Below are 72089 nucleotides of genomic sequence, written 5' to 3'. Positions count from 1 at the left end.
TAAAACAAGATCACATGCCAATTTTTATACTAGTTCAACTCTTAAACTGAGTCTACATTCAGTCCTCTTCCAATAACTTGAGTTGGAGGGATTTCATTATATTTCAAGAGTCAAGAATACAAAGAAATCACTCAATTGTATCCTCACACACTCCAATATACACAATTACAACAAAGAGAGGCTCAAACACACACTCTCTCACACCTTGCCTACACAACTAAGGTGACTAACAAAATCTATACAAGAAAATGTAACCAGGGTGCACCAGTTATGTGCATATCTTACAAATCTTCTTCCTTTCTTAGAACCTTGGAGATCTTTGAGATTCTTCTACGTGGTTGATTGATTTCTCTAAGAATATTTTTGGAAAACTTCTTGATGTGCTACTACTATGATCTTGTTTCATGTTTTGTCAAAAGGATGTAAAATACTTTGTACTAGAAAGAAGTTAGATCACACATATATATAAGATATGAAATCCTTATGCATTTAATCGATTAGGTTAAAACCTTAATCGATTTGGTTCAACTTTCTGTTTTAATCGATTAAATTAGTATCTTAATCGATTAAAATAGACAATAAACTTTGTTATGCTTTTGATATCCTTTAACTAATTATGAATACTTCTTAATCCATTAATGCAAATTTATTTAAATTTGATCTTTTATGTAACTAAGATTCTTCCATACATGAATGGTGCATCTAAGATTCTTTTCTATATAATTTAAATTTATTCTAACAATTTTATTACTCAAAAGAAAATTTTACATAATTCATCATCAAAAAATACTTTAAGCAATTTTAAGAGAGCTACCACTCTCAACAGATTTATTGTGGTATATACTTTGACCTGCACATAATTGATAATATACCTGGAAAGGAGATATTAAGTTTATAAGAAGCGGCTTTTAATGAATTCAATGAGTAATTTTTACTCACTGTCATATATTTTGGCTGCTTTAGGAATATTTGGGAAGAGGATATAAATATTCTCATTTTCAATCTCTTCTTAAACTTTTATCCTTTTCTTCCCATATTTCATAAGCTATTTGATGGATAAAAATACCTTATTGAAATCTTTGACAAACATGAACAATACGACCTAAAACGCCTTAGAAAAAAAACTCTTAAATCACTTACTTTAGATAAGGATACCAATGTTATAACTTATAAGATGGTCCGGGTTTGATCATTCTCACCGTATTTTCTTCTTTAAAATAAAAATTTGATTTCATATTCATTATACTTTTATTTTTGCATTTAATGGTATAATTTTTTTTCTTCCATTATTCTTTCATGACAAAAAAAAATATGGATGCATGTTACAAATATTAAATGGATATGATTGATACTCATATATAAGGAATACAGATATTTAATTACTCGCTTATTAATGTGACAAGAATAATATAATGTTATCACTTCATAAATATACGTTGCCCGCTAATAATTATTAGTAAATTTTATTAAGTATTAGTTTTCAAATTTAAGTGATCTAAATAAAATCACTAATAAAAAAATGTAACAATCCAAAAATATTAATTTTCTTGGTTTTAATTTGATTCTCGTTTGGCACTAGTACAAATTTTCCTTTTAAACTCGTACTATATACCCCATTTTAAACTTAACCGCTGCCTATCACAAGGTGGTGGCAGTTTCGTAATAAACCGGACCTTATAGGCCTCGGTTGTATGTGAAACCGGTGTAGAACACAGATACGACCTCGGTTGCATGCAGAACCGAAGCCGAAATGGTGCCTAAAAAGTGACAACTTTCTGAAAAGGTGATACGAGCTCAGGCTTTTTGGATGACAAATTTCTGAGCAGGTGATACTACCTCGGTTTCATACAGAACTGAGGCATAAAGCCTGAGCTACCACCTCGGTGAACACGGACCCGATGTCCAAACAGTCTTAGGCTTCGATGCTTTCCTAACCAAAGCATATAGACTTCATTTTAAGCATCGGTTTTTTCTTCATGACCGAGGTAGTATCGTTTATTAGCTTCAAATTCCAGAGTTTGCTCATTTCTTCTCGCGCTGTGCTTCTTATTTCTCTTCGCGTCGCCGCTGTTCTCCCAAGGGCTGCCTCCACCAGCGTCGTCGCTTCGCTTCGTCCGTCGTCGCTGCCGTCCATTGCTTCTTCGGTTCTTCTTCTTCGTGTTGCTACCGTCCATTTCTTCTTCCTCCTCCACAAGCTTTCTTCTTCCTCCACAACACAAATAGGTTTTTTCTTTTCTATTTTCTAATTTAAAGTTCATCCTCATCCTCTTCTTTGTTTAGATCCGAAAAGGGTTCGGCCCTTATTTCTTGTTTAGATCCGAAAAGGGGTGTTCATCCTCATCCTCTTCTTTGTTGAACCAAAAAGGAACCTTCTTCCCTGTTTAGATCTGCGCACAATGGGGCGAGATTATCTTCTCACGGAGAGACCCAACTTTGGGGCAGCACCACCAGCGGTCTCGCGCAAGCCAAAGACGGAGGCGCGGCGAAGGCGCAAGGGCGCAGTGGTCGTTCCTTTTCTTGCGGCGGGGCGCGGGAGGGAGGCTTCCTTCCTCTTCTCTGTTCCTATTTGTCTAGGGTTCCTATTCGTCTAGGGTTCCGATTCGTCTAGGTTTTTTATTTCAATTTTTGGGTTTCTGAATGGAGTTTCTGCTTGTTCCCTGTTCAATTTCTTCTTTTTGTCAAACTTATGTTTCGGGAGAAGAAGGAATATCCGGGGGCGGAAGGGGTGGTGGCGGCAGAGCTGAGAGCTCCAGGAACAGAGGCTAGTGGAGAATCCTTCTTGTTTCACTGAAAATGCAGAATTGAGTTGTTGTGTTGGTAGCTCTGAAAGTGGGAAGGTGAAATGATGATGGTGGCAGTGGAAGATGGGTGTCTGCTTATGCATAAGAACATACATCAAGAACATCCTAAAGGTTGAAAAAATTAAAAAACAAACACGTTAATGCCTCGGTTACCTAAAAACCGAGGCATAAATCCTATCCTTTTTAACTCAGTTCACAACCGAGGCATAAAACCTACCACTTTTTACCTCGCCGGTATATGTCTCAGTTGTAGAACCGGTGCCTATAAGCAAAAGTAACTGGTGCAATATCCTCTTAGTGCACTAGTGTGGTTAATATAAATATAATGTATTTTCAATCTTGTAATAAATATATATATCTTAATCTTTTATATTTATATTTGAAATTCTCATCTACTCGTCATCATCATTTACAAATATCTCTACAAAAGACATTTAGATTATTCTTTACTTACGTATATAATTTGAACATATATATGATCATTGTAGATGAGCACTAAAACACCACAAAAGAAATTAAGGGTAAGCTTATTTATATAATAGTTTTTATAAAGATTTAAACAATTTTAGTAATTATATAAGGATAATTGAGTTTTATTAGTCAATATACCACATCGTATCATCAGTCATACTGTCATAATCATCTATTAAAACTTTAACATGATCTAGACTCAATTTAAGGAATACTCATGTATTGAGTTGAATACTTGTGTCAATCATGCACTTGTCATGAATTTTCTCTATATTAAATTTAACATCAACAATAACATTCTCCTTATACAAAGCTTACAATTTTTATCCCAAATCACCATAACATGGTTAATTTTTTTTCATCCTTTAAGTCACGGTATTATTTAATATTGATTTCTGGGAACCTCCTTCGACTCTCACCACTTAAACCTCATTCTCTCCATGAGTACGAGAGTTTAGTAAAATCAAGATGACTTCACTCTTTGGATTCAAACTCAATACAACCATACCTTGTTGAATATGACATTTCTCCTTAGGAATGATCATATTAATAAAATACTCACAATCATAATATATTCATATCACACGATCTCATAGGATTTTGGTATTTAAGCCTAAATTATATTCATTCTCACATACACTCTTAATAGTCTTTACATGTCCCCTTTCACCTAACAGTGTTAGAACTTCTAAACTATGTTCTTTTTATTCTTCGAATTAAGACTACAATTTTTCTTTTTGAGTTAAAATTATTATCACCATGAACACAGTATCTGACGTTGGTGCGTCTTATCCCAATGAAGGATGATGGTAGAAAATAGGCTTCAAAGCCTTACATCGATTTCAAAGGTTTCCTACTTTTCTACCCAATAAACTAGTTCTCCTTGGATGAACAATGTTCGTTTTGTCTTCAAGTACTTCACAAGTAAAAGTGAGATAAAATGAGGTTATTAACATTGCACCGAATAAAATTAAATCCAATAATAGAGATAAATAAATAAGAATGAGATTAAGAACATCTCACTTAAATAAATAAATATAAATATAAATACATAAAAATCAAGTTATGGACAAGTCACTCGATAAATGAAAATAATAACAATAAATAAATACGAATGAGGTTATAAACACTCACTAATAAAATAATAAAAATAAATAAATAAAGTATGAGGTATAATACCTCACTAATAAAAAACTAAAAAAAATAAATAAAAATGAGGTTATAAATACCTCACTAATAAAATAAAAAATAATAACAATAAATAAATAAATAAAAATAAGATTATCAACATTTCACTAATAAAATAATAATAATAAAAAAAAAGGCAGACAACTCTACAAAAAGTGGTTTCTAAAAACTTAGTATGTTTTAAAATAATCAAACTACTTTATAACAAAATTATCTATAAATAAATCATTTAATATTAAAATATGTCTCACTATTTTTAAACTAGCATTACTTATAAGATATTATTTTCTGATATTTTACAATTAACACAAAAGAGAAGATGTTAAAAAAAATATATTAATCATGGAAGAATAATTGAAAATTTGGCGTCAAATATTTTTATTTTTCTACTTATACATATGAGGTATTTTGTAAAAAATTAATTTTTTAAAAGTTATATCTTTACACAATTAATTTAAATTTACTTGTTAGAAAAGTGAAATTTATTTATATTAATATTTTATTCAATAATTTGATTTAAATTATACTTAAAATTTATTTTTTAAAATAAACTTATATTTTAAAATTTATTTTTAAACATTTTTATTTAAAATTGAAAATAATATATATATATATATATATATATATATATATATATATAGCATAAATAATTACCATCGATATTTTGTTCTTCATCTCTAGTTACAAACAGTAAACAAAAAAAGTGTAGGGTGGTTAAACTAATTTTGGAATTTAAATTTTGAAATTATCTAGAACAAGCACCAATTTGAAATTATATATATATATATATATATATATATATATATATATATATATATATATATTGTTTTGAATACGTTAGAAAGAAAAGAAAAAAGTTAGAATATTTATGTAAAAATGTAGAAAAAGTATAGAGGGTAAAAAACAAACCTTGAAGTTGAAAGTTTTGGAAAGTTTGGATACACTTTAAATTTGCTCGTCTTAAATTAAATATAACTCAGTCACGTAAGATTCAAAGTAATTAGATGGATTTTTTCATAAAGGTAATTAGATGGACCTTTGACTTGGATTAGTCAAGGCCCATATACCAGCTTAGATCTCATTGTTAAAATAGATAAAATGTTAGTTATGGAATAGAAATTTTCGATCTACAAGTAAATTTGTAATACATTCTTCTTTCTCTCTCTTTTTCTTATTGAAGTTTGGATCAATCTCCAATGGAGATAAAGGCTACATTTTCCACTCATTTCAAGATTTTCATCTAATTATGATTAAATTTGACATTCGAAGTTACTCTGAAATTTCATGTTTTTGTTGGTAATTATTAATTTTTTTTTGTTATCGAATGCATATTAAATGATGATTGATTAATATAATTTAAAAGATATTACATTATTATCCACTACTTAAGTCTTTTTGAATCTATTCCTAAATTAGTAAAAAACAATTATTGTGATTGAAATATCAATTTTGATGAATAGATGTACTTATTTAAATAAATTCGTACTAAAATGAATCTGTATTATAAATCTTAAGACAACAAATGATATTTTTTTATTGAATTAAATTTTCTGAACTTAAGATTATAACTATAATTTGGCTTAAATCTTAAATTAATTGAAGTAATGTTCCAAAAAACAGTAAAGATTGAAGCTTTAATGTTGAAAGGTACTAATTAGAAGATATTTGTAGTGTAAAAGGAATTAAAATGAGAAGAGAAGAAAGTTTGAAGAAGTGATAGAAAGGAGAGGGTGGAAAAACCAAAATTGATAAGAACAAGGAGAATAGGAAAATGAAAGGAAATAAAAAGGAAAGAAGGAGATGGGTTCCTTACCAAGAACGCATCTGTTGGGTTTGGGTTGGGAGCTAGGTTTGGTCGTGTGAGACGACTTTGTTGTGTGGATAAGAACAACCTCTTTTCTCTCTCTCATACACACTCTGTCTTGTTTTTTATTTTATTTTTTATTTCTTTCTCTCTCAAACATCTTCTATTCTACCGCCTCCAAATTCTACAAGAACTCATTCCCTCTCACACCGCCTCAAAATCTCCCTCACCTTCAATTCTCTCTCTTCTGTTCTTCACAACAACACACTCTCTTCCACTTCCTCTAATTCACCTCACCACACTTCTCTTCTTCAAGACACTACCTTCAAGCTGGCGTTCCAAAACCAAGCCACCACTGTCCGAGAAATCAAGCCCAAGAACCGCAGAATCATGGTAACTCAATCTCCCACTTTCGCTCAACTTCTTCTTTCCTGCATATCCCCCTCCACTTTCTCACTGTTTTCTTCTTGTTCTGTCAAAATAATGCAATTAATCATTCTTCTGTTTTCTGGGTCTGATTCAAATTTTGATTCTTTTGAAAAGGGTTCTGGAGGCCCTGATGACGAGGACAACCGGTGGCCGCCGTGGCTGAAGCCTCTTCTCAAAGAGAGCTTCTTTGTTCAATGCAAGCTGCACGCTGATTCGCACAAGAGCGAGTGCAACATGTACTGTTTGGATTGTATGAACGGCGCACTCTGCTCCCTCTGCCTCGCTTACCACAAAGATCACCGTGCTATTCAGGTTCATGTTATCAATCAACTCTCTCTCTCTCTCTCTCTCTCTCTCTCTCTCAGCTTCTGACACACTTCTGATCCTCCACTCATTGTTGTTAAAAATTATCACTTTTCCTTTTGTGGGCGTGTTAGATTCCTTCTTTTTCTGGAACTTAGTTAAAAAGTCCCATCTTTTCCCCTTCTCTGTGAGATATTTGAACTGTCATTAATTGGTTTCCAATTTCAATTTCCTATGTGCCAAATTATTAACTGTTTTGGGTGGTTAATTAATTTCCTTTTGTGTTTCTTTTCCTTAATTTCCTCCTTCCTGCTTTTAACAAGTGATGTGGTGAGATGGGTAAAAGTGACAACCTCAGGACTAAAAGATATTGTTCTTCAATGCAACAAATGGCCATTCCCTTCTAATGTGCTCTGTTTTTATTTTTTTGTGACAGATAAGAAGGTCCTCATACCATGATGTGATTAGGGTGAACGAGATTCAGAAGGTGTTGGACATTACAGGGGTCCAAACCTACATTATCAACAGCGCAAGGGTTGTTTTCTTGAATGAGAGGCCTCAGCCAAGGCCTGGTAAAGGAGTCACCAACACTTGTGAAGTCTGTGAGCGTAGCCTTCTTGATTCATACCGTTTCTGTTCTCTTGGTTGCAAGGTAAACTATCACTACACACAATGTCATCCATTGTCTCAGATTCTTCCAAGCCTTTTCAAATCCAAAACCCCTCAAAAAAATGGATTTCCTTTTTCAATTTTTCCATCTCCTTTTTCAATGACTTTTTCTTTGAATTAAAAACCATGACATTGAGATTCATATATTAACAATATTACACCAAGCTAACATTTTGTTTATGTTAGTTTTTTGCTTTGTTTTCAAGCCAGCACTTGAATGGGTTTGACTTTTTCATCTACAGCCATGAATGTTACTGTGGGTTTTCAATTAATTGCTCTGCCCAATATTTGAATTTTTGGTTTTCAACATTGGGCCTTGTTGATCTTTCAAGATTTGAATTGTCAGTCTCTGATTCTTGATTTGAATGGTAGTAGTTTTATGAATTAAATATTAATGAATGCAAGAATGGATTATAGATTGTGGGGACTTCAAGGAACTTCGAGAAGAAGAAAAAGTCAGCAACAATGGCATCAGATTCAGAGGATTCATACAGCAGCAACAGCAGCCATGGAAAGAACAACAGCAACAAGGTGCAGAGTTTCACACCGTCCACGCCACCACCGACTTCGGTTAATTACAGAACAGCCAAGAGAAGAAAGGGAATACCACACCGTGCCCCAATGGGAGGACTAGTGATAGAATACTAGACAGATCGTAACTTTAGGTTATTGCAAAAATGTCCCTCATATTTACCTCAAAATGCAACTTTCTCCGTGCAGTTTCACACTGTTCCAACACTCGAGCTTTTTTCTGAAAAAGGCCGGTGCTGGAAATGTTCCCTTCGCTGTTCCTTACTTGTTAATAGCGTTTGTCCATATAGGAAAAATCCAATAGGAAGTGGAAAATGTTGAGAAAGTAGAAAATAAGACATCTGTTAAATAGTTTGAGAAAGAAAAGTGTAGCAAAATAAAGCGAGTTCCTTTCAACCAAAGTACAAGAACAAGATGGTGAGGAGCATTATAGGTTTGGTTCCTTAAGCAATTATACATAAGTTTTGGGGTTGGATGTAAATAGTGCCTTCAGTAAACCTGTGGAGTGGGGATGAAGACAGTGACATTGTACTCTTTCCAAATAGGTGGACTGTCTATATATGGAATGCTGCTGAATGCTGATATAATAGTAATAGATTTTATTAAATCTTGTGTCTACATTCATTGTAATTACCATTTCACACAAAATAACTTAATACCACTCTAAATCAACCAGTAATTGTTAATTATTCAAACTGTGCAACAAATAATTTATCTTGAATTATTGAGCGATCATTATTTTAAACCGAAGATTCAAATAATCAATAATATTAACACCGATTTAGCATTTTAGTGTATTATTCGGGGTTTGGTATGCAATTATTTCATCTCTTGTTTTGTTTTTATTCCTTGAAGTGAATTCTCTGATTTTAATGGTGGCTAAAATCTTATGGGACCCACTTGAGCCGGTTTGTAAGGGGCTGGTCAATGTTTTGGTCGTAGTTGGGTCCACGTGTCGTATTCTGATGGGAGGAAAGGAAAGTGGAAGGCATTGGTTGTCGAAAACAGAGATTAGGTCAGCCGCCCTGGATTGGAAGAAAAAAGAAGTAGTATAATTGTGTGGGCGGTTTGGTTTTGGCGGTGGGACCCAGATGAAGTTTTGATCGGACGGTTGAGATGGGTGGAGAGTGGAGGGGTGTGATGAAATTATGGATGAGATTGTGGTGTTTCTATAATAGGAAGGTTTGGAATGTTATAGTTAGTGGGCATAAGTGATATTAATGAAGCATAAGTGAGTTTGTGGTAAAATGCAAAGGAGGGTGAGAGTGATTGAGAACTTTCCTAGCTTAGCAATTTGTTGGTGATGGGTCTAATCAAGGATAGTGGGAATGGAATCAATCTAAATGTAATCTTTGTGTGCTTCTTGAGTTGGGTCTGCAAAACTTCACTGACATTAATCATGGATTTGTATTTAAGTTTACTAACAGGAAAAGTTAGTGTCACCCCCTTAGAGAGAAAAGAACCTGAGCTCATGTCAGAATCAAGGGTTGATGTAATTCAAATGTTTCCTCATCTAGAATTTCCAAGATTTCTGGGAATTATTATGACTAGGTTAATTCATGAATGTTTCTTATATGGTAAGATTTCGTTTAACCAATCCTAAATTCATAGGTCTTTTGACCCATCATGTACTTTTCAAATTTAATGTCATATATAATGTTATAAAAGGTTTCCATTCACCTTTTATAATTTTCTTCATATCAAAATTTCAATTCTACATTTAACTTTTCATTTTTTAATTAAACAATTTTAATCTATTGGACTAAGATTCTTATTTTAATTTTGAAGAGCAGAGGTTCATATGTAAAATTACTTTTTAATATTGTTATATAATGTAAAATTATGATGTAAGATATAATTATATATTTTTCAGTCTTCTTAACTATTTTGCACTCTTAGCCTTTAGGATGAGAAATCAATAAACATTTAACATAATTAAGTGGAGATTAGTACAATGCAAATCCTAAATCATAATTAAGGTGTAATGAAATCTTTCTCAATCACTTGAAGGATATAAGCCTAATAAAAAAATGCTATATATAGATAAACACCCAAGGCAAAAAAGAGAGTTTTTTTTCTCAAATATATTTGTCTATTCGAAAATAAATTATAGACACAATATTAACTTTCTTGTTGAAGTATTTTGCAGATACTTTCATCATTTGAGACCGACAATCGTTTTGGGATTGACAACCGAAATTAAAGACTGAAGATAGAAGGAAAAATTTGTTCTATGAAATCTATTCAGTCTTATAAGAACAAGTAATATTAAATTAATATCTATAACTTAATTTTGAAAAATAGAATAATTTATTATGCAAAATTATTTTTTTAATAATGTTATATGATACAAAATCAATGTTTGTTAATGTGCAATTACTTTATAATAATCATCAAATTTATCTTTAAAAATATTGAAATTTTGAGAAGTGAAGGAGAAGGACAAAACACAATCTATACCTATTGTTAAAAATGGTCATCACCATCTTCTTACTATAAGAAATAGAAGAATGTCTATGTTAAAATATCATATACACATTTACTAAATTGCTAAACAGTTTATAAGTAAATATGATATTCTACGTTTACTTATAATTTATACATAAATTCACTAATAATCTACAGTTTACTTATAATTAGTGTTTTTACTGTTAGTGTCTACTTTAGATTTAACCTTTTAAAGTATAGATAAAATATAAAATAACAAAAGATAAAAGTTCAACTCAATATATTGTTTATTTGTTTTTCCATATAAGTTAAATGTATTGATTATGCTTTTATTAAATTGAGTGTAATAAACAAAGGAAAATGCTAACTAGTGTCCTTAGGTATTAATTAAGGTATAATTAATTATTTATTGTTCTATTATATTTATGTTGAAATTTAAATAATTAATTTTACTAATTAAAATTGATTTTTTTATATTTATGTTGAAATATGAAATAATTAATTCTACGGATTAAAATAATACAAACTCATAATAAATTTTCCAAAGACAAAAATATCATTTTTATCTTTTATATTTACAATCGTATTCTAAACACAAAACAACAACAATTTTCTAAAACACCTTTTAAGTCTTTTTGAATTTAATCGTTTTTTTAATTATATTTTAATTTTTAGAAAAAATAAAATAAAACACAAGCAATTAAAAAAAGAAAAGAAATGGTATAACAACAATAAATTTATTTTACTATTAAATTATTTTTTATTTTTTATGTGTATTAAATAAATTATCTATTACAATTGTATAACACTTATGACCATTTTTATTTTCTAGATAACATTTAAAAAATCGATGTTGTTTAATGTTTAGAAAACTATTACAGACATAAAAAAACAAAAAAAGATATTTTTGTCTTTAAAAAAAGGGTTAAATATGTTTTTAGTCCCTTAACTTTCAGCGAAAATTGGAATTAGTCTTTCTTTAAAACTTTGGCCTAATTTAGTCCCCAAACATTAGAAATGTGTGAATTTAGTCCTTTTAACTAAATTTTGTTAGGTTTATTTGATGTTTCAAGTGCGTTTCATGATAGTATTTGAGTTGTTTACACTGTTTGGCACATTTTTGCTTCAATGTTCACTAAGAAATGCATTTGAAACATCAAATAAAGTTAATAAAATTTGGTTAAAAGAACTAAATTCACACATTTCTAAAGTTTAGGTACTAAATTAATTAGTCCAAAGTTTTGAAGAGGGACTAATTCCAAAAGTTAAGGAATCAAAAACATATTTAACCCTTAAAAAAATTGTTATATGAATTTATATTATTTTAATTAATGGAGTTAATTATTTCAGATTCAACATGAATGTAATCAAATAAATTTTAATTAGTGGAGTTAATTATTTCATATTTCAACATAAATATAATGAAATCAATGATCATTAATTCTACATTAAACAATATTAGTTAGCATGATCCATAAATAAATTATAGAAAATGAATGGAACTAATATGTGATGCAATAGATAAAGACCGTTACGTGAACTATAATTGAAAGAGGTTAGAAACAAATAATGGTATTTTAATAATTAACTAGAAAATAAATTGTTTCTAGTTTATAAATTAATAAGAAGTTATTATGTCTTGCCGTATTTATTGGGTGCAAATTTATTTGACTTTGAATAACTTAACTACATTAAATAAATGTGAAGAAAATATTTTATTAACTTTTACAACATATTACGGAGTTGACATATTAGATTAATTTTTAGACTTTTTAATTGATTAATTTAATTTATTTTGTTGTATATTTTTAAGTTTTATACTAGTTTATTTTTGTAATATTTATTTATAATTAATTTTATATTCTTTATAATAATACATGATGTTTTTTATGTAGGACAATCAAACTCTTTTTAAAAGATAAGTTATTCTATGTTCTTTTGTTAAGATATTTCTTGTTCGTCAACACTAATCAAGAATATTGGTTAAATGTTGTCTGATGCCAATGTTAGTTAGAATGTTGTTTGATGCCAATGTTAGTTAGATTCAAATGTAGAGATAATAAATGTGTAATTAATGTCGAATATATCACCTTACTTTCAATCTTTATTCATAACTTATTATTGTTGGCCTAATTCCAGTCCAAACTTCACTAATCTTATTTAAGAGTTTAATAAGAATGGTTTTCTCCTTTAAGATGTTCCACCTTGGCCGCTTGGTCGTTTTGGTAAAAATATCATCTCGACCGCTTGGTTAATATAGTAAAAATATCACCTTTGGCTCTGATTGTCGAGTTAACCTTTCAAATACATAGATCTCCCAAGCCTGATCATCATCGGCGAGTTATGAAGGGGTTTATGTTTTGATAGCTCGATGCTTGACACTATTTGTCTTCATTATCCACCGTTCATGTTGGATTATGATTGTTGAGGGTAAAAGTTAGGACTCTTTGAACTTTGTACTTGTTAGAGAATGCAAAACGTCAGATTTTGGACCATTAGATGTAAATAGATTTAACGGTTGAGACTGCACAACAACTCAGCCACTCACTTCTATAAATAGGGGTGGGTTAGGTTGTCAATTTCATCTTTTTCTTCTATTACTTCTCATTTGTCGTTTGCTTTCCTGCTTAAAGTAATAATGTTAATCGTTTATCTTTTTTCATCTGAGGAGTCTTCTGGTCGGGATAGTCGGGGGTGTGTTGATGATGCATCAGCGATGGCGACATCATCATTCGGGTCTTCGCACGGAAGCCAGGGATCAATCAAACGAAGTTTAGATTCGATCGGTAGTGCAACCACGAATGAACATATTGAGGAAAAGAATAAGGGCAACATTTCTGATGATGCTGTCGAGGAAGATTCAACCATAGAAATCAACATTTCATTAAGGTAAGGAATTGTGTGATTGGGTCGAGCAGTTGTATGTGCTCGGCGATGACATTGATGATAAAGTCCTCAACATACACATTTGAAAGGGGAATGAATGAGTGTGTCATGGTAAAGAAGGATCATCGTTGGACTTCTTTTACATGTATGCATTTCTATTCAACGATTTACTCGTTAGTGTGTCGTTCAACAAGTTTTGGATGGGCGTTCTATGTGAGTTAAACATAACGCCAGCTCAACTACACCCGAACAGTTGAACGTGAATCCACTGTTTCAAATTTTATGCTCAAAATTGTATTTGACCCCTATGTCGACAAATTTCCTTCATCACTTTTGTACCTGCCCGAAATGAAGAAGGGACGAGTTTCTTTGATTGCCGAAAAGGAGAAATGGCTCTTCAATATTTTTGTAGCTTTATACAAAAGGGTTCAAGATAGGATTTTTCAAGGTCTCCATAAAAGAAGCTGGTCAGGAATACTTTTTTTAAGGCTCACGATCGCCTTATATTCCCTTTGTATTGGATTCGTAATCCTCGATTAGTTCCCCGCCGCCTCTCAACCAGTAAGCTTCTCTAACGTCATTGGTCTTCAACCCTTTTTAATGATTTTTTTTTTGTGAGCGAATTTTCTTCTTGTTTTGATATCTTCTTGATGTTAACTTAGCTAACTTTTTTGTTGTTTTTTAGGCGCCATGACTCCCAATAATCTAAAGAAGGTCGATTGGTTCCACAAATTGGCGACACATTGCATGACTCCTCGGATAGGATCTATTTCAGCTAGTGTTGGCTCTTCCCATCCTTCACTCTACCAAAAGCTCTCGTTTTCATTAATTACTTCTTTTTTAAATGGTTCTTATTCAATTTGCTTTACCTAATCGGTAGGGGTTGAGAACTATCCCTTAATTGATGGATTGACGCTCAATAGGGGTTTGCTTTATCGAACTTGCCCCTAATCGATTTAATGTAAATTTAAACTAATTGTATAATATGAATTTGTCTGGTTCAATGTCAACCGGTTAGGTTAATCCCGACATAGAGTTATCAAAATTATTCAACATAATAATTGACGAGATAAATAAAGTCGTACTGTTTTATAAAAGAATCTAAGTGGTCGTTGGAGTGACTGATCGGTTGTACACCTAACATGATTAAGAGCATATGTAGAGATTAGCGCAAATGAGCGTGGTGATCGTGGTTAAGAGGTGATTGAGCTCTAATTAGGTTAATGGTAAGTAAAAACCTATACAATCTATATAAATAGGAGGTTGAGGTGAAGTAATTATAATAATTGATTACTATATTTAATATTTAATACAAGTGAACAAACATTTTCTAATTTAAGCATAAATATTTATTACAAATATCATTTGAACGTGATTGTAGACTGAGTGATGATTACATTAAACCGAATGGAACAAAGAATTTAACAGAAAAGGTAAAAGAAAATAAAATTAAAAACCAAATAACTTTAAAGTTATTTGTAGTCACCTGTCCATTAATAATAGTTAATTTTTAGAAAAACTTATTTCATCATTATCTTAAATTTATTTTGTTAATAAGAGAATTATGATAATGAATTATGATAATGAATTATTATATTTTCAATTTCTTTAATAAAGTTATACTTATGAAAACTAGTTACAAAAAAATAAATTAAAACTGTCACACTTTTCAAAATCAAGAAAATGAGACAACGAAAACAACAATTATTGTGCTAAAAGATTAAAAGAGTTCCAAAGTTAGTTGTATAAAATCATAAAATTTGATTTCATTTCATTAAAAATTAAGAGCCATTAATTCTTACACTGTAACAGATAAAAATAAAGAAAATTATTAAAAGGAAGTAAAATCAAACAAATGTAAGTCAATAAACCATTTAATTCGATGAAATTGAGGATTTATTTTTTAAAATGCAAGTTTGAATGAAATTATACATATAAAAATAATTGTGTAATCAATAGTATAATAAGGATAACAATATCTTATAAATTAAATAAACTCCAGAAACATCTTTAGTCAAGGTGTTGAGAGAAAAAAATGAATTTTTTTATAGTTAAATAAAAGTTTTTCAAACAAAATCAAACTAAGTGCTAACAATAATAGAGAAGATAAACTTGTATACTATCCAGTAATTTAATTATTTATACTATTAAAATCTTAAAATTAAGATTGGAACATTCTTTAAACAAATAAATAATGAATAAAAATAATAAAAAGAGTAAAATAATTAAATAGGTATTCTATAATAATAAAAAGAGTAAAATAATTAAATAGGTATTCTATATACCATTTGATTCAATTGAGATTTTTGTTTCCTAAAATATAAGACACCATTATTGATAAAATCACACAAAAAAAATAGTAATATATAATTAAGATTATAATAAGAAAAAAAGTACCATGAGAATCTTAATAAAGTTTGTGAATATTAAATACCTCACACAGTTAAAAGAAAACAAGTTATACAATAAAAAAATGAATTTAAAAAAAAATTAATTAAGAACTAAATAGAAGAGTGGAGATGATAAATTATTTAGGATAAGCATGAATCTTTTATTTAATTAAGCAAATGAAAAATCATAAAGAGGATTTTTTTTCACAGTCGCCTTGCCAACCTCACATGTTCAATGAGGAGAAATGACTTTAAAAAATGACTTCTCCGTACTAGCGTTTGGCTTTTTCCACTTTCTTTCCATGTTTACCTCTTAACGCAAAATCCATTCATTCACCGCGCTTCGGGTGTCTTACTTTTTTATTTTGACCTGCTTTTTCATTTTGGGGAATCAGATTTTACTATTTTTTACCTCAATCCATCCACCAACCAAGTGGTGTTCCTACATGAAACAAAATCTTGCAAGTGGTTTTCCACGAAAGCTACTTTTGTTTTTCCTTTACCATATTCATAATGAATATAACAGTGTCACGCCACGTTATCATTTTTATTTTTATTTTATTTTATTAAAAACACAGGCGTGATCGTGGCCTTGTATAGATATGTACTAGATTTTATTTATTATATAAAAATAAAATAATTAAATATATATTTTATTAAAGTTATGTCTTAAGACAAAAATTATTTTACTTAACATGTGAGTAGTTACTTTTTTTTTTCTTAAATTTACGCAAGAGTTTCTTTCTATTATTAGTTAGTTTCATTTTCTATTTTTTTTCCTGTTACCTAATATTTTTTTCTTTTTTTTACATTGACGCAATTGTAAATTTTATAAAAATAATTTTTTTCTCTATTACTGAATTAATATTATCTTTTCAAAATTATAAATAAATAAAATTAAAATGATATTTTGAAAATAATATTATCTTATGTTTATGAGTACCATCCAATTAATTATTTAAATCTTGATAGAATATTACGAATTTCACTTTAAAAATTTAAATTTATAAAAGGACTTTAATCCTATTTTAAACTTTAATTTGGTGATAAAAGTATGATATTTACTCCTTATTTTGCATCTAGATCTCTTATCTTCATGCAATATGGTATTAGAAAAGTTTCAATGATCTAATGAAATATAGTTATTTTAGTTGCCACTATGTCATCATGTAGTTAGAGAGTGGTCATTGGTGATATTGAAATGGGGGATGGTTTTGTACTTTCCATATCTCACAAGCATTCTTATACTGGGAAAGAATCTCACCCTGAGTTCAGTTTCAGAAAAAGTAAAATGGTGACTTCATGTTATTGAGAATAGACACGTGAGAAAAAACATCAACTGAAGTGTTTGGGAAAAATAATGTAATTCATTTCCTATTAACAACATCTAGGTAAATAATTATAGTGAAGAATTTGTAACACAACAACGAGAGAAAAAAGTTCCTTACTAATTTGCTACTTTGATTTAGCAAACTAAACCCTTTCTTGTTTTATCTCTAATCCTCACAAATTGATTTTATAAGAGATTAAAAAATTCATAATAAATTCATAATTTTCTTGTATTAAAAATTAGATGTCATATTGCTCTAAAATCATATTAAGAATTATATGTTAAGTTTAATTTAACTTCATTTATAAAATAAATTTTGTATCACTTTATATATAATAAATTGGTCTTATGTTTAATTAATGTGAGATCTCTAACGAATTTTACTAATATCAAAAACATCACATGTGCCTTGGGAAAGATCACATATGGTCTTGTGAAGATTGCAAAGGAAGTTTCAATGTTAGTGTTTTTGTTCAAAAGACTCGGAGTTAAGCCATGAATGAATACTAGCTTAATAAAAGTACATTTAATAACACATTCTTTGCATCTTGTTACTGCTGCTGGACCGCATTATAGACACTATTTCATTCTCATATTTAAAGTAAGAATTTATTTTTTGTCCATCCTTATATCTAATGTGTATGAGTTTTAGTTTCACCTTCATTCTTGTCGAAAAATAGTTATATATATCAATACTCTTTATTTTTAAGGTATCAAATATCAATTAAATAATTTTTCGTATAAAAAAATAAAAATCATAGTAAAGAAAACATGACAATAGTTAAATATCAAAATGATACGCATTTTCGTTTCTCTAATATTAAATATAAAAAAATTATAATTATATAAATATAAAATAATAATTGAATAAAGTCGTTAGTTGGTTGTTTTTAATAACTTATTAATAAAAACTTTGATTATGATTGGTATTAATTAAGTAGTTGACTGATGAAAAAGGAGTTATTTCCTCTCCATGTTCATGCAATATTGCCATTCTTAAATTTGTATTAAAATCTTACATATAAACTAACCATATTCACTGTCCCTTGGTCTGTTTGTCACTGTTAGAAATCTATGTCACAACATGTGAAATAAAGTTTGAGAGTGAGAGATAACCAAATACAGCGTGTTTCAGTTGCAAGAGTAAAAAAAAAAACATGTTACTACCACAATTCCTAACTAAAAACCGTCACATATCAGTTCACACTTTTCCTGCTGTAGTGATTCTTTTTTGAACTTAGGGTTTGTTCATAGTCCAAAGTCATAACAATAATATGCTTGGAAAAGAGTTAATAAAGACATTTTTTCCACCCACAGGATTATATATATATATATATATATATATATATATATATATATATATATATATATATATATATATGCTTAAAAAACTCAATTTTACTATCTATTTATGATATGTTTCATGGGATAACAAAAGAAAAAGCTTAAAAACACGATTTCACACGTCAATAATATAGATGCAAAAGTTTTCAGTGTATCATATAAATGATAAACGTAACACAAGTTTAATTTAATAAAGAATATATATATATATATATATATATATATATATATATATATATATATATATATATATATATATATAAAAGGTGGAAGGCTAGTAGTATATCAAAATACTTTCTTTTTGAACTTTAATATGTCAAGCATATATTAAACATCACTAAAACATAGAATTTTTCTTAGGAATTCTCTCAACAACCATCCCACACATAAACACATCAAAGGTTCTCTATACATTAATGCAATCATTATATTTACCAACAAAATCAATAATACAAATCAATACCAAACAACCAAATGAATAAACCAAAATAATCATATAAACTGACTCTTAGGGTGGTACTCAGTGCAAATCCTCTCGCACAAAGGTAGCGCTCAACGACAATTTTGTTGCCTTGAGCTAGACCTTACATAAAAGGTTGCAGTCAGCATAGCTCTAGCGCTGAGCGTCATTCTTCTTGCAAAATGGCTCGAACAACAACACCATTTTTTCGCTTAGTGACTTGAAATTAAAATGGTTCCACACCTATAGTGAAAAATGACACTCAGTGGTGCCATGTCACTGCTCAACGCTACAGCATTCGCAAATATGCGTGCTCAACGATACAAACCTACACTCAGTAGTCTAGAGCTAAAATGCTTTCAGACTCATACAAGGAACTGGCACTCAGTGCCAATTTGTCACCGATCAATGTCATACCAAAAAACAACATGTTCAATTCTATGATTTGAGGAAAAAAAAAACTTATTCAGACGTTCAAATTGGTATTCCCTACTTAATGCTTGGTCCAAAAACAATTTTCAATGTAGGAATGCATACTAACTTGTTGAGATGATTATATCCTAAGTTCTTCAATTCATCACCAATTCAGATAAAACAAACACACAACATGATAACACATTCAGATTTCAGTAGCTTAAACACCAAATTAGCAATTCAGCATACTCATATCAACCAAACATACAATTCAACATATTCATCACATTTATAATTTTAAAACAAAGCAATTAGTTTTCCTTACTTGAAAGATGACCAAATAACTCTAAATGCACAAAAAATCCTATATGCTCATTGAACAACAAAAACATGATTAGGACACACCATAATGACCACTTATCAATAAAGACTCAAACTAATGACCCCCAATAGACATGCAAATATAACGAGGCTCATATGCAACAGATAGTAGAAAAGATCAAGGAAAATGATTGAAACTCAACTTACTCAAACAAATAAATTGATCGGTCTAAATATAAGAGCTTAATGCAATGATTAATCTTACAATCTCAATTATTCAATCAAACGAGTATAGTGAAAGAATCCTAAGACAGAAGTAAGAGAACTTTAGAAAAATAGTTTATGGAATGATAACATATTTATGAAACTAATTTATATTAAAATAATTTAATATTAAAATAATTGGATCTCATTATTTTAAAATCATCGTAGCTTCTAAAATGTTTTTTTTTTAATTTTTACAAATTTGACATTAATGATAAATTTTAGACATATATTCTATCCATATATTTTCTAATGTAATAAAAAAAATTTATAATGAAACTGAGTAATTCTTTTTCCTAATATTTATTTGTGAAAGAGAAACCGCATCCATAAATTATACTGTAAATGAAGTAAGGAATTCTTTGTGTCTTAATATTTTTAAAAGTTTCACATCACTTAAAACGTTTTTTAAAAGTAAAATTATTATAAAGCCAGGAGACTCAAAAAATAAGAATACTTTGAATGGAGTCACTAAGTCCAATGATGTTACTTTAACAAACTTGACATTGGAAGAAATAGTAAAATATGAAGAATGGTGAATATAAGAGGAAGTGTGGTTAGAAAACGAATTAAAAGTTAAATCATGGAAGAAATATTCCCTGATCATTGTGGATGTGCCCAAAAAAAGAAGCTGCAAATAATGAAAAATGAAAGCATTTCACATTATGTGGCATATGCCAAGAATAATCTCCACTCCAATTATTTTTCCTTTTTCTACCAAGTATGTGTTGGCAGCCTTGTAAAAGAGCACATTATTAGACTACCAAAGTAGTGGGTTGATGGATATTTGTATATCTCACAATCCACCTTCTACACTTCCCTACTACTATTAGGATCATAATCTAACCTTTTTTTTCTCTCTCTCTCTTAAAAGTGTTCCCCATCTTTATACAATTTATTTACACCCCCATAACCTTTTGTCTTCTTTTTCCATTAGAAAGAAAAATACTTTGAGATATGACATGGAATTGCATTTCTCTACCCAAATAGGCACCCTTGCTTAAAAGATAAAGACATCATTTTTTAAGGTGGGTTCTACTACTTAATCAAATTGCTTAAGCCATGATGTCATTCATTTACTAACTCTTAAAATATGAAGATGATCATGATGGTGGCTAATGCAAAACAAAACAAAACAAAAGAAAGCCTCTTTCATGGCCACACCATTATCTTATATTATATATACACACACTTCTTCATCATCCTTGTGTGGGACCCTACTTTGTGTTTTCTAGCTATGATTGGTTCATCTTGTTTCAGGTTGCCAACAACACTCACTTTACTATATACATATATTACTATCAAAACTGCGTGCATATTTGAAAATCCTCGGTGTAGTCATTTTCCATGACACGTTTCTGACATTATATATACACAGTTCTGTATCATTGAAAAATTTCTTTGAACTTCTCCACTGATTAATTAAAAGCAATTAACAAGAGCCAAAATCAATATTCTATATCCCAGATGCTTATTGTGAGCATCAACATGATGCGGACGCTTCGTTGAGTGTTTCATAATTCATTATGATAAACCCCTTTATATTATTCTATGGTTAGGTTGCATCTTCTTCCTTCTTTAGTTTAATTCCATCCGCAACTGGGTTCATGTGTAGTTAGACGTATTATTGAGTTAGTTAATGTCTGATGTAGCATTATATATATATATATATATATATATATATATATATATATATATATATATATATACACTAATTTTTTTAAGATAGTAGTGTATTATACTATTTTTTTCTTTATATTTTAGCAAAATTATATTTTAGTCTATTTACTTGTATACATCTAAAGTAAAGTACTTTTCTTCTTCCAAAAACATGAGAACTATTATCTTCGATAATAAATTATAAAGTAATGTAATAAAAGTATATTTTTAAAATTTTTAAAATATAACTTTAATTTAAGTATATAATTAAATGTTTTTATTTATGATCAATTTATCACCGTCTTGCTTCTTGTTATGTATGAGATTCAGTTTTAGTTTAATAGAGATATTTATTTTAAAAAGGAAATAAAGGTTAAAGTTTTATTTATTTTGAATATATAAATTATTTGTAACTATTTAGTTATTTTTATCTTTTATTTTTCTAAATTTTCTTTGACTTTCTAAAGTTGATTCTCGTCCTTTTCTTGATAAGAGGAGGGTGTTAGTGAGAAAGAAGGTGGTGAAGTGATGATTAATTTTGACAGATAATTGGAATTTCAATAAAAGTAGGGTTTTCATTTTTCTTACATCTCAAATTTATTTTTCTTGATTTGGTTGCACACAAAGGTTCTGTTACCTTAAGGAAGATCAAAGTCGAATGAATGAATCTTTGCTAGACCATGTTTGTTTGGTTTGTGAATATGGAATAAGGTAGGACTTGTTTATCTTTTCTAAGTTTTTGGGGCAATTGGTTACAAAACACAAGAATTTAGGTAAGGGAAGTTATCATTTCCGTTTATTTCGGAAGATTTTGGATTCCATACGTAGTTGGTTCAGAGTTAAAATTGGATGAAAAATCATATGTTTGTGCATTATAGAGTTAATCAAACTTTGAAGAATTGGATTAATCATTTAGTATAGGATTAGTGCCTAATGAAATGCATATTTGGATTGGTTTGTTTTAAGAATATTATAACATGTAGAAGATAGAAAATTGATGTTTTATATCGATGTTAAAAATTGTTGGAATATTTGATTTGGTTTGATTTTGGTTTTTCTGGTTAAAGTTTAAATTGTATCGATGACATTATTTCATTCTTAAGTGAAAATGAGAACGAGATAAATCTTTCTTTTTGAGGAAATAATACAAATCTTGATAGAACCACCTTGTTTTTACGTTGTTGAATTTCGCTTAAGTAACCAACCTCATTAACATGTTCAATGACAAGAACAACTTGTATAATTTCAACATATAAAGAGTTTCGTATCCTTAAGAAAAAGCAAAAAAAAAAAAAACAACAACTCTAAATATATTTACCCGTATTATCCATAAGTAAATCAAGATGTTCCAAAGTCAAGAATCCTACAAACTGCACCATCCATATCTACCTTAATTAAACTAACATCCAGGAATCTCCAAATAACTTGAATATAAGATATTATTTCGGATAGAATTTAATTATTTGTCATAATGAATATATGTTAACGTTGTAGCATTAATCATATTGGAGACAAGTATAGAAAGTTGTGGAACAGAGATTTTTTTTTTTTGGTGAAGAAATGGAGATGTGGACAGAAGTTGTTTCTTGGGATGGTATTGAGGTTAGTAGAGAATAATTTATATATTTGCAAACAAACAAGTAGTTGAAAGAAGTTTAGAATGGATATAAAGAAAGAAAATGTATACTGAAGTGGATAAGAAGGCGAGTAACTATCATGCATTTGCTTGGCCCAACAACTCCTTTGGTGGGACTCCTCCCACATATTGGCCCCAAAGACATTAAATCATTCAAGCAATTCAAGCACGCAACTCAAACTACACTCCACTCGTTACTGCTGCTTTCACAACTTTGTCGTCACAATATATCCAACAATTATTAATCTTAACTTTCCACAAAACTCTTATCAATTGCCATTTCAGCCTCCACAAATTTCTTCAAAGCAGTTCAAGACTTCACATGAATACTTAATTTAAGATTTTGAAACAAGTTTCTGTTGGGATCAGCTTTTGGGACAAAGGAACAACAAATTTCATGGAGAGGTTAAAAATATGCTTTGTTTTAAATATGTTTTCTTTTATCGGGTTTTTATCAAGGAACGAGATTCATTGAAAAAAAATAGAACACCAATTATATTTAAATTTAATTACATAAAAGATTAATACTATTTTCTACTTAAAACTTTAAAATAATAAATTAATAAATCTTTACGTTTATATAATGCTTCACTTTCTTAAACGTGAGACTTATACTGAGTTGTATTTCCAACATATTTCATTTTTATTTTTGTTCTTATGTTTTGTCGTTATGGTTGTTGTAAGGTCCAAAATTTCTGTTTTCTTGTTATGATACAAAAGTACATAAGTAGCTGCGTCGCATGTTGTTATTACGAAAATAGTTACAGCAGCAACGTTCGATGAAGTCGGGTTTTTCACAAAACGAGAAAAAAAATAAAAAATAAAAAGGAGGAGGAAAGGTTAGTTTGGATATTAATTATTCAAGAAGAAAAAAAAAATTATGATATAGGAATGATATGTCATATAAATGACAAAGTAACCAATCAATTGCATATGGTTTTGTAAGATCAAAAGGCTTCCAAGTACTTATTCTGTACCCCACGCTCACGCTTGCGGAATGGATCAGAACTAAAAATAATGCTGAGTGCAGTTTGCACTGAATGCAAGTTGATTGGTATGCTCATGAATAATCAGTTCAACAATATATTGATTAGAGCTTAGATCAACCAACTATAATATTTCAATAGGAAAAAGATTCTTTTTAGGACATTTAATGGCAATAGGTTTAGAATAAGGTAGCAAAAACTGTTATTCTAAGTTGATGAAAATATTTAATTGTCAATAGAATAAATATGAAATGTTTTTTTTTAGTTATTGTGGTTGTTAACAAATATTGATGTTGACTTGGAGGATAAGTACAAAAATGATAGTAGCACAAAATGAATACAAAATCAAGTTATAATGTAGCCTTGGAAAACCTAACATCCAAAAAATCTGTATGTCCCCTTCTCCCTTTCCATTTTCTTTTATTATGTAAAAATGAATATAAGTCTTGGTGGTATGTTAATGTAAACTTTACCCAAAAATATTGGGTAGGCAAGATTCTTTTGTATGAATGAAAAAGCTAAAGATAAGTTTTGAATAATATAAGTCATTCTTATTGTTTTTAAGTCAATTTGATTATACTGTCAATCGACTTTTACAAAAAAAGAGATCGATATGATCAACTTTAGAAAGAAATGTATACAAATATGGTTATCATAGAAAATTATTGTGTACCAATATCTGTTTAATGATTGTACTCATATATATCATCATGTTTGCACACTATCACTTTCCCTGCTTCATAAAATACACCATTTTAAAGTCATTGATGATATAATTACAAATGTTAATTTATAGTAATTGTTTTGGTGTGTACATACTCATGTTTTTTTAATTATTTTTTGTAATTTTATTTATATTATCTGAAGCATTTATATATTTTATCAGCATATTATACCATACTGCAAGCCTTCTTTTATTTGGTGCCCTTTTCAATGATATTCTATATAAAAAATAATCTAAATATATAAATTTATTATTTGTAAGCAAGTTATGTATCATACATTTCTAGTGAAATTCTGTCTAGGCCGCTTTCTTGTGCTCCTCAAAATAAAATAGTGATATATTTATCTTGGGTGCTTATTTATTTTTATTCACGTTGATATGAAATATTTATGTCCATATTTCTACGATAATAAAAGTAAACAAATTCAATGTATTATTTATATATTGTTACAATAAAACATAATTACTAAAATCATAAAGTAAATTATACATTGGTACAAAAGTCACTTTTTTATAATAATTATAATTTATTTGTCATAATAAGTAATGCACGATAAAATTATAAATAAAATGAGGTTTTCTATATACATATAATCGATATAAAAAGTATCACAGTGACAATTTTATAATCAAATACAAACTTTTTATATTGATTGACCTAGAATCATTATAAAAAGTGATGTTATAGCAATTTTGAAATAAATTATAAAAACTTTTTATACTGATTGGAACTAGAGCTAATATAGAAAGTAGTGTTTAATTTTCCTCAGCATATTTCTTTCCTCTACAACTTTGCTTTCCTCCTCCATGCACTCCTTATGTTCTCTCCTCCCTTTGTCCTTCCTCTAATGAGCTATGTCCACACCAATTGCAGCTCGTCACTATGCACCTCATATCACCCATGGCCTCTGCCAGTGACAATGTATTCCTTTTTTATAACACTCATTAATATTAGTGACAAGTATTCCTTCTTTATAGGATTTATAAATATTAGACACATGACTTAGAAAGCTAACACATTGAACACAATAAAATTGTGCGTTTATATTATAATTTATTAAGGACATGTTAAGTGTTTTGAAGTATGTATAGTTTACTACACCAACCACATGATGTTAAATGTTCTTAATCCATAATTGATTGTTTCGTATAATTTATCATACTAGCTTTGACATAATACCTCTTATATAAGACTCAGTTTTTTTATTCTTCTTTTTCCACCTTCTATAATATGCGAGGATTATTATAATTTTTGTTATATTCCATTAGGAAAAAATCTAGTGTTATCTAGCTCACTCATATTTCAACATACACTTATATCTTCAAAGTAGATAACAAGATTTATAGAGTTTGTGCACAAAAACTCAAGACTTAATATTAGGTCTTATTGTAACTTTTTAAGTATGTTTCATTTTAAAATCTTACTAATTCCACCCCACTCTTTTTCTTACTCTTATATTTTCTTTTTTCTTTTTGCTACATAATAATAAGATTAATTACATTATGTCCTCATATTTATGTAAAGTTACTTTAGTTTTCATAAATATGTTACTCATATCTCAATCTTCTATAAATAAGAGTGTCATTTTTCCTTCACAAAATATTCCCAACTTATTTTCTTTCTTATATATAATGTCATTATCTTTATTCACTAGTGCAAATATATGAAATAACTACATAGATAGACTATAATTACATAAGTAAAACATGTTGGCCAATTTATTCCTTGACATGAACCAAAAATTCGCTAACCTCAACCATGATGTTAACTTAATTCTGCACAATTTAGATGACTTATTACATTAAGTTTTTTACTATTCGATGACTTATTACATGACTTATTACATGACTTATTATATTACATTAACTTATTCTTTGATTTCTTACATTATCTATATTTCAATTCTACTTGTTTTCACAACCGTTATCATACTATTATTTATTGTGAGTGTCACCTTAATGAATTACAAATCAAATGGATTCTCGAATAATTGATAAATTGGAAAAGAAAAATACTAAAACAAAAGAAGACTATGTGTAATTGTTCAACGACAACTACAAGCCATGGAGCATCAAAATGTGTTGTTAACAACCATGACTCATTCATCTAATCATACTTCAGAAAAAATTGATAACTTATTAAGGACTATGAACATTCAAGATGATAACATATTCAGATGGTGCTTCGAGTTTCTGTCTTTTCATTCATCCCATACAAGACGTCTAATAGGGATGTCAATATCGTTTGAATAGATTGTTTACATACCTAACCGAAGCAACTTCATCATAAACTATGAGAAATTTATCTGTATCTTATTATGTTTGCACTTTTTTTGTCATGTAATATTGTAACTTCGGTTAACTATGTGTTTTATCATAATATTAAATTTCACCTTAATAATAAAAAAAATCAAACCACTTGGCATTAAATTATATTAAAAAAATATTTTTTAAAAATAATTATGTCAATTTACTAAATTACTATTTTTTTACATTTTAAAAATTAATTTTTATTTTTTTTTCTCTTTATAAACATTTTTACAATTATATATATACTAGTGCAAAATGGGGTTAAGAACGCAGGTCATACGTCTCAGTTTTTGGAAAACCGAAGCATATGTAAACGTGGTGGCATTTTTGCAATTTGAACGAACTTATATGCCTCAGTTGTAAGGGAACCGAAGCATAAAAGCCAAATTACCTCGGTTAAAAGCCAAATCGAGGCGTAATGTTCTGACACTTTCCACCTAAAACTGGTTATTCAACTTATAACTTTTTGAAATTACTCTACTGTCTCGGTTCTCTAACCAACCGAGGTAGAAAGGTTCTGTAAACTTAGGTCTCCTTGGCCTTAGGTATCCTTTCTCGGGAGCCTTGGGTATCTCCATTTTTTTTCTCTTCACCATGCGATGGCGGCAGCTTATTCTAATTCATCTCAAAGATTTCAGCTTCAGCCATGGTGGCGACTTAGTCTGATTCAGAATCCTAAACCCAACAACCATTCATTACTCCCTTTCACTTTACCAAGGCAAATGGCTTTGTCACTCGCACTCCGATTCAGATCTCATCTTCTTCGCACCGCCTCACTCCTCCCCTCTTCCCTCCTCCGCCCTCCATTCCAACCCCTCGTCGCCTCACAGGGTTTGTGGTGATCGTGCTCAACAACTTTCAAGACCAGTTGGTGTTCTACATCACTCCCACAAACGCGCTTGAAAAGTTCGTGACCAATCCCTCCAAGGCGCGGTTCCGGTTGGAAGGCTTGGTTCTCGAAGGCAGTGTGGTTTACCCGGCATCAAAGCCGGAGGTGGAGTTTGTCACCACCGATCTAATCACTGACATCGTGGTCCAGTACGAGGGTTCCTTATCGAATTTGTTTAGGGAAAGGCATTTCGTGGTGGCGGAAGGGATCGTGAAACCGTTCATGGAGGATATCAAGCGGTTGAGAGGCTTGGTTCTCGAAGGCAGCGTGGTTTACCCGGCGTCGACGCTGGAGGTGGAGTTCGTCATCACCGATCTGATCACTGACATCGTGGTCCGATACGAGGGTTCCTTGCCGGATTTGTTCAGGGAAAGACATTTCGTGGTGGCGGAAGGGATCGTGAAACTGTTCACGAAGGAGATCAAGCGGTTGGGAGGCTTGGTTCTCAAAGGCAACATGGTTTACCTGGCGTCGAAGCTGGAGGTGGAGTTCGTCATCACTGATCTGATCACTGACATCGTGGTCCGGTACGAGGGTTCCTTGCCGGATTTGTTCAGGGAAAGGAATTTCGTGGTGGCGGAAGGGAAATCTCCATAGCCAATAAGCTCATCTCAAAGTCCATTAAGAAAGGTGAAATCTTTGTGTTCTCGAAAGGTGTGGTGCATTATTAGAAGAACAATGGAGATAAGCCTGCTTCAGTTCTTTCTGCTTTTAACAACCAACTTCCTAGAACATTTTCTGTAGTTGCAGCTCTACTGCCTAAAAACCACTCTATTGCTTCGGTTCAAGTCACAACCGAGGCAGTAGAATCCGAGATATTGCCTCAGTTCAGCAGGAATCGAGGCGAAATCCTACCGCTTTTTGTCTTGGTTTACAACCGAGGCAAAAAGGGGTAGACGTTTTGTCTCGCCTGTATATGCCTCGGTTGAGGAACCACTGTTTGTGGGCAAAAATAAACGCTGTCATTTCCTTTGACTGCACTAGTGATAACATTAACCATTATCATTTTATATTACTTTAATAACTAGGGACATTTTGGAAATCTTCAATTTTTATTAATAAAATAATTTTTTTTATGTCACATCGATCAAATCTTATACTAATTTTCACAAACTTTACTTCTAAATTCACCCTCAATCACCTCCAAATCCACCAACAATCAATTCACCTTCAAACCCCTTCAAATTTATTCACTCACCCTCCCTAAATCAATCTTGTAAAATGAATACACCCTAAAATACTTGTTTTTTTTATTACTGTATGATATATTACATGTACAAGTAAGTTCTTAAAAATAATGTTGAACCAGTATTGAAGAAATATTATTTATGTTAGCAGCCACAAATTATGATTTTATCTTGAAAATTTTAATAATTTGCCGGCACAGGAATTTAATATGATAATCTGGCTATAAAAGACGTAGGGACTACAACACAAAAAAATCATAACTAGTTATAGCTACACCTATATTATTGCGAGTCACAATTGCTTGGCATATATAGGGAAATAGAGGGACAAAGATGATGACATCGCCTCTACAAGTTGCTAAATTTGACAATTGACAACGCATGAGTCAATTTATAGCACAGTGATTACTCTACCACTTTCGACTTTCTTCTGTAAGGATAACACAGTTCCACAAATAAACCTTTCACTGTTTCCAACCAAACATAAACATCGTTGCCCTAATACATTTTCAACATTCTGCAACATCTCCCATACCTTTATCTTTATACAATTGTTAATTGAAACCAAAAATACGACATAGGATTAATTTCATAGTATTTTTGTAATAAAAGTTGGAAGGAAAGAAAAGAATATGGAGATATATATGTTGCAGAGTGGACGTGGAAGGTTTTGTCGTACTGAGAAAGAAACAATGACCTCTAAGGCAAAGAGAGAGTGGCATGCTAAGTCATTGGTTAATTAATGGGATGATGAGGTCACAGGCACATTTATTCTAACAGTTAACGTAACGTAAGAGAAGAACGAAGGTGTGGGCTATGGCTACGAGTCAACTCTCTTGAATATGAATGAATCATTTCTTTTTGTTGCTTTGTTTAGATACTTGTCAAGCTCCTTCCCACAGCCCACGCCACTAAGATTCCAATCATCATCCACTTTTAGGGCTGTCACCCTACCACACGTCCTACAACCATCTCATTCATCACACATCTACAACGATATAGTAACCCTAAACCCACAAATATTTTACGCCTATCCCTTCAAGCAAATACCACACTTAACAAAGCATTTATAAATTTCGTTTTCGTGTCTTAAAGTTTAGTGGGTGCCCCACATGAATTGAAGTGACCATGGGATTGTTGAACCTAAATTTTGTAGGCCCACGACAAGTTCACACTTATAAATTTTTTGGTGTCACCACTTGAAAATTTAGAAATGACTTGTATCTGATTTCCATGTTAAGTTGTGTGCTTTAGCATTCCAATTCGCATCATTTAGGTCCCTCTTTTGTCAGGGAAAAGCCAAACTCGACATCTACTCATACTGATTAATTTTTGTGTTACGTACTAATCACAATTTTTTATTTAAGTATAAACTAACTTTAATTAATTTGATACTGATTAATTTATTTGTGCCTACACAAACTCTGATTACATGTCACATTTGTGCATCTGGCTTGTGCTTAGAATAGAGAAATGTACAGATATAGTGTAATAATTAGACTGAGGCCAATACCACAGTTCCTTTCGTCAACACCTATTAAATATTTTCAATAATTCTGTTATGTTCCCCCTTCTTCGCTCTTCTCAAAAGTTGAAAATTAATGTACAAAATTATTTTATATATTCCCAAAACTGATTTTTCAAAATATAAAAAGGATAACAAATGGCGAAAAACGAGCAAATAGAATTATCCATCAAAAAGGAAAAAAGCAATAAAAAATTATAAGCATAATTCTTCCCCCTTTTTTTTTTCTTTAGCCGTCACTAATTTTTGAACATAAAGTTATTTCTATATCAGAAATTTCAAAATGAACAAGTCTAATTATTTAGATCCGTTTCGTCGATAAAAATTAGTTACAGAATTTAATTTGTCTCGTCTGACGGATTGACTCATTGAAAACTATATTGTTATTTTATAAAAAGTAATGTAAATGTATAAATAATTTAGTCTAAAGAATTTAAATTTTTTAAAATAAATTAGCATTGCCAATAATATATTTCAATTGTTTCAATGTTAAATCTTAAAACTTATATAATCAAAACTTTAAACATATTTTTTTTAATTTTTATTTTAAAAGGACATATTGATTAGTAGGCAATATGGTTGGTAGTTTCATATATAGGGCCATTAAATTGAGAGTGTTGCTCTTTCCACCAGCAAATGTTTTCTGCACCATCCCGTATCCAATTTATTATTATATAAAACGGATGTCAACATCCATTTCACCTTCAACGGATATGTTGACATCCATTTATATATTTTGACTTTTTTTTTATATTTTAGTTTATTATTTTTATTTTAATAATATTTTTTATTTTCGTAATATATTATAAAAAACAAAAAAAATTAAATATTTTATAAATTAATTTAAAATATAAAAAAATTTAAATAATATTTATATATTAATTTAAAATACAATAAATTAATAAATTAAAAACTAAAAAAAAACCTTAACGGATGTAACAATGTGACACATCTGATTAAGTAATTATATAAAAATATTTAAATAATTAATTAAATAATAATACATAAATTAAATTAATAATAATTATTTTATTAAATAAAATAAAATTAATTTATATATAATTACGTAATAAATTAATTTATTTTATTTAATTTAATAATTATTATTAATTTAATTAAATTATAAAAAAATTTAATTAATTAGAATCATTAGATGTGTCACATTCGTTCACGGATGTGTCACATCCGTTTAAGTATTTTTTTTTTTTAATTTTTAGTTTATTTAAATATTATATTTTAATTAATTTATAAATTATTTAAATTTTTTATTTTTTTATAATATATTACGAAAATTAATTTTATTTTATTTAATTAAATAATTATTATTAATTTAATTAAATTGTAATAGTTTTAGTTAATTATATTCAACAAATATGTCACGTTCGTTAATGGCCACATCCATTTATGTTTTCTTATTTTCTAACTTTTAGTTTATTTAAATATTTTATTTTATTTAATTTATACATTATTTAAATTTTTTTGTTTTTTATAATATATTACGTAAGTTAATTTTATTTTATTTAATTAAATAATTATTATTAATATAATAAATTAATAAATTAAAAACTAAAAAAGAAAATATTAAGCTTAAACGGATGTGGATACATCCGTTAATGGATGTAACATATCTGTTGAAGAATTTTTTCTTTAGCGGATGTCGACATCCGTTGAAGAATAGAAGTGGGATGCAGGAATTTTTAAAATATAAAAATTAATTTTGAAATTTAAAAAAAATGTAATAACGCAATCTAGGGTGGTGTAAGGAGTAACCCTCTTAAAATGAATGGTACCAACTGATTTGTTAGGCTTAGTTTTCAGTTAAATAAAGTGGGTTGGGCTTGGACAAAAACTAGTATGGACCATGGCCAGCTATAACAAGTTGCTCAAAATAACTATTCTCTATATCTGTCTGTCAACTCAATTGATTTTTCTCTCATGTGCCTCTAACATTAGCTTTTCTAAGTTTGCGTTGGATATTTCAGTGATGTAATAGTAGTATAAAATGATATTTATGAATAAAATATTTTTTAGTAAAAATTATTTTAAATAGTAAAAAAAATTTAATAAACTAATTAAAATAATTTTTTTTTAGGAAATTTAATTTTTTTTATTTGAATATTATTTTCTTAAGAATATAATTTAGTCATGTAGTTTTCTATTTTTATAGTTATTATTACTATTATTATTATTATTTAACTTTTTTTACCTTTTATAGTTATTATTATTTATTATATTTATATATATATATATATATATATATATATATATATGTATATATACACGCACAAAACAAGAATATCTATCTATATTACTGTTTTTTTACTACATACCCACAAAGCTCATAACAAAAGGAAAGTGAATTCACTCTGACAATTTTATAGGTACGTGAAGGGACACAATCGTAAAAGTATATTTCACCACTCAAATCTTCTCACCCTTGATGAGATGAAATACTGAGCTTATTCTCCAAAGGATCGCGATATTCCAACAACGAGAATTTGACAAAGATTTGACAACGCCACGTGTCAAGTTTTAATTGGTCAAATTTGAATGTTTTTTTTAATTTAAAATCTAATTTGGAATGGGTTGAAGTTTGGATTCCGAAACTGCCCTCTTTGTTTTCGAACTCTATCTTCTCTCCTTATCACTGTCTTCTCTCTCCATTTTAGGGATTTGAATTTCATTTCAACTTCTCTCTTCATAGCAGTGTTCTCCCTCCTCCATTTTTGCAGTTGTTTGTTCGTCATCATTGAAAGACCAAGTTAAGGTGTTTCTGGGTTGAGAGGTGAGTTCCTACACCATTGACAAAGAACTGATGTTGTTGTAATCGATTACAGGGAGCTGGTAATCGCTTACCAGTAGAAAAATCTTCTTTTGTACCGAAAGTTGAAGAGTGCTACCCAGACGTGGCTTAATCACTCCCCAGGAATATTTTGGATTCGTTATGACTGTCTTTTGAAGGTTTTATGGATGGATCATTAATGGAACACTTCAAGTTGGAATACTTCAATACTAAACAAATATAAACGAAATAATGAAGGGTATTGAGTAATGAAAAATTATAACAATATTAAAAAGCACATACATTAATAAAAAAACGTAATGACATTTCACAAAACAACAAGTTTTGAAATGAAAAGATACATAACAGTATACAATGAAATGTAATCTAAGAAGATGGTTGTCGATCAAATTGATTGCAGAAGTTAATAACTTCTTCCTCTACGAGTTGTGCAAAAATTGTCATGAACTTGAACTACCTTGGTTCAAACACCTATAGGTGGTTTTCTCCAATTGAGGTGAGGTGCATAACCCATGCTGTCAACTTTGACCTTTGCTGACTATTTTAATCATAACTTTTTCCACAGACCTCCAAATGATGTGATTCTTTTTTTATTAGAAAGTAGACTCAAATATCTTTCCAATGACTACTAATTTATAATTTTTGGACACCTGAGTAGGTGCAGTTAATTCCTTAAAGTTAACGTCTTATATATTTCTACCACCTCTAACCTTTGTTGGTTGTTTTACTCATAACTTTCTCCACCGAACTCCAAATGCGTTGATTCTTGTTTTGTTGGAAAGCTCTTTGAGTCTAGATTCCAACAAAACAAGAATCAAGTCATTTGGAGTTCGGTGGAGAAAGTTAAGAACAAAACAAGTAGCAAAGTTCAGAAAAACAGAGTTGGGGAGCAGTGTTCATCTAGCTGGGGAGTACAGTTGAAGTTTGTGTACAAATTACCCTTTTTCCTCTGGTAATCGATTACAAGACCCTTGTAATTGATTACCAGAGGAAAAAAGGTAATTTGTACAAAAACTTCAACCGTACTCCCCAGCTAGATGAACACTGCTCCCCATTCTCTATTTTTGTTGAATTTTTCCTTTTTTGAGATGGGTGAGTGAGTTTAATGTTATTCGGTGAGCTCCCTGCACCAATAATGAGGTTAGGTCATTGATTTCTTCAAAATAAAAATGTTCATTTAGGTGGTTTTCTCCAACTGAGGTGAGGTGCATAACCCATGCTGTCAACTTTGACCTTTGCTGACTATTTTAATCATAATTTTTTCCACAGACCTCCAAATGATGTGATTTTTTTTTATTAGAAATTAGACTCAAATATCTTTTCAATGACTACTAATTTATAATTTTTGGACACCTGAGTAGGTGCAGTTAATTCCTTAAAGTTAACGTCTTATATATTTCTACCACCTCTAACCTTTGTTGGTTGTTTTGCTCATAACTTTCTCCACCGAACTCCAAATGCGTTGATTCTTGTTTTGTTGGAAATCTCTTTGAGTCTAAATTCCAACAAAACAAGAATCAAGTCATTTGGAGTTCGGTGGAGAAAGTTAAGAACAAAACAAGTAGCAAAGTTCAGAAAAACAGAGTTGGGGAGTAGTGTTCATCTAGATGGGGAGTACAGTTGCAGTTTTTGTACAAATTACCCTTTTTCCTCTGGTAATCGATTACAAGACCCCTGTAATCGATTACAGAGGAAAAAGGGTAATTTGTACAGAAACTTCAACTGTACTACCCAGCTAGATGAATATTGCTCCCCATTCTCTATTTTTGTTGAATTTTTCCTTTTTTGAGATGGGTGAGTGAGTTCAATGTTATTCGGTGAGCTCCCTGCACCAATAATGAGGTTAGGTAATTGATTTCTTCAAAATAAAAATGTCCATTTAGGTGGTTTTCTCCAATTGAGGTGAGGTGCATAACCCATGCTGTCAACTTTGACCTTTACTGACTATTTTAATCATAACTTTTTCCACAGACCTCCAAATGATGTTATTCTTTTTTTATTAGAAATTAGACTCAAACATCTTTCCAATGACTACTAATTTATAATTTTTGGACACCTGAGTAGGTGCAGTTAATTCTTTAAAGTTAACGTTTTATATATTTCTACCACCTCTGACCTTTGCTGGTTGTTTTGCTTATAACTTTCTCCACCGAACTCCAAATGAGTTGATTCTTGTTTTGTTGGAATGTAGACTCAAAGATCTTTCAAATGATTACTAACTCATAATTTTTAGACCACTTTAGTAGATGTAGTTAATTTCCCAAAAACAACGTTTTTCTAAGCTTCCCATCAATGATTAGCAACATGAGACATCCATGCAAAAACTGGAAGAAATCACCCACAAGGACATAAAAATAACCCTGGGGAGTAGTGTTCATCTAGTTGAGGAGTACAGTTGAAGTGTTTGTACAAATGACCATTTTTCCTCTGGTAATCGATTACAGAGGTCTTGTAATCGATTACCAGAGGAAAAAGGTTCATTTGTACAGAAATTTCAACTGTACTCCCCAGTTAGATAAACACTACTTCCCATAGTGGTTATTGCAAAATGTTTTTGACTTTTTGCTTTCTTGTGAATGAGTGACTGAGTTCCATGTGAATGGATGTGTTCCCTACACCAATGAATACATTAGGTCATTGAATATATGGCAAAAATGTGATGGATCTCATCTAGCTTATATGAAAGTGTGCGAATACAAAGTGTGTGAATACAAAACACCTTTGTATTAAAAAAGAAAAACACGCAGCAGAGAAAGTCATCAGCGCACCCAACACCCAAAAGCACAACGGCGACAGCGAAAAAACCTCTCCTTTCGAGAAAAGATGCCAACGGTGGCTCCAAGCGAGACTTCCTCCAACGACTTCAATGACGCACAGAGACAAAGGACTTCCTGCAAAGAATAGGTGGACCCAAGCACCAACGAACAACAGTGAACAAAGATGACTTCGGTGGCGGAGCGAGAGTTTCGAATGGTGGACTGTGACTTTCGAATGGAGAATCCAAGCACCAACGAACAACGGCGAAGAAAGGGGACTTCAGTGGCGCCAGAGTTTCGAATGGATATCCTTGAGAGAGAGAGAGAGTTTCGTAAGAGATTGAGAGAGACAGAGACTTTCGTAAGAGATGAAAGCACGAACAAGTTTCAGCAATCTTCTTCTTCCAAAAGTGCCCTCAAAAACAAATATCAACTTTTTAAAAAATTCATTTAAAACAACAAATGACAGAACGACATGTGTCGTTGTCAAATTATTGTCAAAATGGCGTTGTCGAACAAACATTTTCCTTCTCGAAATATGCTCTTTTCCTCTCTCACAAATTAGTTGATACGAACGTGAATGACATCGCAATTCCGTCTCACCAAATTCCTGTGTATAGTACCATCATCGCATGCGAAAGAGACCTAATGGATCATGGATTTAGGGCACTCTCCTACAAAACCTTAAAATGTTAAAAGTTATATGAACACAATAATCTTTTTCTTTCCTAACTAATCAAGAGCCTCGATTCACTACTCTTCTTGAAAAACTCTAAATTAATGGTTTGTTTGATATTTCTTTTAATGTTATCAACTATAAATTTTATAGTTGTGCGAATGCATGAATGAAATTAAGTAAATATAAACAAAATACAAGTTGAAGCAACACTACGAGGAGATTTTGATTAGTGGATATTATTGAACAAGGTAAGATAGACATATTGTTTAAGATTGTCATGCTATATATGACATCAATTATCTTGTGACGAAGATTAAGTGGATCAAGTTGTGCAATTCGTAATTGAATCGTAACGTTTGAACTGTTACAATCTTAATATAAACTATATAACTTTGACATAGTGATAAACATTTATTCAAGAATTAATATCAGAACTGAATCACAAGTTTCTTTTCCAGTGGAAATTTTTTAAAGAGGACATTGATGCAAGTTGCTTTAATTCTCATGATAAAGGCCATGTGGGTCAAGTCATATTCAAAGTCATATTTTGCTTAGGTTCTATTTTTGAATAGTATCTCCATTATAGTTTCTTCAACACACTCAACAGTAATATACAAAAACAAAAGTCTTCTCAAATTTAACATTAAAGAAAATATCCCAAATTCATACATTTGATGGATGTGTTCGTTTCTCTTCAATAAAAGAAAATTCCAATAATTAAGAGAACACAAAATGACCCAGTTCACTCTCCACCAGCATCAACATTCAGTGTTCATTACCTAACCCTAAGAGTTCCTGAAATTATCAAACATAATCGATCTTCTCAATTAAGAGTAACCTTGCTTGTATTTGCGAAAGAGCTCATCCGTTTTGGTATTCCTAAAGGCAAAGCAGCCAACCAAATAGACTGCAATTAAAGCAACAAGAGTAACGATCAAGATCACATTGGCCCTTCTCCACTCCACCCTAAGGGTTGCCAACAAACCAGCTTTGCATGAATCACAGTTGTAACAAAGTTGTGCTTGGTCGTTGCTCCATTTCATGCAATCCATGTCTTCTGCCGTGTTGATGGGGCTGATCCAATACGTCGGGTTCACAAACGTGTAACCACATTTTGTTGGAGGCTTGCAGCACCCTGACTGCATCAGATCAAAATGCAAAAAGAATAAAGGTCAGAGCTCAAAGAACAACACGTGGTTAGCTAACTCTTTTAGCCTTTTCGTTCTCTCATTTTTCTTTTTTATCAGAAACCAAGATGGTTACTTGCAGAGCAAATTGCTTGGTGAAAAAGATTATGTTTTTAATTTCAAGGAATTAGTTAAATGGGATGTTATTAGAAAATGAGAGTTAGTTTATTTAGTTAATTACCTGAATGGGGGTTAGGTGTGCGTTGAAGAAGTCCTGCGCCGTTCGGTAGCGTTGATCCAACTCAGCACATATATTTGACGACATAAGACACCTTCTAACGTTGTCCCATCTGTTTGAGCTTCGTACTCTTCGACGAAGCCAAAGTGAGAAATCATCGATACGATATTCCAAGTAGGAGCGATTGGGTTCAATGTTGCCATGGCCTCTAAGGGTGACAGCATAGGTGAAAACCACCAAGCTAACAAGCAACAGAATAAGCACGAACATTGCAACCAGGTAGAAGACCAGAAGCGAAGGGATTCTCCAGAAGGCTCCTAGAAACCCTGCCAGAGCCACTACAAGTATGAGAACCCCCAAGATTATGACAGGCCATTGAAGAATTTTGACGCACGAATCTGCTGGCTCTGTTGTTAGCCAGATCCCTGCAGCAATGATTGGAATTGAGAGAAGTGCCGCAACGAAGTTGATGGCCCCTATCACGTTGTTGCTGAGTGCCATTATGGTTATAGTTACAAGGATGGTATTTGGTGGTGGTTGATCTGAGGTTTAATTAGATACTAGTATAGAGGAGTCATGCTTACTAATTAACCCCACGTGAATTTGTTCCTTACCTTCGATACTTGCATTTAATAATTGGGTTTTTCATGTTCAGGTCATATTCTAGGAAGACTTTTCGGAAAGGAATACCTTGTACATTAGTGCAAAGGAGAGAAAAAGTAGACAGCCATGAGAGCAATGTAGGTCTTTTGGACAAATAAGAAGAAAGAATCCACTCGTCCTCCTGCCTTTGCAACATGGTTGTAGCTATTCTATCTTTTGGTATTAATATTTTATTTCAACTTTTTTAGGTGCATTACTGTCGAAATTCTTAGTATTAAGTTCCACATTATTCTTGGCACCGGTAAGTTACAAACAACACAAAATCATAACAATGACATCTCTGTTACCCCTCTCAAGGTGGCAGGAAGATTATGAAGACCCGAGAAACTTGATAAGATTTTTATTATTAAGAGCCTTGAGAAATTTTGAGAAACGTCATACTTTTTTATAGCTAAGTCAATCGTCAGAAAGATATTGACATGAAGGTCAGTATAGTATATTGATTAACAATATTGGCAGAAGAAGAAACATTTTACAGTGGAAAAACAACTTTTTTAACATGTATTATATGTTTCGGTTTCGAAAAAATAGAAACATATCCAAATGCAATATACTTTTGTAGTTTTGATGAACTTATATGTCTCGATTCAATGGGAACCGAAACATAAAATGTATATTACCTTAGTTCAATGAGAAACTGGGGCCTAAAACCCTACGCAACCCACCTACCTCCTCTGCAAATCAAACTTTTTGCATGACAACTTTTTTGAAAAAGGACTACCGTCTCAATTCTCTGACCACCCAAGACAAAAGACCATGCAAATCCCTCAGCAACCTCTCCACTGATAGAGTACTAAAAGGAACATACTATCTCGGTTTTGTGTTGAACCGATGTTAAAGGTCCTGCCATGCAACTGATAACTCTAAAACTAAACGTTTCATTTCCATTTTGTCAACTCTATTGCCTCGGTTCTCTCTGAACTTATGCCATAAGGTTTTTCTGTCTCAGTTTAACCGCGAGCCGAGGCCTATAATTTGAACATATTTCCCAAAATTCCATTTTCTGAAAGGTTTAGGCATCGGTTAAAATTATAATCGAGGCGGTATGGAGTTTATTGCCTCGGTTTTATACTTATCCAAGGTAATAACATTTTTTTGGGTTACATTTACAAAAACGTAAAATAGTTTCTTCTCACACGAACAATCTTTCTTCTTCCCCACGAGCACATCGGCCACCCATGGGCGAACTGAGTTTCGTTTCCCCTCCATCTTCGTTCCCTCCAGCACGGGTTGTCATCGTCGTCTCCGTCATTCATCATCGTCATCGACACCTTTTGTTCGCGCCGCCATGATTGTCCCTTCTCTTGGCGCTGCTGTTCTTCTTTGCATGGTAAGTTTTTTAAACCTCCTCCATTTTTGTTTATTTTTGTCTGTGTTTGATAGTAAATTGTTATGAGATTGATTAATGGTGATAGGAATAACAATGGTAGTGTTATTTGTTGATGAGAATCCATGCAAGGGGAGAGGGGTTTAGCCATATGAATTGTAAAAATCTTATGATAATGTAAATTAGTATATAAAATTACTTATAATAAAGATTAAACTCAAATATGTTTGTATTAAATTGGTTGATAATGTAAATTGGTTTATAATTTTGAATTAGGGATATAGAAATTAGGATAATAGAATTTTGAATTGTTTGTATTGAATTAGTTGATAATATAAATTGGTGTATAATTTTGAATTAGGGATATAGAAATAAGGGGAATAGAATTTTGAATTGTTTGTATTAAATTTGTTGATAATGTAAATTGATGTATAATTTTGAATTAGGAATATAGAAATTAGGGAATAAAATTTTGAATTGTTTGTATTAAATTGGTTGATTTTGTTATGAAATAAACTTTAAGGTTAGGAATCATAGACTAATTAATGTGTTGTTTGTTTTTGTCCAGATATTGTATTTTTGTGGTAAGGTTTTATAGTTTCATAAACACGAACATTCTCCGTTGTTGACCGGCTTTTGATGCTCACAGGTTTTTATTCTTAAAATTTTTCTATTAATATGAATATATAATTATTTGTTTGCTTGAATATAATATTAGCTTGAATATATTGTATGTTGCATATGTAATTATTTTTTTTCTTGAATATATTGTTGTTGTGAATTAACTTAGTTTCCCATTTGAGATTCAATACAAAAATTATTTACTATCTTCAAAGTTTTTTGAACAAATGTACTTTTTACAAATAAATACAGAGGAGATGATAATAATAATTTACAAGTATTAAATCTTGAATTGTTCGATTGAAACAGTTTAAGAAAAATAATAACTTTTTCATAGTTTATTAATATACATAAATTTTAATGTACATGTCTTACATTTTATGAAAATTTGCAATTATGTTTTTTATTAATCTTCTGATACATATTTGATTACAAGAAAAATCGCTATTACCTATAGTCAAAATCTGTATGTAAGCTCAAAAATTCGTATGTAATGTGGTGTTACATAGGATTATATACAAACAAATCCGTAATATTTGTATGTAAAATGATCGTAGATAATGTTAATACGAATTTATCCGTATGAAAATCTATACTTAATTACATACAAATAAATTTATATGTAAAATTCGTATATAATTAGACACGAATAGATCTGTATGTAAACTTCATATGTAATCAAGCAAATAGAATTGTTTTCTTTTTGGCACATGCGAAGGTGTGATTTATAATGGCAGTCTGTGTACACTTTTATTTTCTTCAAAAGTTTGAGAGTATTTTGTTTTTCTCCGTTGTTTGAAGAGGAGAATTAGGAGTAGATGGAAGGATGCAGATCAAACAGTTCTCTATGCGCAAACATATAAAATCAAAGGCAATAAAAAAGGTTCATTCGTTAACTTGTTTTTTAAATACTTTTAGACAGCTTGCTAATGGTAAAACACAAACAGATTTGACAGTTTCACGATTGATTCAGAAACAAATTCTAGTTCTCACGAAGTCAATCACAAAAGAGAAACAAAAGAGGTTAAATTGCACACCATGACTATATGTAGCTCTAAGCTAAAGCATTTTGAAAACAATAAATGTATGTGTCCACAATTAAAGGCATAGAATGGTAGTAACTTACAAATACTAGATGTCTAGACTTCACCATTCAACTAAAACAAAGGAGAAAAGAAGATTTTTTATTTCTTTTGAGCTAATTTAAAGTTTGAAAAGTCAAAGAAAAATGATTCATTTTGTCTTTTTTATGTACAATTAATTGAAAACGTATTTTTATATTTTTTTATTATTTTATTATTACTATTTTATTATTATTTTTTATTATTATTATATATTTTTTATTGTTTATTTAAAAATGAATTGATAATCCGGACATTAGATGTTAACAATTCTACAGAAAGCCATCAAACCCCATAATATAGCAGCTAAAACTTCAATTACCTGACCTTTTTCACCTTATCTTAGATTTCGTTGGAATTCCCTTTCCCCCTTTCTGATGAGATTAAATTTCTAAAACTTTACTTGTCACCATACCAATCCTCTGATTTTCTTTTAGTAAATTAAGATTCCAAATTATAAAACTGATTGAAATCATCTTATGTAACTACTTTAAATCTTCCTAAGGAAAAATGCCATTTCATTTAACATTTATAAAAATTACTGTTTAGAAATATTTTAAGTACCTAAACTTTAGTAGTGGTGTTATCATACAAATAAAATGTTTTCTGATCCGTAAGAGGTTGGACTAATAGCTTGTCAATTTACCTTCCATCCATCAAAATTATTACTTATAGCAAGAACAAAATTCTTCGAATCCTTATAATGGTTTGTTTACAAAAATCCATGACCAACGAAATATTTGAAGGATTAAGGATTTATTTGCCTCGAATTATAAATGGGGTAATCATAAAGTTGCTGCTGCAGCAGCAAAAGGATTTTGCCAAAAATAGTAACATACAACATATTCTTAGCATCATATCGAAGCATGATTATTATACAAAATTTTTTAAGAGCGTCTCAGTTTTAAGTGCTCAAAGCAGGTACACTTAGACTCCTGGTATCGGATACTGAGTAGTAAGAGCTTCAACTTTCCTGCGCAATTCTGAGACCTTCTCCCCCAAGGGAAATTCAGATGATGATACAAACTTCAAAAACTCTTGGAGCTTCGTTCCTGAGACCAAACTTTTGGCTTCAAGACTTATTTGCACTCCCTCATGAATTAAATCTGCAATTAGTGAGAATTCTTTCTCACCAAGTCCTCTTGTTGTCATTGCAGGTGCCCCAATACGAATGCCTCCCGGAACAAGGGCACTCTTATCACCTTTTATAGTAAGCATATGTCAGAAATACGGGACATAAATATCACGGTGAACAAGCATAGATACCAAACTGGTGCACGCAAGAAACAACACAGCAATAAGATCTCACCAGGCACTGAATTTTTGTTGAGGGTTATCGAAGCCATATCAAGAATTTTCTCCACCCGAGCACCATCAAGACCCTAACAGACATGTTAATTAATATGAAACATAGTTAACGTACAAAAATGATCATATATCAACTTGGATATCATGCCTTTTTAAATTGAAACATGTCAATCTATAATGGGTGCACGAGTGGAAGAAAGTAAAATATATTTTATGTGACACAAAAGAAAGGAACAAGAAGCTTACAGAAGGCCTTAGATCAACAAGAACCAGGTGATTGTCACTACCACCAGAAACAAGTTTATATTTGTGCTCAATTAACCGCTGAGCAAGAGCTCTACAGTTAGCAACCACCTGCAGGATAGTATTGTTATGAGTGTCAATAAGTGCCATGTGCCAAACTCTATATATGGCTATGCACGGTTCACTTTTTTCTTTTTAAATCAAACCAAACCACTCTAATGAACTGGTTTTGTCCAAATGGATCTTTGCACAGTTCAAGTTCGGTGATAAAATAAAGTGACTTTAATGCTCTCTGATTCATGAAGGTCAACTGATAATATGTAAGCCAAACAAGCAAACTGTGCACATATTAAGAAGCATGCACAATGCCTATTAACTCCAATTAGTTTGCAAAAAGAATCTCAACTCTAATTTATTGAATTCCTATATATAGCCTATATCCAGATTTGTTTCGAAGTAGATTTTGGACCTTTCTGAGTACGTACTCGGAATCTGCATTGTCACGTAAAATGGAAAGTCAGAAATGCTGACTAAGGCCTAAACCCGACTCTACCTTAATAACTGTAATTTGGAAGCTAAACTTCTAATCGACACAAATGGGGTAGAGTTCATAATTTTATTTTTCTGCTAAATTTTTCTGTTACTGATTCTATGATTATGAAGTGATAGGAAGGGAATACCTCCAAAACATACAAGAGAAATGGTAAAACAAAATAGCATTAGCGTTATGCACTACTTAATGACACGTCTATATCCTCTAGTTTTGGATTGAAAGAGTTGGAAATACAAGCGAATCGTGCCTAATGTAACATCTATCTTCATTCCGCATTTATTCCACAGGACCATGAGGATAATTCTAGTGATCAGATTGGGTGGCAAAGCAATCTATTTTATTTCTTATCAATTCAGAGTAGCAACCTTGGTGGATTCAAAATTAAGCACCAAAAGGCTTTTTAAAATGATCATGCACACACCCTTATGTCCAATGATGAAATGGGCTATCGGTATACCTGATTCTGGTAATTTTTAAACTCTGGAGACTGGGCATACTTCAAGCAAACTGCTAGTCCTCCAATTGTGTGGTTATGAGGACCCCCCTGGACAAATCTATCACTATCAAATCACAGAAGCAGGAAGGTAAAGAGCACGGGTGCATCTTAACTCCATAGGAGCACAGGATCCGTGCACCTCAATTAGAATAGTATAAAACTATTAAGAGAATATTCATAATTTACCTGTAGACCGGGAAAAACAGAATTGTTAATGGCGGGCTCCAAATCAACCCCATGCACAGGATCTTTCTTGAAGAATATCATACCACCTCTTGGACCTCTTAAAGACTAGAAGAAAATATTCAACGGACTAAGTCACAGGTGTGCCAAGTGTAGCAAACAAAAGTATTTACATAGAATTCCAAGCAATATAGCATCCAGTTTGTACACAAACTAAATGCAGATTCTTCTCTTTTTCATTTTAAATGTAAAAGTGTGGCATAAAAATATCTCAAGGCAAACCTTGTGGGTTGTGGTGGTCACAATATCACAATAGTCAAAGGGATTAGCAAGTACAGATGCAGCAACAAGCCCACTTATATGAGCCATATCCATCATAAGAAAAGCACCTACTTCATCTGCAATCTTTCCATGCATAAAAGATGTGATTAGCTTCTTGCCAAAAAGAAAACCATATAATGAGCAATATATAATTCTAGATTATTGCATAAATACAAAACATACTTTTCTCATGCGAGGGTAATCAATGTCCCGAGGATAAGCACTAGCCCCCGCAATAATCAGCTTTGGCCTGAAGAGATTAGCAGTTTTCTCCAACATATCATAATCAATTAGACCTATTGTGATGCCAACATGGGTTAAAAAATGAGTCATCTCACAAATTCAAAATAATTTTAATGAAAAAACAAAAGCACCTGTTGATTCGTCAAGTCGATAAGGCATAGATTCAAAATAAATTGAAGTAGCAGATACACGTTTTTTAGGCGTCATGAATCCATGAGACAAATGTCCTCCATGAGGCAAGTCCAAACCCTGGAAACAAAACCATTGCACATCAGAACAATTACAATAATGGGCTGCGATTTGGAATAGCCAAACAAGATGAAGGATACGTCAAATAGATTTTACCATAATTCGATCATGTGGTTTAAGAACTGCAGTGTATACTGCAAAATTAGCTGGGGATCCGGATAATGGTTGAACATTAACACCCCATTTATTTCCATCTACATGAAATGCAGCCAGTGCCCTTTGTTGGCATAGGGTTTCGAGCTCATCAATGTACTCATTCCCTCCATAGTACCTTCCATTTAAAATGAGCTTTAATGAAATTTTATTTATTGAAGATGAATAAATCAAACACAGTTTCCCATTTTCCATGAACAAAGTCCGGTTACCAAAAACAAACATTAAAAGAAATATTTTCTTAAATCAAAAAGATCCTTACCTTTTACCCGGCAATCCTTCTGAATACTTGTTTGTGAGGCATGAACCAACTGCTTCCATCACAGCTCTAGATGTAAAATTCTCAGAAGCAATCAGCTCAAGACTTTTAAATTGTCGATCCTTCTCCTTGTCAATAATTGTACGAACCTCAGGATCGGCTTCAGTCAAGCCATAGTCCAGGAAGCTACTTCCATCACCTAATATTTGCAATTGCATGTGATTCCATGGACAAAAGAAATCATTTAGCCATACATCCAATTACCAGTATACTGGAACCAAGCCAAAATACTAAACATCAAAACAGAGAAAATCAGATAGGAACAAATATTCCAATGTCCAAAGCTATTTATTATTGTGAAAGAGATCTGCTCAACCCTTGAGTCTCAAATACATACATACATCACTTGATTATCAAAACAAACTGAGGGCCAAATATCAAGGAAGAACAAAAATAGCAAATAAGATCAAACACTTACAAATAAAAAGAAAAGGAACCTATAGAGCATAGCAACACCCTTAATCACTTCAAATGAAAAAGAAAATATCAGTCATTCGAACAAGACAATATTTCAAGAAGATGGTAGATTATAGTTACCTCCAATTTCAGGAACTGAGAAAGACAGAGACGACGGCTTCCCAGTGACTAAACTCCCTTCAACAGGGGAAGCTTTGCATGGCTTCATATTACAGAACTTCACTTCAGATACAAATCCGTAGTTATTGCCATACCCCTTTGCAGGGAAACTCATCCCCTTGGTCCAAACAGATTGTTGCAGAGAACCCATCATTGTACTGGCTTGCATCTTTTGCTTCAGAACTTACACAGGATAATAACACCCCTTCCCTACATAGTGCAGGAAATTAGAAAAAAGGGACAGATTAATACACAACATGCCACAAAAAATTAATGTAAAATAAGGATTGAGACGATACTTCAAAACATGCATGCAAATAAATAGGATAGAATAGTTTTCAAGAGAGAAATGGTACCAAATAAAGCTGACACCAAAATCAATTATATGTTGGGGGAGAGAGTAAAAGGGATAACTATTACACAGTGGCCCCTTGGCTCAGACTGGTTAGGGTTTTGGTTAAAGAATTCTGGAAGTTGAGTGAACTTATTAAGACAAACAAAAACACACCAAAACGACAGTGTAACACCCTGGGAGTCACTTAAGCGCATCAAAGACTAATATTTCTCTTGGTAATTGAAAATTTCAAAACAAAGAAATTATTAAAATTTAAAACAAATGCCTCATGGAATATAAAGCGTTTAATACATCATTTTGTTAAAGTGTTTCAAGAAAACAATAAAACTATTTATACTTTCAAAAACTCTTGATAGGTCTCGAGTAATGAAACCTATACGCTTCCCACACCTTAACTCACACAGAATCCTCCATAATACTGAATAACCTCCTCTGATTAATAGAGAACAAGAAAGAATACAAGAATATAGGAACGTAGGAGCCTAATCTCCCCCCAAGCAGACTACAAGTCTGATTCAGATACAAGAATTGACAAAAAGTCCCTATCCTTCTCCTCTCTAGCTATTTATACAAGTTTGGCCTCCTAACAGATACATCCCCCTTCCTAACTGATAAAACAGTTAGGCTACTGACCCACTAACTAACTAACTGCTTCTCTCTTCTGTTTCTTCTCACATACACCTTTAGCCTCCTATCATTACTCCCCCCCCCACTTTCAACCTTGTCCTCAAGGTTGAAGTCTGGAAACTGATCTTTGATTGTGGCTAAATCTTCCCAAGTTGCTCCTTCTTCACCTCCAGTCTGCCATTCTATTAATACTTGCTGAATTGACTCCCCATCCTGCTGTATCTGCCTCTGTTGCAGAATTTTTGCTGGCCAAAAAGCAGGTCCCTCTGCTTGCAACTCTTCGGGCAGAGCCTTTTCTACTTTTCGATCCCCCACTGCCTTCTTTAATTGTGATGCGTGAAACACCGAATGTATCTTTGCTGACTCAGGTAATTCCAATCTAAACGCTACATTTCCCACCTGCTGCAGTACCTTGAACGGCCCAAAATACCGTGCAGAAAGTTTGGGATGCAACCTGGTTGGCATTGAAAGCTGTCGGTGTGGCCTGATTTTTAGATAGACCCAATCTCCCACTTTTATATCAACTTCCCTTCTCTTTTTATTCGCTTGCTGTGCCATCAAATCTTGAGCACGACTCAAATGGTATTTTAGCTGCTTGAGAGCCTCATCTCTGGTCATCAAATCTTGAGCTACTGCTTCAACTGGAGTTTCTCCTGGAATGAAACGGCTGAAAGAAGGAGGAGGCCTGCCATACACTATCTCAAATGGGGTACACCTGGCTGCCCCCTGATAACTCGTATTGTACCAAAACTCTGCCCAAGGCAACATCAAATACCAACTCTTGGGCTGTTCAGAACAAAAACAACGCAAATATCCCTCCACTATGCGATTCACAACCTCTGTCTGCCCATCCGTTTCCGGATGATATGCTGTGCTCATCTTGAGCTGTGTCCCTTGTTTTTTAAACAACTCTCTCCAAAAAATACTCAGAAATAAAGGGTCTCGGTCACTCACCATAGAAGCTGGTATCCCATGCAATCTTACAACCTCTTTGGTAAACACATCCGCCACGGTCTTTGCTGAATATGGGTGTTTTAGTGCCATGAAATGAGCGTACTTGCTCAATCTATCTACGACCACCATGATTGCATCATATCCTTGTGACTTAGGCAGTCTCACAATAAAATCCAAGCTGATCTCTTCCCATATTGCCTGAGGAATGGGTAAGGGTTGCAGCAACCCATGTGGTGATGATGTTTGATACTTATGCTGCTGACACACCACACAGCTGGTTACAAACTCTGTTATCATCTTCTTCATGCCCATCCAATACAGTGACTGAGCTATCCTTCTATAAGTCCTATAAATTCCCGAGTGTCCCCCCATTTTTGTTACATGAAACTCACCCAGCAATTTTGGAATCCAAACTGACTTGGCCGACAGTACCAATCGACCCTTGTAATGTAATCGTTCATTTTCCAACGTATATGGCACATGTGAATTGGGATCCCGTTTCAAGTCAGCAATCACTTTTTGTAACTCTGCATCCTCCTCTACTTCTTTGACAACCTCTTCAAAATCTGGCCAAAAAAGTCTGGATATCGCCATTAACTCTTTCCCCTCCAGCTCTCCTTCATTCTTCCTCGAAAGGGCATCAGCTGCCCTGTTTGTGCTTCCCCTTTTATATACCACCTCAAAATCATACCCCATCAATTTTGCCATCCAATTTTGCTGACTCTGTGTAGTGATCCTTTGCTCCATCAAATATTTCAAACTTCTTTGATCTGTATGCACCGTGAACCTCCGCCCGACCAAATACGGCCTCCAATGTTGAATGGCCAAGACCAAGGCCATCAACTCCTTCTCATAAATGGATTTGCTGAGGTTTCCCTCGGATAAAGCCTTGCTGTAAAACGCAATTGGCTTCTTATTTTGAGTCAGCACAGCCCCAACTCCTCTTCCCGACGCGTCACACTCAATATGAAAATCTTGGGAAAAATCTGGTAGAGTCAAAACAGGTGCAGCAGTCATCGCATTTTTCAGCTGCTTCATCGCTTCTCTCGCCCCTTCGTTCCATTCAAATTTGCCTTTCTTCAATAGGTCAGTCAATGGTTTGGCCAATTTGCCATACCCCTCCACAAACCTCCTGTAATATCCGGTTAACCCCAAAAACCCTCTCAACGCCTTCAAATTTCTGGGTTCTTCCCACTCTCTTACGGCCTTTACCTTCTCATCATCCATCTCCACCCCTCTTTCTGAAATTTGATGGCCCAGGTAACGAATTTTTCTTCTTCCGAACTCACACTTCTTTTGATTTGCCACCCATCCATCCCGTACCAGCGTTTGCATCACCAGATTCAGCTGCTTCAGATGATCCTCCCAGCTGGGGCTGTAAATGAGGATATCATCAAAAAATACTAAAACCCATTTCCTCAAATAGGGCCGTAATAAGTTGTTCATGGTACTTTGGAAAGTTGCCGGGGCATTCATGAGGCCAAAGGGCATCACGAGAAACTCATAATGTCCTTGGTGGGTGCGAAATGCAGTTTTAGCCACGTCTTCTTCCTCCATACGTATCTGGTGATACCCGGACTTGAGATCAATCTTAGAAAAGTACCTGGCACCCGTGAGTTCATCCAATAATTCCTCTATCACTGGTATGGGGAATTTATCCGGTATGGTCGCCTTGTTTAACGCCCTATAATCCACACAAAAACGCCAACTTCCATCTTTTTTTTTCACTAATATAACTGGGCTCGAAAATGGACTTGTACTGGGACGGATGATTCCAGCTCTCAACATTTCTTCAACTTGCTTTTCAATTTCACTTTTGAGGAGGTGAGGATACCTGTAAGGCCTTACATTTATAGAGTTATGGCCCTCCTTGAGCTGGATACGGTGCTGTTGGACACGTGTCGGAGGTAAGCCATGCAAACCTCGAAATAAGTGTGAGTGGGTCTGCAACAGAGTCACTAACTCTGCCCTCTGTCCCACGGTCAAATCTGTTCCCCACTCACTACTATCATCTGCCTCCACTCTACTTAAACTCCACACCATGGCCCCCGCTTCTGCATCCACCACTTTTAACAGTGACTCCGCCTTTACCAGCTGTCTCGATAGGGATGGGTCACCCTTAATGCATATCTTCCTATCCCCCACCTTGTAAATCATCGTCATGTTACCCCAGTTACTACTTACTTCTCCTAATGTGGCCAGCCATGCAACTCCCAAGATTACGTCCACCCCTCCTAAATCGAAGACGTAAAAATCTTCTTCCACGTCGACTTCCCCCAACTGCACTGTTACCTTGTCACACCGACCACGCGCCTCCCTCCGATGGCCATCACCCAAGCTTACGCAGTATGCCGGAGTGTCCGTCACCGTCAATCCCAATTCCTCCATCACCTTCCGACTGATGTAATTGTGACTGGCGCCACTATCGATCAACACCACCACCCTCCGTTCGCCTATTGTTCCCATCAGCTTCAAAGTTCTCGGACCGGTCCACCCCTCAGCAGAAAATGCCGATAACTCCATCGTCTTCTCCCCTGTATCGTCCATCACCTCCGTATCTCCTTCGTCTTCGTCCTCCGCCAATAGCAACACTCTGAGGCTCTTCTCGGTGCACCGGTGGCCGGGGGCAAAGGGCCCTCCACATCGATAACACCTACCCTCTTCTCGTCTCTTAAGGAACTCAGGATAGGGCAAGTTACGGACCGCCCTGGCTCGACCGTCACCGGCCGTCGCGACGCTCCCTCTCGTCACCATGTTCGACGCCACTCCCTCTCTTCTCGCGACTCCTCCACCCTCCGTTTTCACTACTTGGGTCGTCACAGTTCTCACCGGCTCCGTTCGCGTCACATTCCCGATAGGTCGCATAACGTATGGGTTCGTCTTAGACCCACTTGCTTGCCATCCTTGAACTCGCAGCGCCGCATCTTCCACATCCCTTGCTATCCTCATCGCTTCCATTAATTCAGAAGGATTCTGAATTCGCACCTGTCCCTTCACGTCTTCCCGTAACCCAGCCAAGAAATACCCTAACACCTGTTCCTCCGGTACCCCTTTCGTCTGCCCCATCAACGTTTCGAAACTCCGAACAAATTCTTCCACTGTGCCTTCTTGCCGTAGATTGGCCAATCGCTCGAACACCGTGCCTCTGAATCCCTTCCCAAAGCGATTAATCATGGCCGCCTTCAGGCCATCCCACGATCGATTTCGAGCCTTCTCTTTCCAAAACGTAAACCAGTACGCCGCACTCCCCTCCATGCTCACATATGCGAGTTCCACCTTTTCTTCGTCGTCCGTTATTTTCTGTATGTCAAAGAATCTTTTTGCCCGATTGAGCCAACTGAGTGGCTCCTCTCCTTCAAAGGTCGGTAACTCTACCCTCTTCCTCCACGGTTTCTGTTCTCCCCCTTTTCCACCCTTTTCGCCCACTCCAATCACTCTGGGTCCCCTATGCTGATTATCGTTGACGGAGCTATCTTCTGAACTCCCTTCCGTCTGAGGACCGTGATGGCCTTGCGTTCCCAAAATCTTCATTATTTGTTGAAGGTCCCTTCGTACCGCCGCCGATTCAGCCTTCATCCCCTCCATCGTAATCTCAATGGCTTCAAGCCTTGCCTCCGTCGCATTCTCCATCTTCGCGTTTTCTCCAATTCGTTTGGATCCGGCAGGTCGGACCAAATGATAGGTCTCGAGTAATGAAACCTATACGCTTCCCACACCTTAACTCACACAGAATCCTCCATAATACTGAATAACCTCCTCTGATTAATAGAGAACAAGAAAGAATACAAGAATATAGGAACGTAGGAGCCTAATCTCCCCCCAAGCAGACTACAAGTCTGATTCAGATACAAGAATTGACAAAAAGTCCCTATCCTTCTCCTCTCTAGCTATTTATACAAGTTTGGCCTCCTAACAGATACATCCCCCTTCCTAACTGATAAAACAGTTAGGCTACTGACCCACTAACTAACTAACTGCTTCTCTCTTCTGTTTCTTCTCACATACACCTTTAGCCTCCTATCAACTCTCATTGCTAGTTCCCCTCTCGTAGCATCTACACAACTCCAGAAGTATATGTTCTCACATCTGTTCCCGTATAACACACATTATCGCCACACAAACAAAATATGAGTGAGCTAACGCTTTAAACATAATCCTATAAGCTATAAAAGCTATAAACCTCTTATATCAACCTTCTCTTAGTGATAAACCTCTCAAATCAACTTCCTCTTAGTGGTCTAAGGTCACACAGAATAGGTTCACACAGACTAAAACACCAATCATATCAACTTTCTCTCAGGGTCTAAGGTCACACAGAATTCTCTTTAGTGGTCCAATGTCAAACACACTCATATCCCTACAAGGCGGTTGAGTAGTCCTACACACACAGTAAAGACCTATTTCCCTTTAAGGGCCAACAACTTTCCTCTCTTTAACACGTCACACAGATTAGAGAGTTTGGTACTCAAACCCACTCTTACTACCTCACACAGTCTGAAGATGTAAATCAATCCAGAAATCACACCAACACATCATCATCAGATTGAGTGCAGCAAATGAATGATTTGAATCAGTTATAACAGCCCAAATAGAACTCACAACAATAGTTTACCGTAGGAAGAACATGAGAAAGATATTCCCAGTGACTATTAGTGCTTAAAGACTTATAATTATATAGCACCAGCCCCACAGTTATACAATTATTCATAGACAACCCCACCCAATGTGAAATACTAGCATGTATACATTAACACAAGTCCTGGCAGCTTCTAACATGTATTACATTCCTATCACAGCCACTAAATTCATAATTTAAACCAAGCAACATGCCCTTCAGATACAGTTCTGATTCTAGTAATCAACAAGGTACAAATGGATCAACAACATGATAATTCCATCACCAACAAAACATAAACATAGTAAACAGCTACTGTTGGTGGTTGTAGGGCAGAGTTCACTAAACCTCCATAAAATCAAACCAGTATTTAATTACAATCAGATTAGAAACTAAGGTGCACATATAGTCCCTCCCTTAAAACGTAACATTTTATTATCACTCAGCAAAAGACCCATTTCAGTTTAAACACCAAAAACTCTTAGTCCCTTGTCCAATTTCATACCGTTCACCTCCTTAAACCTCCAACGTTGAAACAGATCCCAAATACTAACTGGTTCCAGGGTCAATCATGCAGACCTATAATTAGTTTGCTTTTAATCTTGTCTATTGTCCTATTAATATACATTTAATCAGTTTTAACCAGTAGGTTACTGTTTAAACAGGTTACTGTCATGTAAAGTGAACACAGTATATAAACATCTGAAACGAATCATCCTAGAGCAAACACTAATCAAACAGTAACTAGACTGTAAGAAGCACGTATCCTAACAACAAAAGCATTACAGAAAGCACATACAAGACCAACCACAAGGAAAAATACTTAAACGTGACAGTGTAAACCCTATAGCAACTAAACAGAATGTACTGAGACTTTACCGCAACTGAGTAATTGACAAAGACCTTATAGCATCTATACTAATAGGTAGAGGACTTATATCCACTAGACCGTTGGCATAAACCTGGTAACACTGGACTCACTGAATTAGAGACTTAACCACACCATATTTACCTCATTATTATTAGCTAAGATTACTAAAACAGATAATGAAAACATCAAACTGCAAAGGGAATCGCATAAACACGTAACTGGCTAGGTAGCAAAACAACATTTCATCACAAGCAATCATATTGAAATCAAACCAGTTTAGCTCCCCATACCTGCTTTTAGTTCCTCTTCCCAAAGAACTTCTACTTCCACAGCCAACCCTCAAGTCGGAACTCTCAACTAGCAAACCGCTCAATTCTTCCTTACTCAATCTTCTGGTTTTTGGTGTCTCCACCCTCTACTCTCTACTCTCGCGACCCCTAAAACCCTCGCCACACTCAAAATTTCCCTTTTCTTAACCTAGGATTCCTGATTTTCTCGATTAAAAGAAGAATATCAAAGATGAAGAAGAGAATAAGAGGTAACCTTCGCGCCTTCGAAAAGGAAAATAGAAAAGATTTTTGGCCCAGTGTCGTTTTATTCCAAAACAATAACCTCGACCCCTACTTCCAAAACTACAACTAAACTAATTCTTATTTTATTTGGTTAACTTTTCATTCATGCCAAAGTACCATTTAAATTACAGAAATATAGTTTTTAGCTGAAAACGATATATAATTTCATATAATAAATATTAATTGATATTCTATCTCAAGTCTTGAACTGGTGAACCCTTTTCTTTCTATAAACTTTCCTTCATCACAAAATCTTTATATCAATAATTGTTTTTTAAAATCTATCTACCGACCATTTGTATGCTTTAATTGAGTACAATATTATAAAATTAATAACAAAAGTATAATATCTAAATTAGTAATTGTTTATTAATCGCTGATAAGATTGTAAAAATATTTTATATTTTGCTTACAAAATAAAAAAATCTTAAATAAACACACCAAGCAATTTTAATAAGTTTAACTTGTTATTTATTCTAGTTTTATGATTTTAATAAACCTCGTCGTATTCAGAGGAGAAAGAGCCTTTCCTTCCTTACCTTGTTCTTGCTTGTGTAGCCACGAAGGGTTTTGTGTGTTGTTAATACTAAAATTATTTTATATTTGGTTTACGAAATAAAATAATCTTTAAGATTTTTTTTATCTTAGTTTATTTGTAATCCAATGGAAGCCACTAAAGGATTGGTTAATTGATTTGATTTATTAATAGTTTATTATGAAGAAGAGCAGGGTTTTTGATAACTACTAGTGCGGAGATCATCTTTCCAGGTCATGATGTTAAGTTTGTTTTGTTTGTAGTGCACCTATGGATAAGTTGCTGTGTAGGATTACATTTTTAATTCACTTCTAAATATTTAATAAATTTAAGTATTTTAAGTTGAGTTTTTATTTAATTTTTTTAGTTTATTTAGTATTTAGAATTTTTGTATATTTTCAATTAAGTTTTTGTTGTTAAATTTTTTAATTAACTATTTCTATATTTTTTTTATCAAATCCTTATAATTAAATTTTGATGGAGAAATGTGACTAATATCTTCTCTATTATCTTGTTTATTTATAGTTACTTATTAAAAAATGTGAGATTTTATAGTTAATATAAAATTCATATCATGGTTAATGTAAAAAAACAAATGACTCTTATTATTTTCATTGAAAACATAATGAAAACAAAGTGATGTTTCTTAATTGATTTCACATCATTGTTTACATTAATTAAGGGATTGTTCTTATCACCATTGTTGAGAGGACTCTTTTTGTTCAATTTCAATAAGAATTACCTATTGCTTTATATCATCTGTAATGTCATTTTATATTAATAACGTAATTTTACATTTTTTTAAAATGTGAAGACAAGTAAATAAGTTAACGAGTCAAAATAATAATTACATCACTCAATTAATGAAAAGAAATTAAATGATGAAAACTCAGTGAAAAAATATACAATTTTTTAAAATAATAAATATTTTGGAAATTTTATGAAAACTCAATTGAAAATATACAAATTTTTCTGTGATTTGAAATTTAATAAAGTCTAAAATTAACATGTAATTTAGTTGTTGAATGTTATATTTGGTTAAACATAACATATTCTTTTATGATTTTGGTGTTGTATGTTTGTGCCTTTAAAATACATTGATCTTAATATATTAAAAAATTGATATATTTTAAAGTATCATTGTTAAAAAATGATTATTTTACAGGCGAATAAATGATATGGAATAACCACACTCTCTTTAACCACTACTCCTAACTCTTCTTTACAAGAAAAAACTTTGAAAATAGTGAATCTGGTGATGAGTTTTGTGGCCAAAACCACTCTCACACCTTAAAACTTCGTTAATGTTAAATGTAAAAACTAAACCTTCTAACGTCTTTCTTTAATTATCAAATGACAGTCAACCTTTCTTATATATGGTATACATATATACCTTACTATTGTTTAATGAGAATAACTCTCGTTTTCTCTCTTCGTGTATTACTCTCCCTACAACTCTCTCTCTCTTTTCATTGCCACACTCTCACAAACATCTAGCAGTGCTAACTGCTAATAGTGGTATCAGAGCTCGGTTGCGTGGCCTTGGAGCAACGGTGAAGTTCAAGAAACTCATCAAGAAAGAGTCTCGTGGAAGCAATGATTGGAGTGATTCATAGCAACCTGCCAGTGTTTGATGGAAAAGGCTATGACGATTGGTGTGTCAAGATGGAAGCAATTATTGGCTTCCAAGAAATGGATGACATTATGAAAAAAGGTTTCAGAGAACCTTTGAAGAATGATACATATGAGACGAAGAAAGAATACAGGGAAAACAAGCGGTTGGATTGCAAAGCCAGGATGTTGTTGCATTAGTGCATATCGGCGGAAATTTTCCAGAAGGTGTCGAAGGCTGCCATGGTAAAGGAGGTATGGGAGATTTTGCAGGAAGGGTATGGAAACTCTGAAAAAGTGAAAAAGATCAGTTTATAGTCTCTACAAAGGCAGTATGAACTCTTGTGCATGGGGGAGCAAGAGACGATTGTGGATTATATTGGGAGAATTCAAATTGTAGTACAGGAAGAGATAGGAAGATTGTTGAGAAGATTCTCAGAACGTTGACTCCTCAATACGACCATATAGTCGTTGCGATAGAAGAGTGTAAGGATCTTGAGACAATGAAGGTTGAAGAGCTGTAGAATTCTCTTGAAGCACATGAGCAAAGGCTGATTGAGAGAAGGAATGCAAACAAAAGCACAAACCAAGGCACAAATCAAGCCCTACAAGCTAGGTATGATCAAAAGATGAGAGGCCGTGGAACTGGAAGAGGCATAGTGCGTTCAAGAAATGGACGTGTTAGAGGCAAAAACCCAGATGCTTTTGAAAAATACGAAGAAGAGAATGGTAATGCTCAGAAAGATGCAGACAGAAGAGGCGGTAGACAGTCCAGGGGTAGAGGCAGAAAAGGCTATGACAAAAGAAACATTCAATGTTTCATGTGCAGTAAATATGGTCACTATTCTTCGGAATGTTGGCACAATGAAGATGCAAAGAGAAACAAGAATGGTGAAGCAGCAAATCTTGCACAAGAAACAGACGATTCTGAATCATATCATGTTCTTCTGATGAGCACAACCGAACGATTGTTTTCTTTTAACCGATCGGGCGTCGATGAAGACAATCGGTTGTCATCTAAAGGCTGAACGGATGAAGACAATGAGATGTTGTCTAAAGGCCGAACGAGTGTTGACAAACGAACTAGTGTTAAAGACCGAACAGGAATTGACGATCGGGTGCCGTCTTTAGACCGAACGAATGCACTGAACAGGTGTGACTATATAGCTGAACACGTTACAGTCGAAAGGTGTAACACGCCATGGATATGCGTTTCGTTGTGACACAGACCACATGTCATACTCGGAGGAGATGGATCATGCAACGAATGATATAGAGACTGAACGTGTGTTGCTGTCGAGTGATCACAACCATGCAGTGGATGATGACTCATGTTGGTACTTAGATACTGGATGTTCTAATCACATGACAGGAAGAAGAGAGTGGTTAGTAAATCTTGATTCAAGAATAAAAAGCAATGTGAGGTTTTCCGATGATAGCATGGTGACAGCAGAAGGAGTGGGTAGAGTTCAAATCACATGCAAGAATAGTGGACTTGCATATATGGACGACATGTTGTACGTCCCAACGATGAAAAGCAACTTATTAAGCCTTGGGCAACTCTTGGAAAAAGGCTATACAATGGCTATGCATCAGAACCTCATCGAAGTGTTTGACAAAAGCAGCGTCTTGTGATCAAAGCTCCACTAGCCAAGAACAGGATGTTCAAGGTAAATCTGAATGCAGCAACAATACAGTGTTTATCCTCGTTGAATGTTGAAAAGGAAAGTTAGGTATGGCATTATAGATTCGGACACTTGAATTTCAAAAGCCTGAGTTTGTTAAACAGCAAAGAATTGAGAAAAGGTGTGCCTTTGATAACGACTCCAAAGAAGATTTGTGAAGGGTGTGCTGTGGGAAAACAAGCCAGAAGAAAATTCAAGTTTGCGCCTAAAAGAGCTAAACGACCACTCGGTGTAGTCCATTCAAACGTGTGTGGCCCCTTTGAAATACCAACACTTGGAGGTAATAGATATTTTCTAATTTTTGTAGATGAATGGACTAGGAAGATATGGGTATATCTGTTGAAAGAAAAGAAAGAAGTTTTCTCATGTTTTGTTAAATTTTGTGTCATGGTGGAGAGACAATCGACTCTGCAAATGAAGATTTTCAGAACCGATGGAGATGGAGAGTTTAATTATGGGGAGATGAGCAAATTCTGTAATGAGAAGGGAATTGTACACGAGGTTGTTGCTCCATACACACCTCAACACAATGGATTGACCGAGAGGAGGAATAAAATGCTACTTGAAATTACTAGATGCTTGATTAAAGGGAAGAATCTGCCACACAGCTTATAGGGAGAGACTGTCTCTACAGCAGCCTATGTGTTGAACAAAAGTCCAACAAAAGCCTTGGCAAACTACACTCCAGAAGAGGCATGATCTGGAATTAAGCCATCAGCAGATCACCAGAGGATATTTGGATCCGTGTGTTATTAACACGTTCCAGATGAGAGGAGGAAGAAGTTAGGAGATAAGAGTGAGGTTTTCATTCTAGTTGGTTATCAACCAACAAGCGCCTACAGATTATACAGTCCAAAGAAGAATGAGATTGTGATTAGCATAGATGTATTGATAGACGAGTCTGCTACATTCAACTAGCCAGAAGCAGAATGTGATCTAAAACCATCCCCTGTGGTATCTAGCTGGCTAGAGGAGAAAAGGCCTGAAGAAACTGAACAGATAATTGCTAATGAAGAAGTTAACAATAGAAGATCACAAAGAGCTCGGTTCCCCTCAACAAGGCTTGCAGGTCATGAGGTGTTCACGGACAATGAAATTGCAAAATCAGGTGACATCGTTCATTATGCTTTCCTTGCAGATGCTGAAACACTTTCATGGGAACAAGTTGTTGATATTAAAGAATGGAAGGAGGCTATGTCGGAGGAGCTGAAAGCAATTGAGAAGAATAGAACGTGGGAGATGGTAGAGCTGCCTCAGCACAAACAGGCTATTGGGGTTAAACGGGTATTCAAAACAAAATATAAACCAGATGGAAGCGTTGCAAAGTTGAAGGCTAGGCTGGTAGCAAAAGGCTTCCTGCAAAAACCTGGAATAGCTTCACTGATGTTTTTGCACCTGTTGTAAGACTTGAAACGGTAAGACTTGTTGTTGCTATGGCTAATTTCAATAGTTGGAACATTTGCCAGATGGATTTCAAATCTGCATTTCTGAATGGTCCTATTGAAAAAGAAGTTTTCGTTATACAACCACCTGGATTTGTAAAGAAAGGTCAAGAGCTGAAGGTGTACAAATTGAACAAGGCTTTATATGGCTTTCGTCAGGCACCTCGAGCCTGGAATAAATACATTGACGCACTGCTCATCAGACTTAGCTTCCAAAAATGCACTGTTGAATTTGGAGTCTATATGAAATTTACCGAACAGCAGGATATTTTACTAGTGTGCCTGTACGTTGATGATTTGCTTGTTACTAGGAGCTCTACAGAGGAAATTGAAGGATTTAAGTTGAAAATGAAAAACGAATTTGAAATGACAAATCTTGGGAGTTTAAGCTACTTTCTTGGGCTGGAGTTTGTGCAAACAGCAGATGGAGTTTTCCTTCATCAAAGAAAGTATGTCAACGAGATTCTGAAGAGATTTAATATGAAGGACTGCAATTGCACGTCAATTCCAGTCATGGCGAACTTGAAACTCTCGAGTCAGGAGGAAGAGAGCAAGGTGAATGCAACCTTGTTCAAACAAATAGTAGGATCTCTTAAGAGAGCAAGGTGAATGCAACATTGTTCAAGCAAATAGTAGGATCTCTTAAATATATGTGTAACAGCAAACCTGAGATCAGTATTGGAGTTGGGTTAGTAAGAAGATTCATGCATGATCCAAGATAGTCTCATCTCGCTGCAGCCAAGCACATCCTATGCTACTTGAAGGGAACAACAGATTACGATCTTCTTTTCCCAAAGAAGATTGATAGTACAAGGGGAGTTTTTGAGGCATGGTGTGACTCAGATTGGAGTGGTGATCAGATGGATAGGAAGAGCACATATGGGTACTTGTTTAAGTGTATGGGAGCTTCAATATCTTGGTGCTCAGAGAAGCAAGATGTTATTGCACTTTCTTCCTGTGAAGCAGAGTACATATCCTCTGTAGAGACTGCCTGCCAATGCACATGGCTAGAAGCTATTCTACGTGAATTAAAGATTGAACACACTAAGCCAATATGATTAATGGTTGATAACAAATCAACTATCATTATTTAGTAAATTGAAATAATAATAAAATGTAAAAAATGGTAATTTAGTAAATTAAAATAATAATAATAATTATTATTATTATTTATTATTTGTTACTATGAGCTCATTTTTGATCAAACGGTAAGGGTGCAGGAGAGCTTCTACCTCACTTTGGGTTCATATACTACCGATCGGTTATGACGACATACGACCCTAAGGAACCGAATGGTCAACGTGCAGGAAAGAACCTCTCAGCCGTTTGGTCCTGACAACCGTTGAGCAGAGTTAATGCACAAATAAATGTGATAACGGACGGTTAAATAGTTAAGGTTTGCATTAATGACCATTAAGAGGTAAATTAATTGGTCAGATTCCTTTAAACTCTATAAATAAGGGTTTAGGTTCGAGGTAAACGCACGTTTTACTCACTGCTAAATTATAAAAGTCCTACAAAGGAAATTTCTGACTTGAGCGTTGGAGTGTCTTCTGCGTCGGAGTGACAAGAGGACGTTCGACATTATCCTCGTCCCATTTCAGCAGAAACATTATTATTATTATTATTATTATCATTATTTATTATTATTATTTATTATTATTATTATTATTATTTGTTATTATTATTATTATTATTATTACTATTATTATTATTACTATTATTATTATTATTACTATTATTATTATTATTAGTTATTATTATTATTATTTATTATTATTATTACTATTATTAGTATTATTATTTAGAGAAGATAATTTATTCATTATTTATTATTATTATTATTATTTTTATTATTATTTTATTAAACAAAGAAAAAAAACATCACCAGTAAATTATTTAAAAAATGTAGGGTAATATAGTAAAAGGGTTTAAATTCCTCAAAATCTTTCCTAATATGCATAGATGAAGGTGGATAGCAATCTTGTAGATATGTATGTGCTTTTACTTTCAAACCAGTACAAACGAACATAAAATCATCCTTAATTCCTTCTTCCCAATCTGCATGTACACTACAATATGCTAACATAACCTAAATAACATTTCTTTTGAAACTACAATAATGTCTTCATATTGTATTGGGTAACTTATCACACAAAAAATCCACAATCTTCAAATGGTTACTGTAGCTCTCAATATAGTAAACACCATCAAGAAACCTTTAAAAAAAATCACTAACGTTAGACACACAAATAAAAACATAATAAAAAACATCTAACATTAATTTAATTATTTGATTCGAGGAGATTTTGAACTATTATTAAAAAGAAAAAATATTAGAATAAAAATACGCCAACGAAGAAAATAAAAAGTAGCATCAAAGAAAGAAAATATTTTGAAATATAAATTGATACTATTGTAAATACAAAGAAAGAGAAAAACAATAACAGAAATACTTGAATCAAAATAACAATAAATATCTCAATAACCCACTAAATAAAAAAAAACATTTAACACAATTGTGTATCAAAGTTTAATTTTAAAATTTCAGTTACTAAAGATAACTTTCTATAAATTTAATTGCTAAATTCTTATATGTCTAATAGAATCCTAATGATGCACACATTTTAATATAACTTATTATACGGCCTTAGATTGGGCTTAAAAAATATATTCCAGCACCTCTTTTTTTATTTTATACAAAGATTGAATACTAATTTACTAAAAACTGTGGGCTACGAAAAAAATGGGCACAGTGAAGAGCTAAATCTTATCCTCACTTTTTGTTGCATTGCAGGCAAGATATTGAATAATTCTTGTCCATTTATATGATAACCTCATACAACTTTCCTTAGCTAGAAGGTAGAACTGAATTATTAGATTCGCTTCTTTTACAAAAGTCAATGTCATAGATAATAAACGTAGCCGACCCTCTCATTGCCTTTTTCTAAAGGGTTTATTCTTCCAATTTGCAGAGAGAAACAATGGTTAATAGTTAGTTTTTGTTCTATAAAATATCTAAGTCATCCAGATAAACAGTATATATTTAATTTATATAGACTCCAGCACTAAATATTTCATGGCACAGTATTGTATTTAACCAAGTCCAGCTTCATCTTTTAGGCTGTGTTCGCATGAACAGAATTTACTGTTCATGCGAATTACAGAGCGAGTAAATGGACGCAGCGTCGTGTTCGTTTGAGGGAGAGAGCGAGGAAAAGCGAAGACTGATTTGCGAGATTCATCTATTTTTTGTCACCCGCGAATGTGAGAAGATTTGCGCTGATTTGGGATGAAATGTCGTGTGTGCCCCTTTTGCGAACGCGTAACCGGTTACGCGAACTCATAACCGGTTACGCGCGTAACCTGTTACGCGAACTCGTAACCGGTTACGCGCGATATATATTCTTTAATTTTTTTTATAATTATTTTAATATTATAATTTTTAATTTTTTTTATAATTATTTTAATATTATAATTTAAAAAATGTATATTTTAATAAAATTAAGTATATTATATTTTCTAATTTATTAAAAATAAGTTGATTATTTAATTTTTATAATTTTTAAACATTAATTTTATAAATTATTCATAATTTTTTTTTCTTTATAAACATTTTTACAATTAAATATAACATTTTATATTACTTTTATATCTAGGGGCATTTTGGTAATCTTTAATTTCTACTAATTAAACTAATTTTTAAAATCTATCACATCAATCAAATCCTACACTAATTCTCACAAACTTTACTTCTAAATCCACTCTCAATTACCCACAATCCACTCAAAAAAACAACAAAAAAATTACCCTCAAATCCACTCAAATCCATTCAAATCATCTCCCCCAAATCATCTCCCCCAAATCACTCCAAACGAACACAACCTTAGATTTTTTTTATCTCATAGAATTGATTTTTATATATCGTTTGGACGAGATGGCTATGATGGATAACGGGACAAGCTAGTTGAGTTGATGGGATTGACAAATTGGCACGATAGTTGGGATGAACGAGATGTATAAGATATCTTAGATGATAGAATGATCAAGATAGACAAGCTGGACACGACCAAGCTGATGAAGATGGGTGGGATGGACAGACTGACTAGAATGGAGGGATGAACCAAACTGACTGGATGACTGGGATGGATGGGTTGAGTGAACTTGCTAGGCTAGTCTGGATGGTCGTGATGGAATTGGTGCCCGAGCTAAAGGGAATAATCGTGATGGACCGACTGTCTGATCTCTCCAAATTGATTAGAATGGAGAATATGGTCAAGCTGACTATAATGGACGGGCTAACTCGATGACTAGAATGAATGAGATGAACGGGCTGAACAGAATTAAGGGGATTGGTCTGGTTGATTAGATGACCGATATGACATATCTAGCCAGGTTGGCTTTGATGCCTAAGAAGGATGTGATGATTGGGCTGACATGGATGGACGAGATGGATAAAATGTAACAAATGAACCGCACAAACTTGGATGGTTGAGATGGAAAATCTAACGGCATGATCGAGATGGACTGGCTGGCCCATTTGGCTAAGCTGGGCAAGATGACTATGATGGACAAGATAACCTAGATGGGTTGACGAGATGGTTGGATGGACCAACTAGTCAATCTAGTTGAGCTAGTTGGGATGGACGAGCTGATAGACTGGTCGAGATGGATGGGTTATCCAATCTAGATTGGATGACGCGGATGGCCAGATTAATGGGATGAAATGATTTTGTATTTTGAATTATCAATGCCCAGATCTAGATTTTTGATGATACAAGGTTGTCTCACCAAGGTAATAAGAAAGTTTATCAAAATATAAGATTTTAAGTATATTTCACATCAATTCAATTAATAACAAAATGTATAATACGATATACTTCATCTCATTTTCAATGTAGTTTCACAAATGTTAATTTTAAAAACATTACGAATTGATTTTTCATAATAGTTGATAAAACTAGGTAAAACATCACTATAAAAAGACACTTTTTTTTTCACTAGTGGTGACAAGAAATAAAAATATTGAAAACACAAGTGGGACTCTTGAAAAAAATTACTTGAGCCAAATGAAATAAAAACTTAAAACACTATCTTTCTCTTCTTTTTTTCACGAGGGTTAAAAATGTGAAGATAAGATTGTTTGATCAACTTGGATTGCTTAAAGCATTTTGTTGTATTGGTGTTCAAACTAAATAATTTCTCACAAATAGCTTGTTTTAGTTTGTGTTTGGACACTTTGAAACCAATTCAAACAAAATTAAAAATCAATTATTAAAATATTACTATATTATTGATTATTTCACTTGTATATGACATATGTGTGTGGGAGGAAACTTTAATGCATTTATCGTACTTTATGTGTATAAATATATGACAAATGAATTATGAAATATATTTAACATATGAATGTTGACGAATAGTTATGCTGATGTGAACTCTATATTATTAACTTTGGGAAAGAAAAATACTACATTAAAATAAAATATAACTTGAAGAAATAATATAGAGAGATAGATTTTGATTTTGTATTTTGAATTATGTGCAATGTATATGTATTCAAGAAATTTGTTAAGTAGAAGTTATTTAATATTTATGTCATAATATATAAATACAATATAATAATTTTTATTCTTTTTTCTTGTCTTTTGTTATAAAAAATGTACACTCCTTTTCTACCTTCATAGTTTACTCCAATTACTTTGTTGATAATAGAAAAGAAAGTTACTATTATGTGTAAATAAACATTGATACTATACAAAAGGTTGAAGAGAAAAAAATTCAAGATTTGATGGGTGATTTTTTCGAATTGATTGGAAGAAAAAAAAAGAGCTAGAAAGGGTAGGTTGAATCTGAAAAGTATATAATAAAAAAATTAGTAAAATCATTCATCATCTATAACATCAGATCATCATACTAAAAAAATAAGATCAAATGTATATAATACAAAAAGTTATAAATAAAACCGCAAAACCCATCTAAATAAAACCGTAAAAATGGTTTAGTTTAAATATTTTTTATATTCAAATTAAATCGAACCATATTATAAATAATTTTTACATTTGGTTGGGATGTATTTTTAATAAAAAAAAAATGAAACTAAACTTTATCACATTTGAGTTAGAACTTGTTTGTGGTAATTGTTAAAGGATAAGAGTGGTGTGTTTAGAGAGGGAACAGCTTGTTGAGGGTTTGGTTATGCTTTTTGAAGTTTAGATTGGGCTTGTTCAGCTCTGATTGTAGTGATGGTCTTGGGTTGGACTTGGAGGTATTTCAGATAAAGTTGTTTCTTCCTGTACCTCTTTTTTTCTTTTTGCACTCCTATAAAACCTAATAACCCAAATTTACCTTTTATTAAAATTATATTACAAAGCTCAAATCATGTACGTAACCATTCTCAAGTCCTTGTTAAAAATCATCATATGCAGAGGCTTTTAACAAATATGTGGGAAAACATGTTTCTAATACTTAAGTCCTTGTTTATTTTTTAAGGATGTGCAGAAGGGACTTGAAATAGGGAAGATGTGGGAAAATCTCATTTTACAAACATGTGATGATTATTTCTTTAATAAACAAGTGAAATTTGGGTTATATGTTGAAATTTCCACCTTGTTTATTAAATGTCATTCATTGATTTGGGCTTTCTAGTTTGAAAATTACAATAAGTCATTACTGTTTGATGTAAAAAGAGAGGATGATGCATATAAGATCCAACTTTTCCCAATATGCATTTTAAAAATATTTTCAGATTTAGAAATACATTTTGAAATTTATATTCTAAAATATATTTTTTAAATGTGTTTCAGAATGTATTTTTTAATATATTTTGAAATGAATTCAAAAATTAAACCAACTTCTTTAGATTTGAAAATATTTCAAGATTTGGATATATTTTGAAATATATATATATATATATATATATATATATATATATATATATATATTTCAAAACGTGTTTTTGGATTGAGAAATATATTTTCAATCATACAATACAAAATTCACTTAAAAATGATTTTTATTTTTTTTATTAAATTTATCCGAATATTGAATGTGAACTCTAGAATGAGTGACAAAATCCTTCTCTCTAAAAAGAATGTTAATAAAAAGTTAGAATCTATAATGTGAGAGCGACGATGAATTATGAAATAAAAATTTCCTAAAAATACTAATTATATTTATAAGATTAACATGAAACTTATATTATAATAAATAATAACAAATTTATAAATAATAATTAAAATAAAATTTAGTTAAATTATTTGAATATATCTAAATAGATATGAACTAAGTTAATTCATTTTAAAGAAGTTTAAAAAGTTTTATTAAATCCTATTTCTTAATATGTTTATTGGATTGAATAATAAAAATTATAATTTTAATAAAAGATAATATGGGGATAAATGAGTTTTAAGGGATATAGGGGAAACAAGTGAGATACTAGAAGAAACATCCTTGAGGTAAAGATATTATGAGGCCAAAGATTTTAAACCACAACTTCATTTCAGCATTAGTTATATATATATATATATATATATATATATATTATATTTGTCGTCCTACCTGACTCATTTATTTTCTTCTCCCTGCTAAAGATACCTGAACAGATATATATTCACGAAAAAAGAAAGAAGCAGCTTACAATGGACGTGAACACGATCATCTCCTTTTAAATTGATCTGTCAAATACTCCAAAGGGCTCATATCAAGAATTTCTTGATTTTTGTGCACATCATTGTGCTGCTCCTTTGTAACGACGGCTGGCCATGGCACACATTTCTAACAAAGTAACACTACAGAAGTATATCTATATATGTATAGATACATATTACAAAGTTCATTTCATGTAACTGAAAAACCTGACAAAGTACAAGTCTCACTGTGTTATGTATGGACATATATACTGAGAAACCAATGTTCTCCTTTATTAAGAACAAAATCATATCCAGATATATTTCTTCCAATTAAATCATTGAGACCATGTTTTTAGTAACACCAAATACATATTGTTTCATGAAGTATGACATGTGAATGAAGAGTTAATATTAAAGTAAATTAAATGCAGTGAAATATGATAAGATCATAGATGATATTTAACCACAAAATACCGTGGCTTCCCAGCAAATGGTTGGTTAAGTGCTTCTTGAAAAGTGAAAATTATAATTGACCACAAGCTTTAAAACAGACCATAATTTCAGCCTTCTTTTTTTCTTACCGCACCTTTATTCCGTCATGAATATATGCTATCTATATATGTATCATGATGTCAAATGAAGCAGCAACATAATTAGGTTACCAATTGAGTAAAGGATTTGTTGTCGTGTAACACAAGGTTTGGTTTATTGTTATCTATGTCTTTTAGAGGATAGGGGTACCGTTGAACAGTTACATATTTTAAAATTGGAATATTTCCTTACAAAGAAGTTAAACTGAGGAGAAAGAATATCCATGCAAAGTAATAGGATGAATAGAGAAAGGACGAAGTGGAACACCATATCTTATTAAATAGAAAAAGTGAAATTGTTCCCAGAAAAATAGATTCGTTGCTACTTTTTGTGAAGTCTTTTTTAAAGAACACTGTGGTTTGCTTATATTCAAGTATAAGCAGCAAGTTCTGAAGACATCTTTCTGTTTTTTACATGGCTTATGCTTAATAGCCTGATAATGAAACAAGTAGAAAAATTTATAGCATAACCCCACTTCCATGCAGGTACAACTAACTTGGCGGCCAAATTATCTCCTCCCATAGCTGTAGGCATTAATGAATTCTTCTTAATCTATTAGGATTTTCCTTCTCAATTCATCAAGAATTTAAATCTCATTCAATTCGACGGAAATATAGGACAAAAAGAAAAATCAAAAAGCATTGATCATTTTAATAAATTCCCAACCAACATCACCATCCGTACTTGTCTCTCTTGGTCAAAAAAAAGGAAGCTATGAACAGCAAAAGAAAAAGAAAAGTTAAAGTCTTCCAAGCAGAGGTCCAATTTTCTTTGTCGTTCCCTTGCTTTCCATCCAAAAGCATTTGGCCTCTTATTCACGTTTTCTCTTGTCTTGAAGGAGACGTGAGTTCTGCCAAGTCTCTTCTTTCCCTTTCTCTAGCACTCATAAGCATTTCCCTTTATTTTGCTTCTATTCATTGTTTTGACAAAACTTTTTCCACCATTAATTTTACTTCCTTATAATGTGCAATATTCAAGTCTCTTCTGCTTACTCCTATGTTATTTAGTCCTCAGAGCTGTTAAACTGTCAATAGCATCTTTCTCTTGTCAGAAAATGAAAACACACTAGATAGAGAGACAGAAAACCATGATTCCTAGATAATTGATGAGTTAGTATATACTATATAGTGTGTGTGTGTGTGTCCATGGCCGCTGTTGGCAACCCCAGAACGTGGATTCCATATATGAACAGCAAAGACTGTTCTCAAGGGTTTTGCAGCTTGTACTGTCCACAGTGGTGTTACATAGTGTATCCACCTCCACCACCCTTTGAGTACCCTGATGATGATTCAAGCCCAAATTTCTCCCCTCTTGTCATTGCAATCATTGGTATTTTGGCCACTGCTTTTCTTCTGGTCAGTTACTACACTCTCATATCCAAGTACTGTGGCCCCAGAGAATCTTCACGGAGAGACCCAAATGACGACTTGCAAGCCACTCACAATCCCCCTCTCCACGAACCATGGAACGCTTCAACCGCTGGTCTTGACGAGGCTCTAATCAAATCAATTGCAGTTTTCAAGTACAAGAAAGGGGATGCAGGTTCTGTTGAAGTCACCAATTGTTCGGTTTGTCTCAGCGAGTTTGAAGACGACGAAAGTGTTAGACTTTTGCCAAAGTGCAGCCACGTTTTCCATGTTCCTTGCATCGACCCTTGGCTCAAGTCTCACTCCAGCTGCCCCTTGTGTCGTGCTGCCATATTCACTTTCAACGCTTCTGTTCCTCGGGCTCACACCCCAGAAGAAGAAGGTGTCCCTTCTTCAAGGAATGAAACTTCTTCTGAGAATGAAAGTGTTGGAGTGGTGGTGATGTTGGAAGAAGAAAGCATACACCATTCTAGGGCTTATCCAAAGCCTGCATTGCGTGCTTTCAGTGACTTGAGTAGCTTTCAGGGCAGGCACAGAGTGGTTGAGATAAGAGATGAAGTTTGTGAATCCCTTGGTAGGTCAGTGTCCATGGACCATTCGTTTCCAAGTGGAGTTTCTGTTGATGTTTTGCGAATGCATGAAGAGGAAGATTCCCAAATGGAAGGGTGTTGTTCTTCTAGTGAAGCTGGTCCATCAAAGAGATCACGCGGAGAGAGGTACAAAACAAGGGTGTTGCATTGTGTTTTGAGTCCAATTTCAATGAAGAGATCGTTTTCCAGTGACAGATTCTCAGTTGGTAAAAGTAGCAGAGCAAGACAGGGAACTATACCCATCTGAGAATTTCCTTTCTGTAAGATCATATTCATCAAGTTTTTGCATCTCAGATGTATTAAAAGCATCCTCTTTTGTATCACATTATCCTTCTCATGTGCCACATCATGTACTCTCTTAGAACAACACCATTGTCACAGTTATGTCGCAACATAAATCTCAAAAAGGCTAAAATAACAATTCAATAACTTTTCCTAAGACAAATTAATAACAATTTATATAATTAACACTTATTTCATATTCTCATTAAGCACATGTCATCCATACATAACCAATTCAAGTGTATATCCATTTCATATTAGAAAAGAACATGAAATTAAACTAATAGAGAGGAGATGAATTGATTCTGATTTCAAAAGATTTATCCTTTATTAAGTTTTTTTTTAAAATCTATTTTAATTAGAAAACTTAATGCAATTGATTTTGGAATCAATATTGATAAAGATGGACAATAAACAAGATAAAAAGATAGCAAAAGAGAAAGATAAAAAATTATACTTGTTTAAATTACAACTGATCCTATGTTCAATCTCAACTCTTCAACTTGAATAATTTGAATCTACTATTTTTATATGTTTATGCAACCACTCATCGCAAGCAAAATATAAACAAGACAACAAACAACACAATATCAACTCTTGAATACAACCAAAAGGATATGTTCTACCTTTGAATCACATCAAGAGGAAACCAGCCAAATCAACTCTTTAACACTTAAAGAAGATATAAATTGGAAACACTCAAACAACTCACTGAAAGTCAAGCGATGATCAAGACTTTAAGCAAAAGGAAAGCTTGCACGCAATTGAGATGGACTGTATTGCAATACGAACCCCCTCCAAAACAAAGCCTATAAATTAGAAGAACTTAATGGAAAGTTAATCACCAAGGTCACCTCAAGACAAACCTCAAAAGAAAATAAGTTCAAGGACAAACGTCCACTTATAGAGCGCTTAAGACAACACAAAGAAAAACATCCAAGAGTGGTTTGCAGCTAGTGGTGCCACAACTATAATCACATGTTGTATAAACTTTGTAGAAAGTAACCATAAAGAAAGAAAGTTGAAACAAAGAAAGTTCAAGGACGAAAAGACTTGTAAGAGCGAAGAAGATAACAAGTGTGAGAGAGGTTTTCTTCCCTAGGCTTCTCTTGCGGATACATAAGAACAAACATCCACTATCAGAAAGTCTGCCTAAGATGGCAACACAGATAAACCTTACTCCGACAACACATGTTAAACACACATTTTAGAAAATATTTCTCAACCAAGAGAGGGGGGGGGGGGGGGGGGTGTAAATTGGTTATATGGAAATCTTGAAATCTTTTCGTTGACAAAGAAGTTTACTTACTAAATATTTATAAGAGATGAGAAAAGAAATGCACACAAGATTTATATTGGTTTGATTAAAAAATGAACCTCTAGTCTTCTTTCAAACAACCTGAGTTTGGAAGG

At 32.9% G+C, this 72089-nt stretch overlaps 4 protein-coding genes across 5 annotated transcripts; 2 read left to right on the top strand and 2 right to left on the bottom strand.

Annotated features, from left to right (window-relative positions):
* Window positions 1–6395: 6395 nt before the first annotated feature.
* Window positions 6396–8803, top strand: LOC108323017 (protein RGF1 INDUCIBLE TRANSCRIPTION FACTOR 1). The gene is made up of 4 exons (XM_017555352.2): window positions 6396–6657; window positions 6808–7005; window positions 7433–7648; window positions 8083–8803. The coding sequence occupies exons 1-4, from the start codon at window positions 6655–6657 to the stop codon at window positions 8311–8313; spliced, it is 648 nt and encodes a 215-aa protein (XP_017410841.1). The 5' UTR covers window positions 6396–6654; the 3' UTR covers window positions 8314–8803.
* Window positions 8804–37654: 28851 nt separating this feature from the next.
* LOC108340360 (protein TORNADO 2) lies at window positions 37655–39336 on the bottom strand. The gene is made up of 2 exons (XM_017577694.2): window positions 38576–39336; window positions 37655–38346 (listed from the first exon to the last, which is right to left on the bottom strand). The coding sequence occupies exons 1-2, from the start codon at window positions 39071–39073 to the stop codon at window positions 38035–38037; spliced, it is 810 nt and encodes a 269-aa protein (XP_017433183.1). The 5' UTR covers window positions 39074–39336; the 3' UTR covers window positions 37655–38034.
* Window positions 39337–43086: 3750 nt separating this feature from the next.
* Window positions 43087–55039, bottom strand: LOC108345934 (serine hydroxymethyltransferase 3, chloroplastic). 2 transcript variants are annotated; one of them, XM_017584798.2, is made up of 12 exons: window positions 54661–55039; window positions 46910–47158; window positions 46316–46511; window positions 45997–46171; window positions 45783–45900; window positions 45592–45704; window positions 45370–45492; window positions 45091–45195; window positions 44866–44952; window positions 43859–43966; window positions 43614–43686; window positions 43087–43506 (listed from the first exon to the last, which is right to left on the bottom strand). In XM_017584798.2, exons 2-12 carry the CDS (start codon window positions 47115–47117, stop codon window positions 43232–43234), a joined length of 1581 nt encoding a protein of 526 aa, XP_017440287.1. In that variant the 5' UTR covers window positions 47118–47158; window positions 54661–55039; the 3' UTR covers window positions 43087–43231. The 2 variants fall into 2 exon arrangements, with proteins under 2 accessions (XP_017440287.1, XP_052730271.1); XM_052874311.1 differs by having other exon boundaries at window positions 54914–55030.
* A 14118-nt stretch (window positions 55040–69157) lies between these two features.
* LOC108337539 (E3 ubiquitin-protein ligase Os04g0590900) lies at window positions 69158–70761 on the top strand. The gene has a single exon (XM_017574096.2). It carries the CDS (start codon window positions 69583–69585, stop codon window positions 70639–70641), a length of 1059 nt encoding a protein of 352 aa, XP_017429585.1. The 5' UTR covers window positions 69158–69582; the 3' UTR covers window positions 70642–70761.
* The last annotated feature ends 1328 nt before the right edge of the window (window positions 70762–72089 follow it).

Source organism: Vigna angularis, chromosome 1 (genome assembly GCF_016808095.1).
Source record: "Vigna angularis cultivar LongXiaoDou No.4 chromosome 1, ASM1680809v1, whole genome shotgun sequence".
NCBI lineage: Eukaryota > Viridiplantae > Streptophyta > Magnoliopsida > Fabales > Fabaceae > Vigna > Vigna angularis.
This window is presented reverse-complemented; position numbering and strand designations above follow the sequence as displayed.

What these genes read in the sequence shown, in the direction of transcription:
- LOC108323017 (XM_017555352.2), top strand. An exon ending in AAGATCACCGTGCTATTCAG is followed by an intron (nt 7,006 to 7,432) that starts GTTCATGTTATC and finishes TTTTTGTGACAG; the next exon opens with ATAAGAAGGTCCTCATACCA. An exon ending in TCTGTTCTCTTGGTTGCAAG is followed by an intron (nt 7,649 to 8,082) that starts GTAAACTATCAC and finishes AATGGATTATAG; the next exon opens with ATTGTGGGGACTTCAAGGAA.
- LOC108340360 (XM_017577694.2), bottom strand. Translation starts at nt 39,073, where the DNA reads ATGGCACTCAGCAACAACGTGATAGGGGCCATCAACTTCGTTGCGGCA. An exon ending in CACACCTAACCCCCATTCAG is followed by an intron (nt 38,347 to 38,575) that starts GTAATTAACTAA and finishes GATCTGATGCAG; the next exon opens with TCAGGGTGCTGCAAGCCTCC.
- LOC108337539 (XM_017574096.2), top strand. Translation starts at nt 69,583, where the DNA reads ATGGCCGCTGTTGGCAACCCCAGAACGTGGATTCCATATATGAACAGC.
- LOC108345934 (XM_017584798.2), bottom strand. Translation starts at nt 47,117, where the DNA reads ATGCAAGCCAGTACAATGATGGGTTCTCTGCAACAATCTGTTTGGACC. An exon ending in CTCAGTTCCTGAAATTGGAG is followed by an intron (nt 46,512 to 46,909) that starts GTAACTATAATC and finishes TGCAAATATTAG; the next exon opens with GTGATGGAAGTAGCTTCCTG. An exon ending in TTAAAAATTACCAGAATCAG is followed by an intron (nt 43,967 to 44,865) that starts GTATACCGATAG and finishes ACTATCCTGCAG; the next exon opens with GTGGTTGCTAACTGTAGAGC.